Source organism: Hibiscus syriacus, unplaced genomic scaffold (assembly GCF_006381635.1).
Source record: "Hibiscus syriacus cultivar Baekdansim isolate YM2019G1 unplaced genomic scaffold, ASM638163v2 tig00002840_pilon, whole genome shotgun sequence".
Classification (NCBI taxonomy): Eukaryota; Viridiplantae; Streptophyta; class Magnoliopsida; order Malvales; family Malvaceae; genus Hibiscus; species Hibiscus syriacus.
Genome location: NW_024061947.1, coordinates 8,944,365 through 9,016,113, shown reverse-complemented (window position 1 = coordinate 9,016,113; position 71,749 = coordinate 8,944,365). Strand labels below are relative to the sequence as shown.

Here is a 71,749-nt window from a genome sequence, read left to right as displayed (position 1 = left end):
AATCTTTCAAAGTATTTCGAACCATTTCAAAGCCAAAAATTCCAGATTGCTCAGAGGGAACCGATTCCCCCCCAAGGGGGTACCGATTCCCCACTGAATGGTTTGGCTCCGAGATTTCCAGAATGCTCGGAGGGAACCGATTCCCCCATAGGGGGTACCGATTCCCCCCTGTTCAACGGTCGAAATATTTGAATTTTACACTTAGGGAACCGATTCCCTATGAGGGGGAACCGATTCCCCCCACGCTCCAAGCTGTTTTATTAATTGTTTTCACACTAAAACGGCTATATTATCTTCATTAATTATCCCCAACGTTTAGAAGTGATTCAAGGTGTATTTAAACAAGTTCTGAAGCCCTTGATCAACAAGAAATCATAGAGAAACAAGAGAGAAAGCATCAAACACCAAGTTTGTGCAAATCAAGCCAATTTTCCTTTCAATATTCATCATTTTGCTTTCAAGAACACCATTTGTGCTCATTTGTAATTATCTTTGAGTGTTATTTTCTTGTTCTAGAATTGTGCAAACATCTTACCTTATGAGGTTTTCCTTGTAAGTTTGCAAATTTGTAATCTTCTCTTTGGGAAAAGAGTGTTCTCAAGAATTGGGGTATATTCTTGAGAGTGTTGTAAGGTTATCTCTTTGGCCTCAAAAGAAAGAACAAATTAGTGAATTTGTTGGAAAATCCTTAGTGTGGATAGCTAAGGTAGTGGACGTAGACTTTGATTGAGAAAGTCGAACCACTCTAAATCGCTGTGCAAATCTTTTCAATTTTCTGCAAAAGTTTCCACCGAATTTTTAATTGCCAATTCACCCCCCTCTTGGCTAATTCTGTCGATCGATTAACTCAACAATTGGCATCAGAGCCTAACTCATTTGAAGGTTTAATCACCTCTTGAGTCGATTCAGGAAGAGTTATATCGATTATCAAAGTCATCAATGGCATCCGCTTCAAACTTTGACTCCGGTCTCGATTCGATGTCCGTCAACAAGCCACCTTTATTCAATGGAGCTAACTATGCCTATTGGAAGAATAGAATGATGTACTTCATTCAAGCAAGTGACATGGGAGCATGGAATGCTGTAGAAGAAGGATACATCAAACCTCTCACTCATCCAAGGTTATGGAGTGAAGGAGAGACAAGAATGTTCCAGCTCAACTCCAAAGCCATCCATATCATTTTTTGTGCTCTTGGACCAGATGAATACGAAAGAGTTTCATCGTGCAAAACCGCCAAAGAAATATGGGACAAACTTCAAGTCACTCATGAAGGTACCGATGAGGTAAAGAAATATAAAATTAGTATTCTAACGCATAGCTATGAAAATTTCAGGATGAAACCAAATGAAGATATCAAAGCTATGACAGATAGATTTTCAACGATTGTCAATGGTCTCAAATCATATGGAGAGATCATTTCAAATGAAAAGCTTGTGAGGAAGTTAGTCTACTCCCTCCCAAAATCGTGGTAATCAAAGAAGACGGTAATCATCGAGTCTAAGGACTTAACGTCCTTAACTCTTGAAGAGCTAATTGGGTCACTCCTCACTCATGAAATGATGCTCGAAGATGAGGTGGACCTCGACAAAATTGATGAGACACCAAAGGAGAAGGAGAAGAAGAAAAACATTGGAGTTGCTCTCAAATCCACAAAAGATGAGAGTGATTCGAATAACGATGACGATGACGAGGAAATGGCATTGTTTGCCAAACGGTTCAGAAAAATGATGAGACCTTATCGAGGAAGAAAATTCAAACGAAATGAAGGCCTAAAAAATGAACCGAAAGAGAATGACCCAATCATTTGCTACGAATGCAAAAAGCCAGGGCTTGTTAAATATGATTGCCCATAATTGAAGAAAAAGGGTCAATCAAAGAATAAGCACAAGGCTCATGTGGCTACATGGAGCGATGAAGAAAGTTCCGATGAAGAGGAACAAGAAGTAGCTAACTTGTGCTTGATGGCATTTGGGGAAGATTCTAAGGTAACCTCTAACTCATCCGATTTTGATGATTTATCCTATGATGAGTTATTAGAGGAATATAATGGGTTGGCTTCGGATTATGAGAAATTATTTTTAAAATATAAAAATGATGTTTCAAAATTGAAAAATGAAAACAAACTCATATCCAAAACCAACAACGATCTTGAAAGTAAAATCAAAGACTTGCAAATCAAACTAGAAGAGTTTGAAAAGAAAAATTTAGATTTGCAAAATTTACTTTCAAAGATCAATGATGATCATCAAAAGAAAATTGATGATCTTAAAACTTCTTTTGATAAAGTTGGAACAAAACATTTTGAAAAAGGTGGAAATTCAAAATCCAACTTTGTTAGAAAAAGTTTTAGAAACTACAATCATAGAGATCCCCAAAGAACCTCTAATGGAAAAATCGTTAGAAGTATGTGGGTTCCTAAAGAACTCATTACTACTAAAGATAAAAATATCCTACACAAATGGATACCTAAGGGGACTAGGATTTTGGAAACTAATGAATATGGACCCAAAAGAATTGGGGTACCAAAAATAAAAAATTAATCTATGTTTGTAGGGAAAGGAGTATTGCTACAAGGCACGGGAAACAAATTCAAATTCATGGTACCTTGATAGTGGATGCTCAAGACATATGACCGGAGACAAAGCCGGTTCATTGAGCTTAACGCCAAAAATGGAGGAGAAGTGACTTTTGGAGACAATTCAAAAGGTCACATTGAAGGTATTGGTACAATAGGTAATACCTCTTCCATACAAATTAAGAATGTTTTATATGTGAATGGATTAAAGCATAATCTATTGAGTATTAGTCAATTATGCGATAAAGGATTCAATGTCTTATTTGAAATTAATGGTTGTAAAGTCATTGACATTGCATCTAATCGGATTATGCTTGTTGGTCATACAATAGGGAACATTTACATGGTGCATTTAGATTCTTTTGATATGACTAATTTATGCCTAGTTGCTAAAGATGAACATGATAGTTGGTTATGGCATAGGAGACTAGGACATGCTAGTATGAGTGTTTTGCAACGCCTAATTCAAGGTGATTTAGTTCGAGGGTTGCCTAAGCTTAAATTTGATAATGATAAAATCTGTGATGCTTGTGCTAAAGGAAAACAAAAGCGTGTTTCTTTTAAATCCATTAATGACGTATCAACTAGTAGAGTATTACAATTGATCCATGTAGATCTTTTGGGCCAACTAGGACTACTAGCTTGGGTGGAAAACAATATGCATTTGTCTTGGTAGATGACTATTCTAGATATACTTGGGTTCTATTTTTAAGTACTAAAGATGAAGCATTAGAACAGTTCATCACATTTTCAAAAATAATCTAAAATAAAAAGGGTTACTCTATAACTAGTGTTAGGAGTGATCATGACACTGAATTTGAAAATCTTGGATTTATTGAATTTTGTAATTCTAATGGTATTAGTCATAATTTTTCAGCACCTAGAACCCCTCAACAAAATGGAGTTGTTGAGAGGAAAAATCGAACTTTAGAAGAAATGGCTAGAACCATGCTTTGTGAAAATAATTTGCCAAAATATTTTTGGGCGGAAGCCACAAATACCGCTTGTTATGTTGTAAATCGAGTAATGATTAGGCCAATTTTAAAGAAAACTCCATATGAAATTTTCAAAAATAAAAAGCCTAACATTAGTTATTTTCATCCTTTTGGATGTAAATGTTTGTTTTAAACAACGGTAAAGAAAACCTTGGCAAATTTGATGCTAAAAGTGATGAAGGAATTTTTCTGGGTTATTCCTTAAATTCTAAAGCCTATCGTGTATTTAATAAAAGAACTTTAGTTGTAGAAGAGTCTATACATGTTGTTTTCGATGATAATCCCCTTCCGAGGAAGGATTCTTGTGTGAATGATGATGTAGGTGTTATAAATACAAATGACGTTAGACATGAAGTTGGAGAACCATCATCAAAGGAAGAAACGAAAATGAGGAAACTCATGATCCTCTTGAGAATCCAACCATTGAAGAAGGGAAGTATCTTATCCAAGAGAGTACAACTATGTCAAGGATGGTGAAATTATAGGTGATCCATCAAAGGGGTAACAACTCGATCTTCTCTTAGAAATATCTGTAATTATGTTGCATTTATCTCATGCATAGAGCCTAAGAATATTAAAGAAGCATTAAATGATGAACATTGGATTATGGCTATGCAAGAAGAGTTAAATCAATTTGAGAGAAGTAAAGTATGGACATTAGTTGAAAGGCCTAGTAATAAATCTACTGTAGGTACTAGATGGGTATTTAGGAATAAGCTTGATGAGAGTGGTAATATAGTGAGAAACAAGGCTAGACTTGTTGCTCAAGGGTATACTCAAGAAGAGGGCATAGACTATGATGAAACATACGCTCCTGTAGCTAGGATGGAAGCAATTAGAATGTTATTAGCATTTGCATGTTTTCATGAATTTAAATTATATCAAATGGATGTTAAAAGTGCATTTTTAAAATGGTTTTATAAAAGAAGAAGTGTATGTGGAACAACCTCCAGGTTTTTAAGATTCAAAATTTCCAGATCATGTTCTTAAATTGACGAAAGCTCTTTATGGTTTAAAACAAGCTCCTAGAGCTTGGTATGAAAGATTGTCAAATTTTTTTAATTGAAAAAGGTTTTTCAAAAGGAAAGGTTGACACTACATTGTTTTTAAAGCATAAAGGTAAAGATTTATTAGTACTTCAAATTTATGTTGATGATATAATATTTGGTTCTACTAATGATGTTCTTTGCCAAGAATTTTCTATGCTAATGCAAAGTGAGTTTGAGATGAGCATGATGGGGGAGCTCTCATTTTTCTTGGGACTCCAAATCAAGCAAAGAAAAGATGGCATCTTTATTAATCAAACTAAGTACGTCAAAGATATGCTCAAGAAGTTTGGACTGGAAAATGGGAAACCTCATGACACTCCAATGAGCTCTTTAACAAAGCTTGACTTAGATGAAGGAGGTAAATGTGTAGATGTTAAATTATATAGGTCAATGATTGGCTCTTTGCTTTATCTAACTGCAAGTAGACCGGACATTATGTTTAATGTTTGCTTATGTGCTAGATTTCAATCATGTCCTAAGGAATCACATTTACTAGCTGTTAAGAGAATCTTTAGATACCTTAAGGACACTCCTAGTTTAGGACTTTGGTATCCTAGAGACTCTAGCTTTAGCTTGCATGCCTTTTCTGATGCGGATTATGGAGGATGAAAATTAGATAGGAAAAGCACCTCCGGTACTTGTCAATTCCTTGGAATTATGCTGATTTCTTGGTTTTCAAAGAAGCAAAATTGTGTTGCATTATCTACCACTGAAGCGGAATACATTTCAGCCGGTAGTTGTTGTGCACAAGTTTTATGGATGAAACAACAACTTTTTGATTATGGAATTGAAGTAGGTACTATTCCTATCAAGTGTGACAATACTAGTGCTATTTGTCTCACTAAAAATCCAATCCAACACTCTAGAACTAAACACATTGAAATTAAACATCACTTCATTAGAGATCATGTCACTAAGGAAGATGTAGTTCTAGAATTTGTTGATACTTTGCATCAATTAGCGGATATTTTTACAAAACCCTTAGATAAGGAAAGGTTTTGGACACTTAGGAGAGAATTAGGTTTAACTGACCTATCTTCACTTAGTGTTTAAAATAATTTAGCACTTTTAATAAATACTGAAAAATGCTCATAATAGTAATTTTTGATTGCATTCATTGCTTTTAGTTAGGGGGAGTTTATGATTCTTGATGAAAAATTAATTTTATGTTCAAATATCGATTAAAGATTAATTTAATTGTTTGAACATAATTATTTTTCAATATATGAGTTGCCTATACCACTAGAGAAAATTAATTTAGCATTTTGTGTGCTTAAAAATCGATTTTTAGCATTTTGGTGCAGAGGGAATCGATCCCCCCATGAGGGAACCGATTCCCCCATTGAATAGGAACCGATTCCCCCCACAGGGGAATCGATACCCCCTGGGGTTCTGTTAAAATCGGGCCAGAACACCTAAAACCCCAAAACCCTTCCGTCGTTCTCTCTCTCAATTTCTCAAATCTCCATTCTTGCCTCAAATCATTGATTTTAATCGGAAAACACTTCAAATATCATCTCCTAAACTTGCAATCATCATTAAAATCGTGCAAACAACATCTAAATCCCCTCAATCTTCATCTTTCAAGGTAAATTTTTCTAAACTCTCTATTTCATTGATTTTTGAACATATGATTAGTTTTAATTAGTTCTAGGTTGAAATAGTGATCTGACATTGATTGTTTAGTGATTAGAAACTAGATGTTACAACTAATTTCATCAAAAACACAAAAATTTTCCAAAAATTTTAAATTTTCGAAATTTTTTTTTTAAAAAAAAAAATTTGTTTTTCAAATTATTGTGTTTTGATTAAATTATGTTGTTGTTATGAAAACTATACATATATTGTTTCTCAAAACCATATTTTTCAAAAGTTTTTCAAAAGCTTTGCCCATTAGGATTGATTTAGAGAACCTTGAAATATTGAGGACTCAATTGAGTTTTGGGATTAATTAAATTGCATACATTTGTTTTTAAAATTGCAGGTTATCCAATCAATTCCGAGTTCCTTCACCATGTCTATTCCTAAACGTGATAGGTCTTCATCTAGTCGTTCTAGTCGTCAACCAAATCCACCTCCAAATCCTCCTCCTATTCCTCAAAATCCTATTCCAAATCTTGATCCTAACTTGACTATCCAAAATTCTTGTTTCAATCAACCGGGTCCTAAAGATTATCGTTATTGGTTTTACCAATATTTTGACTCGTATAAGATTAGGGAAGAACGTATCCCATCTCTTCAAGCTATGGTTGCTATTAACTTTAAATATCTCCCTATCTTGCACGAATGGAAATTTGATAAACTTTTCGAACTTGAACCCGTTGTCTATCATCAACTTGTTCGTATCTTCTACTGTAATGCCGTTTGTATCAAAAATCGTGACAAGACCAAAACAATAGGAGTACGTTCCTACCTCCTAGGTCAATATTTCCATCTTGATCCGGATTACATAGCCAATGCCTTAGGCTTGGATAATGAAGGTTTATCAAATGAAAAACAAGTTTTAGGCTCACGATATAAATGAAATGATAGTGCAAGTGTTCTAGATCTTCATGAGCGTTTTCTTCATATCATGATCACTTGGTGGTTTCGACCATCCGAGGGTCGTTATTCTACTCTTAGAGCTTTAGACCTATGGTGGTTGCATTGTTTTGAACACAACATAAAAATAAACCTTTCCGAGATTATCTTTGCTGAGATCGTTGAAACCGTTAACCTAGTGCCAAATAAGAAACTCTGTTCTTCACTAGTTACGGTTGTATCCTTAGTAATCTCTTTTCTAAAGCCGAGGTTCAAGTTGGTGTAGATGTCTCTTTTCCTCTTAATAAACAAATCAATCTTTTTTCTTTAACAAGAGCGGGATGGATAAAAAATAAAGAAACCGATGAATGGGTTCGATCTTCTGCAACTACTCCGGGAACTAGTTCTTCACAAGCTCCACCCGAAGCTGACGAAGATCTCGAGCAATTAATGCGAGACATCGATGAAGCTGAAGATAAACCTGAGCAGCCCGAGGAGCAGCCCGAAGAGCAAGCACAACAATCGACTCAAATGCCTTCATATTTTCAATCTTTTATGGAGACATTTGATTACCGATATGCGACCATGGATTCGCGCTTTAATTCTATAGAGTCCCATTTATCCACAATGGGAGCTCAACAATTAGAAATTCTTAGGGAAATGCGTGCAAATAATGAAGCAACCAATGCACGTATTAATGACCTCACTAACGAAATGGCCGCTATGCGAGCTCGTTTTCCTCCTCCTGATCCGGATATGTGATTAAATGTTTTACTTTCCAAACTTATTGTTTTAACATTTTGAATATTTTGGAATGTTTGAATTTGTGGATTGTGAATTTGTTTGGATTTATGGATGGTTTGAACTTATATGTTTGGTGTGATTTATTTATTATTGCATCATTTACATCATTATTAGCAATATGACCAATTTTGCCATATCACATTATTTATGAATATTGATTACAGAACTAATGGCTAACGTTTCTCTTAATTGTGATCTTAGCAGCTTATGCATACATATACCTAATCAATTGGCTAAATGTTTTTCATGTTTATTTGAATCTTTTTGATTTAACAAAAAGGGGGAGAAGTGTAAGTGTGTGTGTTAAGTGTGTTTTAAAATGATAAATGTGTTTTAAAATGATAAATGGGAGAAGTGTTAAAGTAAGGGGGAGTAATTTCAAAACTTGATTTCAAAATCTTAAAATTACTAAAATGTTTTGTTATATCAAAAAGGGGGAGATTGTTGAAAACATTTTGATATTTCGATATAACAAATTAAGTTAAATGAATTTTAAGATTTTCCAAAATGATTTTCTAAGTATATTCGATATAATTATTCGAATATCAAAACATTACTCAAAATATTTCAAAAATCATTTTTAATCCTTACTTAAGTGTAAAATTAAGTTTTAATCTTAAAACAATTTCAAAATAATCTTTCAAAGTATTTCGAACCATTTCAAAGCCAAAAATTCCAGATTGCTCAGAGGGAACCGATTACCCCCTAAGGGGGGTACCGATTCCCCCTGAATGGTTTGGCTCTGAGATTTCCAGAATGCTCGGAGGGAACCGATTCCCCCATAGGGGGTACCGATTCCCCCCTGTTCAACGGTCGAAATATTTGAATTTTACACTTAGGGAACCGATTCCCTATGAGGGGGAACCGATTCCCCCCACGCTCCAAGCTGTTTTATTAATTGTTTTCACACTAAAACGGCTATATTATCTTCATTAATTATCCCCAACATTCAGAAGTGATTCAAGGTGTATTTAAACAAGTTCTGAAGCCCTTGATCAACAAGAAATCATAGAGAAACAAGAGAGAAAGCATCAAACACCAAGTTTGTGCAAATCAAGCCAATTTTCCTTTCAATATTCATTTTGCTTTCAAGAACACCATTTGTGCTCATTTGTAATTATCTTTGAGTGTTCTTTTCTTGTTCTAGAATTGTGCAAACATCTTACCTTGTGAGGTTTTCCTTGTAAGTTTGCAAATTTGTAATCTTCTCTTTGGGAAAAGAGTGTTCTCAAGAATTGGGGTATATTCTTGAGAGTGTTGTAAGGTTATCTCTTTGGCCTCAAAAGAAAGAACAAATTAGTGAATTTGTTGGAAAATCCTTAGTGTGGATAGCTAAGGTAGTGGACGTAGACTTTGATTGAGAAAGTCGAACCACTCTAAATCGCTGTGCAAATCTTTTCAATTTTCTGCAAAAGTTTTTCACCGAATTTTTAATTGCCAATTCACCCCCCTCTTGGCTAATTCCGTCGATCGATTAACTCAATAACCTTCCTATTTTATATGGTTACATCTATTTAAGATGTCACTCATCTCTCGCTCTTTGTGAACTTTGCCACATACTTCACTTTGAGGACTTGGTATTTTAACCGGATACATACAAAATGACGCAACTAGGATTGCCAATTACTAGACCTTCTAGAGTCCTTCCATTTCAATTCTCTAGAATCTTTCATTTAGACTCATCTAATCAAATTAGTGCGAAAATATCAGTCTAAAAATGAAATTTCTGAGTGCTTGTGTGAAGTTGACTATAACAGGTGTTTCGTAACTCCCTTAGCCCATTTGTTAACACATTTGCCATTTTGGCTAGCTGAATTCAGCTTTATTGTATATAATAATATAATCACCTTTATCAGGTTAATTGAAACTTATCCATAAAACCGGGGCGATTAACCAATTGCTCTAGAGGGACAATTTTATTGCATATAATAGTATAAATAGATTAGCTGAATATTATCCATAAAGCCGGTGCGATTAACCATTTGCTCTAGTGGGACAACTCAAGCTTTATTGTATATAATAATATAACATGGGTATCCAAATCCAATTTCTTAAGCTTGTTAAGAAGAACCTGTTATAGTCTAGGTGTTTTGGTGGAATTCAGAAAATCTCTTCGTTAGAGTTCAATTCCCAAGCAACTGGCTTAAAATAGATTTACCTATTTGTAAAAATTATGTTCATCATCGAACGTCATCAATAGAAAAATATTCTAATCGATTTTGTAATGTAATACATCAACGATGCCCCATGTTGTACATTCCTATATATAAATACCAAGCTTTTTTGTAATTTCTTTCAATAGGAGTAGGCTATCTCATATTTGTAATAGGATAGCGTTTGGGTGTATTTCTTCTGAGGTAAGGTCAATGATCCTTATTTTTCTGGTTTTCAATCCTGATATTTTGTCAAAGATTATAACTCTAATCATGAAAAACTTTTTAATCCAGTTGATATTCAAAGAACTGCAAGATTGCAAAATTGACTCAATTCTCATAACCTTAATAAGCAACACAAATTTATTTATTGCACAAAAGGCGGAGAAAGGAACAAAAAACAAGTTTAAACAGGATGCTGAAAATAGAAAAGTACTACAGTGGTAGATAATAACTTCCACTTGTTTATTTAGCTTGAATCTATCATTCCTTGAATGTTGGGTGTGTGCTTGGCTTAGGATTCTCATCCTTATTTGTCCCCCATTTCTTGATCATTTCTTGTGTCAAGACTCCCTTGTCAACGAGCATCTCTATTTCTTTTAACAATGACCAGCAATTCCCTGTTGAATGCCCAGATACTCCCAAGTGAAAATTACAGAAGCTATTTTGATCATAGCAATGGGCATAAGGCTTTGGTGACACTTTCACCAATCTTGGTGTAATGTATTAACCTTTAACCAAATGAGGGTACAGATCTGAGATAGATTCTTGAAACACTTTCAGAGTTTTTCTCGCTCGAGAGATTATCACTTTCTTTGATCGTTCTGTGTGAATAAATGCTCTCCTGTGATCGAGGGGGTTCTGGAAGCTCATTTCAGCTACAACTGGGGTATTATTAACCAGAATCCTTAAGTTGCCCCTTGCCTTACTAGTTTTCAGAAAATATGATATAGGTATCTCAGGTGTCTTCTGGGTTATTTCTGCTCCATTCTTTCTTAGACCTATGAGCCAATCTCGAATTACATCCATGGAAGTCTTTTGATTTTCTTGCACCCGATATTCTTTGCAGGATTTGGTCACATTAGTCTCTGTTGAAGCAACAATTTCTGAACATTGAACCTTCACCCCTTCTTTTACCTTATATTTTTGAATTGCTTGCTCTAAAGGATCTTGGAAATTTCCCTCAAGGTTACCAGGAACCTTAGCTGAACAATTTGAAATTCTAGTATGATTTATCCAAGGAACCTCCTTATAGGTCCAATTCTCATTTGGATGCCGCTGTGGTGGAATAAGTCGTGGAGTAGTTAATCTGGCTGAGAGCATTTTTTAATGCAGTTTTTCACTCGAGCAATGGAAGGGAGGAAATTAAAAACCCTGTACATTCTTTTTCTTATTGACCATTTTATAGGGTTTGGCACCATGTTTAACTGAATAAGACCTCATTATATTAACCTTAACTTCTTTCTCGACGTCAGTATCGTCAGAGCCGTTTATCTTGCCATTCTTGATAGTTATTTCAATCATTTCTCCAATCATGACGATGTCAGAGAAATTATTAGTGGCATCCCCTATCATGTGATTAATATAGGGAAATTTTAATGTACTGATGAACAAAGTAGTGAACTCCCTTTCAGTTAATGGTGGATGCACTTGAAAAGTGACGCCACTCCATCGTTGTGAATACTGTCGAAAACTTTCATTGCACTTTATATTCATGTTTTGCAACATTGCTCGATCAGGGGCCATATCAGCCATGTGCTTGTATTGACCCAAAAAGGCTTGAGCTAAATCCATCCAAGAACGTATTTGAGTACATTTGAGCTGATTATACCATTTGGATGCAGACCCAGATCAACTATCTTGGAAACAGTGGATCACTAATTTTTCATTCTCTACATAGCCAGTCATATGACGACAGTACATTGTGATATGATATTCAGGGCATGTGGTCCCATTATACTTTTCAAAATCTGGAATTTTAAAATTTGGTGGGAGAACTAAGTCGGGGACCAAGTTCAGTTTTTTGGCGTTAAACTCGTAAAATGACTTAACCGTCTCTCTAGAAGTAGTACATAATTCATTTGGCTTTAACCCAGAAGCAGTAAGACAGTCAGTGGGGAACGAAACTCCAACCTGATATTGTTGGTTCTTAACAGTAAAGTGAACTGGTGATTGGATTTCCTGACGTACAGAGGTGTGCTCAGGAATGTGAACAGGGGTAACACTCAGAGGATTTGTGGGGTTTTCAACAAGACTCTTTCCAGTGGTCTGGTGCTTCCCAATCATTTCTTTCATATTGTTCAGTAGATCGGTATGAGAATTTGCGATATTAGCTTCAATTTGTACCAACTTTCTACTCAATTCTTCATGCCTCTCTTTTTGCTCTATCTCAAATTTGGCTAGCCTATCCTCAGTTTCTTTAGACATTTTTCTTGTGACGTGCTAAGCGTTCTTGCTACAAGGAAAAACCAAGATCACTTCGGTTGAAATCCTTATTTTAATGAATGAATGTTTTAATGTATTATGACATAAAAATGCAAAGATGCCAAATGCAAATGCAAATGTAAATATGTGAATATGTGAATGTAATAATAAGAATACAAATTGTTCAATACAAAAGCAAACATAAAAATATAAATGCAAAGATTCCAAATGTAAATATGAAAATGTAAAAATGTAAATGTAAATTATTTAAAATACCAGAATATGACATCCAGTTATATTAAGACTGTCATTTTCTTAGATATTGAAAATAAATAAACATTATTGTTTAATTAAATATGTTTTAATGCATGATGTAAGTTTAAAAATGTAAATGTAAAAATGTACAGATGCAAAATGCAAATGCATGTATGAAAAGGTGTTACTCAAGAGTGATCATTTTAGAACAGATTTCATTGAACACAAAAGTTTCCATGCATTAAACAAAACTTTTACATATAGGGGACATCTTTTAGTCCTAACTTCAGCAAAACTTTACATATAGGGGATAACTTCCCCTCCTAACTTCTCTAAAGCCAAGTTAATTTCCATTCATGCTCAATAGTTGAATTATCAGTCTGCTTCAGTTCCTCGTAAAGTCAGGTTGGTCTATCAGCTTATGGGTCATATTGCTTGTCTGGACTACAACTTCTTCCATGACGTTCTCTTTCATCTTCTGCATCAATTCTTGGAGTTTCTTATTTTCCCTTGTAAGAGAACCTTTCTGTCCAAGAAGTTCTTGAACAAGGTCTTCATATAAGTTGCAGTTCTTTTTCAGCTTGGTGACCCCTGTTATCCACTATTCTGGGGTACTTCCTAGGCCAGCATTTTGAAAGGTTTGATTGATCTTCTGAAAATCTTCATGCATAGTTTTCATTTCTATGCTCAATTTCTTGTTTTGGTCGTCCAAGTCCTTCAAATAACATGCTTGAGCTTCATAAAAACCTCCACTACTCTGAATGCCTTGACTGATGTTCTTACCATAGACTGCTTTTGGTATCAATCTGGTAGGATCTTTGTGTAATATTTTTGGTATTAATATAACCGATTCTCTATGTACAGAACTTCCCTCGATCCTCGTAGTTTCTTCAGGATGTCTTTCCTTGGAAGCATCATATTTTGTTTGATCATAAAACTTTTTGTCCATTTATGATTTCTTTCCAATTTGATGAACAATCTTTCAAGTCAACACCTTTTGGTTATGCTATGATCATGCAATGCAGGCACAAAACAAAAGAAATCAATATAAACAAGTTAAAACAAAACAAAATGTATGAAAAATAAAAATAAGAAAGGAAATAAATAAATTGGTAAGTACCAATTAATGAAAAGAAAATATTCTACCTATCATGGTATATAATATATCCTAACCTCATGCTTTCTAGTTCCATGCTTTGTTTGGAAAAATTAACCTAACAACATGATTACTAGTTCGCAGGCATTTATAAATTAAATAAATTAAAAGCTAGAGTTTATTTCTCCTTTGTGTACACCTATGGACAGGGTTTCAATACTTCTTAGATCAGGTGAAGTGCTAGGGTTTATTATATGCAGGGTTTTAGTTCTAGGAGTAAAGGTACCCGAATTGTCCTTGTTAGTGCCCCCTTGGGCTACTAACCCTCTATCCTAGTCCATCATAGACTAAAGTGGATCGAGTTCAATTCGAGGGGATACACTTCTCTATGCCTGACACGGAGAATAAATTCTCACGAAGACATAGAGCATATGAATCCCGAAAGCTACTTGCTAGGTCTGACACGGAGAATAAATTCTCACGAAGACGTCGCTTTCACTCCCACTTAAAAGGGAAAAGCTTGATTATAAAGCTTATGTTATGCAATGCAAGTGATGTGTGTGAGAAGAAATATTTAAAACTCTGACAAACAAATAAATAAAAATGAAATTTAATACCTGAAAAGAAAATAAAAACAATTAATAAAAAAGAATATAAAAATATTTTAAAAATCATAAATATATATAAAATTTTGAAAGAAAAGAATTATAAATTAAATATATGAATTTTTAATTTCTAATTAATAAAGACAATTTGTAATTGATTTTAAAGTTTGATCAGGCATCCCCAGTGGAGTCGCCAAGCTGTCGTAACCGATTTTCGCCCGGGCACGGAATTTTACTTGGCAGGAAAAATAATGTGGACAAAAAATGATTTTGATTTAAAAAATGTTTTGGGAGTCGCCATCGGCCTTTTGGGTCAGGTAAGTCGAACACCTAAAAATTATTTTTTAAAAAAGCTTTTAGAAAAACATCATTTAAAAGATAAACTGGTCTGCGTTTATAACCAAAAATTCATTCTTTTTATTAATAAAAAGGGATTTGTGGTCGGTTACGTTTAGGGAAGGATTAGCACCCCTATAACGCCCAAAATTGGTACTTATTAATTATAAATTGTCTCTATCAAAAATTCAAATATATTTAATTCATAATTTTGTTAAGTTTATTAACAAGATATTTATTTATTTAGAAATATCAGAAAAGGGCTTCTAGGTGCTTTAAGACAGATCATTTCTTAATATTAAAAAATAAATAAATTTTAATAGAACATTTATCTAAAAATAATATAGATTTATATATTAAAATATTTATTTTTATTTAAAAATATCAGAAAATAGACATCCAGTTGCTTTAAGACTGTCCTTTCTTAATATTGATAAATATATATTAAAATATGATTGAAATGATTTAATAATATATTAAATTTATAAATAGTATTTTCATAAAATAAATGAATATTATTTATATATATATTTATAAGACTTAATAAATATTATTTATATATATATTGACATAACTAATAAATAATAATAGTAATAGTAATGATAAATATATATAAACATAAATATATAAAAGTAACATATTATTAAACAATGTTTAAAATAAATAAAATTAAAACATAGTATTAAAATGTAAAGCTTGTAAAATAAATGAAAATATTAATCTTAGGGACTAAATTATAATCTAATAAAATTAAATACCTAATTTATAATTAATTATTTAAAACTACAGGGATTAGATATGCTATTTTACCAATTTATTAATTTAGGGACTAAAATAAAATTATATAAAACATCACTTATTAAATGTAAAATATTAAAATTTGCAGACCTAATTCGAATTATTAAAAATATATGTATTAATAATGTAGTTTGACCTAATTAATTATTAGGGATCAAAATAAAAATAATTAAAATTACCAGGGACTAAATAAAATATTTATCCTAAATATATAATTATACTGGAAATGACTAAATTATAATAAAATAAACTTACGAGACCAAATTAAAAGCTTAGAATTCAATTTCCAGTGACTAAAATAAAAAGTTATAAGGTTTAGATGACTGCGAAAAGGGTTTGTTCATGCGTATAAATTACGCATATACCCCCACCTAAAACGACATCGTTTTGGATGGGGTATATAATCCCCAAATAGCTGGCCCGTAGGGCCAACACTCTCATTTCTCCTCTTCTTCTTCTCTCTTAGTTCTTCTTCTCTCTCTAACTGAGAGAGAAGAAAACTCTCTTGCTTCTCTTTAGCTTCCCTCACCAGAGGGAAGCCGATTATCGGCCGGCAGCCGTTTGCCGTCGCTGTCGGCCACCGGAGATGGTGGCCGGAAAGTTTCATTTTACATGAAAATAAAGGCCTTCTCTTCCTATGGTCAAATCTGACTTTAGTTTACCCTAAAAAACTCCTAATCGGAGTAAATCTAAAAAAATACCTTTGGTATTTTCTGTTTTCCGGCGATGTTTGGCTTCCGGCGACGATCGAGGCTCCAAGGGTAAGTTTCCTTTCTTCTCTTTTTTTTTTTGGTTTCTTTGGTTGCTTCCTGTTCTTGCTTGTTCTCCCTCTTTTATCTTGCAGGTGATGGCTTTTTATAGCCTCGTCGGATCTTATCTCGGACCGGTTCTAAGAGTGGATTTCGGTGAGTCACCGAACTATGTAGTGACTCACCCTGGGGCATCAACGTGTGGGGGGCAGCTGGCTTCTGGAATCCTCGTTTGGTGTCGTGGCAACAACAGAGCGGCGTGGAGGTTTCTGGCGAGGCGGCTGGAAGCTGAATCGTCAACGTGGAGGCTGGACGAGGCACATGGCAGAGGCGGCGACTGAACATGGCCCTAGGGTTATAATACTTAGGGTTTTCTTTGCTGGAGTCATATTGGCCGTTGGATCAAAACTAGATCCAACGGCAGCAACTTGAGGTGGCTGGATGATGATATGTAAACCCTAACTGAATCTAGGGTTACACATTTGGGCTCTGTTGGGCTAGTCCTGATCGGGCCTCCATGTTTGGGCTCCGGGATTTGTAAAACGGGCCTCAGGTTTTGGGCCTGCAATGTATTAATTAATTATTTAATAATAATAATATAATATAATAATAAAACAAAATAATAATAAATAAAACAAATGAAATAAAAACTAGTGTCTTCAATAAGTGTCTATTTTTTTTGCCTATCAAATACCTAACATTAGTAACGTTAGCACTTTAGATGTCTATGTGGTCAAACACATTAGTTTTACCCGTTAGCAGAGAGAATTTGAAGCTCAGCAAAGGGGTGAAGGATCCATAGACAGTCCATTATTATTGGAGCAAGTACATTTTCAGCTGGTTCATTTTCTACCTTATTTTTATCTGATGCCTTTTATTGCTCTTTACTGATGCGTAAGGTTTATTTTTGTAGGAGATGATCACTGATCCATCAAAGCAAGTTAAGCTGGGATTTGTCAGTGGTAGTATCCCTAGAGAGAAATCATTGGCTTTTGAAAGAATTCTATTTTGGGCTACCAGAGGGAATCTCTTCTTGAAGCAATCTGTAGTTGAAGGTCCTGTGACTGATCCTGCATCTGGGGAGAAGGTTAATACCTCCATTTACCATTGTAGATCTGGAATTTCCGAGTCTTTCACTGATGGTTCTATCTGTGCTTAATTTTGCTTTTAGTTTTGTCTTTACTCGTTAGATTTGTTTGTATGACGTCAATTTGCAACTTCTGTGTGTAACTCTGTATTTCTGAAATCGTCTTCAGTTAATCATGCTTGTTTTGCATCTGTTTTAGGTTCAGAGATGAGATGAGAGATCTTTACCATTTACTTTTTTTTTTTGCAATTTCAGGCTGAGAAAAACGTTTTTGTTGTCTTCTATTCTGGTGAAACCATGAAGAACAAAATTGTGAAAATTTGTGAAACTTTTGAAGCAAACAGATACCCATTCACAGAATATCGAGGCAAACAATATCAGATCATTGCAGAGGTATGCTTCATATTCTTTTGACATTCGGGAGAATCAGGAGTCATATATATGAAACAATTATGGTATAATGGCATCAATCAGTCAATCTATATGCCGGAACTAGTAGTTGGCTTTTCTCATTAAGAGGAGTTCTTAATTTTTCTGTTGGCCTATATCTTGGTATTATGTTCTTGTCAAATAAAGAGCTGAATATTTAACCTCTCTCATATGTAGGTTTCTGGAAGACTTGGAGAGCTTAAAACTACCATTGATGTTGGACTTGTGCACCAGATCAACTTGTTACAGACAATTGCCTATCACTTTGAGCAGTGGAGCCATTTGGTTTCTTGAAATTGATTTTCTTCCTTCTTTTTTGAGGCATGTGTTTCTATATATTAACTTCATATCTACATGATTACTTGTCAGTTTCTGTGGCTGGCTTTAATCTTAAGAGGTCGTGGAGTGAACCCCGAAACCTGTCCAAAAAACCAAACTCAAGAAAATATAATCCTGAAATTGCCCGACAATGAAACCTGAATCCGAACTCTAAAAGCAAGATAAAATGGTTACATTTTTCATAAATGTGTCCGAACTTGAAATGACCCAAACCCAAAATGGCCTAACAGAAAACTACTCGAAACTTACAGTTTTCTAATAAGTTCCCTTGAACTCTGTGCTTTCTTAACTCACCGAACATTTTTTCTAATTTATATAGGTGAAGAAAAATCCATTTATCACACTTTGAACATGCTCAGCATAGATGTTACAAGAAAATGTCTTGTTGCTGAAGGTTGGTGCCCTGTTTTTGCAACAAACAAGGTCTGTTTGTTTTTTAATCTGCAATCCTTTCTCCTCTGCTGCATTGCATTCCTGCTTCGTTGCAGTAACCAAGTTGAAAAATGAAAAATGAATCATCTAGCTTGATTTTGCAGATTCAAAATGAGTTGCAGCGGGCAACTGTTGACAGCAACTCACAAATTGGGACCATACTTCATGTTCTCCAGACAAAGGAATCACCTCCTACCTATTTCCAGACCAACAAATTTACTTCTTCTTTTCAAGAAATCGTGGATGCTTATGGGTTAGTCCATTTGATAGTTGCTGCTATTTCATTCAAGGAGATAAACTGGCTATGTTGAAATTCTATTGTCTCATATCTGGCAATCGTTGCGCTGACTGTGGATTCCTTAGTCATAGAAGAGTTTTTAGCAGACATTCTACTGCTATGGCCTATTTTTACCACTTCAAAACCAAGTTATCATGGAAAAGAATTGACCTAAGTTAATATTACTCCAGGATTGCAAAATATCAGGAAGCAAATCCTGGTGTATTTACAATCATCACATTTCCTTTCCTTTTTGCTGTTATGTTTGGTGATTGGGGCCATGGTATATTCCTGCTTTTGGCAACATCATATTTCATAATCAGAGAGAAAAAAATTTCTAGCCAGGTAAATGATGAATAGCTTCTTGGTTACCTTGGCAATGGGCTTCATGTTCATGGTAATTGTACTGTTTCTTGTACTTATTTTATTTTTATTTTCTTACCACCCAAAACAGAAACTTGGAGACATCACTGAAATGATTTTTGGGGGTCGCTATGTTATCATGATGATGGCATTGTTCTCAATCTACACAGGATTGTTATAAAATGAATTTTTTTGGGTCCCGTTTGAACTGTTTGGGCCCTCTGCTTATGGATGCCGTGATCCTTCTTGTCGGTAGGTACTTTTGTTGTTGTTGAAGGAATAAAAACTTATATTCCAATAGCATCATCAATTACAACTTGCTTAATATAATCAGGTTCGTCAAAGAAAAACCAAATTGGATTGTGGTTCCATAAGACCCATTGTGCTAAAGAATGGGCAACTCGGTTAGCTTCCCTACACACATAGTGCACTTTAACCGAAGGGAGGTCAGCTAAAATCAGTCTAGTCTCATTGAGCAACAATCCAATTGCAGAGATGTCTTGTGTCTTTTTAGTGACCTGATTAGACAACCTGTAAACGATCGAAATGGCATCGCCTTCAATAATAGAATTGTTCCACCCATTCTCAGAAGCGAAGCGAATACCCTCAGTAAAAGCAACTGCTTCAGTGGACTAAGCCGTGAACGGAGGATCAATCCTCTTAGCCAATCCCCTGATAACCATTCCATGCGAATCCCGAGCCACTATGCCAACAGCCGCAACTCGAGAAGCCTTACAATAAGCCCCATCAACATTAATTTTAACCTCATCCTGGGTAGGCTTACACCAAAAACACGGTCTTCGGAGAACTACACCATCACTTGAACTCCCTAAAGGATTCGAAGCAATTTTGTACTCCCCAATCAAATTCAAAGAATTGATAATAATGTCCCTATCCGATTGCAGTTCCCCATTATGAACAAAATTATTGCGCCGGTTCCAAATGTTCCAAAGTAAAGCAAGAAACAATTCAAATCATTCACCATTCAGCTTGGACTGAGCATATGACAACCAAAGGAGAGGATTTTCCTCACCAATCAACAATCTCCGAGAGAAGACCTGACATCAAAAGAATCATCTTTACTTTGGGGTAATCTTTAATCGCATGCATAATCGATTTCAGCTCACTAAGACAAAGAGGGCAAACGCCATCTCCAAGTTTTGCTTGTTTGATTTTAGATCCCACAGGAATGGCTTCATGACAAATGCGCCAATCAAAAATTCTGATTTTTGAAAGAACCTTCGCTTTAGCCACAACGTTCCAAATGCCTTCCATAATCAAAGACGGGCTATTTTGAATTTTCAATCAATTATAGCCCGACTTAGCAGAGTAACATCCTGAACTATGATGACCCCACATAATTCTGTCACCCCAGGCCGGGGCTATCAACGTTCTAAGAACTTGCGAAGCATCCTCCGTCCGTAGCACTCTAACCACCTTCTGTTCATCCCACCTCGCACACCCTGGAATCATAAAATCCACAACTCTAACCGGCTGGTCAGCATGATCCATATATCTTTCGTTCCAACGAATAGGACAAGCGTCCCCCCATTTATCCTCAAACATGCGAGCCTTGCTGTCCATACCCACTCTCCAGAAAAAGCCATCATTGAGAGCTTTTTTGGCACGACAAAAAAGTGAATAGCACGGGAAATATTTTGCTTTAAGAACCTTGAAAGCCAAAGACTGTTCATCCTGAATAAGTCTCCAAATCTGATTCCCAATAAGCGCAATATTAAACAGACTAAGGTCCCTGAAGTTCATCCCTCCAAATTTTTTGGAACGACAAATCTTATCCCATGCAACCATCGGCCAACCTCTGGTATTTTGTTTCCCAGACCACCAAAAAGATCTAGCTTGAGACTTAATATCATCAATAACACCATCCGGGAGAAGATAACATGTCATGGCATATGCGGGAAGAGCCTGAACCACAGACTTGATGAAGACTTCTCGTCCTCCAAAAGAAAGGAGTCTCTTAGTCCAACATTGAATCCTCTTCTCTGTCTTATCTCTGATAAAGTTGAAAGCCGCCCGTTTTCCTTTCCCTACTGCAAGAGGAAGGCCAAGGTAATTCCATGGGTTCGGGGCCTCAACGACTCATAACTCACTAAAAAAGATCCTCCTATCCATACCAGGGGTATTTGGACTGAAGAAAATGCTGGACTTCTCATAGTTCAACTTCTGCCCTGAAGCCTTCTCATACTGAGCCAATATACTCTTTACTTTGCGCACCTCCGCAACCGAATTCTTCACGAACAGCAAACTATCATCTGCATACAACAAATGAGTAATCCTTGGCTCTCTCATGCTCGCTCTAATGCCCTTAATCTCTTTCCTCCTTTTGGGCCTTAAGAAGTAAAGCAGAAAGTCCCTGAGCACAAAACAGAAACATATATGGAGATAAGGGATCTCCTTGTCGGAGACCCCTCTGAGGAATGAAAGAGTCAGATAACATACCATTAATATGCACTTGGAAAGAGACCGTAGAATACACTTCCGAATAAGATTGACAAAGGAACTACTAAAACCCATCTGAAGCATAACATCGAACAAAAATCCCCATTCCACTCTATCATAAGCTTTCTCCATATCTAACTTAATATCAGCGCCTTTATTGGGGCCATTCTTAGACCCCTTAAGATAATGGATAAGTTCATGAGACACTAAAAAATTGTCGGATATACGACGACCAGGGACAAACGCGCATTGGTTCTCGGCAACACAAACATGCATCAATGGTTTAAGGCAATTAACTATAGCTTTTGACACAACTTTATAGATGACCGAGCATAAGCTAATCGATCTAAATTGCTTCATTAATTTTGGACTAGTAACATTGGGAATAAGAACAATAATAGTACGGTTAACATAATTAAAATCCATCGCATCATTCAAAAGGCTAAGACAAAGATTAACAAAATCACATCCAACAATATTCCAAAAAGAAAGAAAAAATTGACCTGAAAGGCCATTGAATCCAGGAGCTTTCGAGGGATTAACTTGAGAAAGAGCAATGGTGACCTCCTCAGCAGAGAAGTCTCGGCAAAGTATCTCGTTATCACTAGGCGAAACACATCGAGCAATGGCTTGGAGAATCTCCTCGTCGGGAGCCGCTTCGGAAGAACGAAAGAGAGAGGAAAAGTAGCTTGTAACAACACAAAAAATATCCTCCAACTTCTCGCTCCAAACCCCCCCTTCACTCTCCAACCCCTCGATCCAATTCTTTTTGCGACGCCCATTAGCTCTTGCATGGAAAAAAGAAGAATTACGATCCCCATCCTTAAGCCACGCAACACGGGATCTTTGAAGCCAAAACTTCTCATCTTTATCCATAATATCCTTAAGATCCACAAGAGCTTTCCTAAGTTGATCACAAGACTCATCAGAGACTGCACCTGAATCAAGCCTAAGAATATAACTCCTTAAGCGCCTCTCGTCCCTTTTCGCTTGACTCATTCTCGCTCTCTGCCAATCTCCTAGCATGGCCCCTATCCTCCCCACTTTAACCGAGAAAGAATCTTTATTATTCTCCCAAACTGATTCATAATATTCCAGCATTGATCTTCATTAGCCCAACACGTATCAAATTTAAAATAATCCCTCCTAGGCGAGCAACTCGTAATAGCACCCTCCAAGCTCAACGAGATCGCAGAATGATCAGACGATGCCGTCGGAACCGTTTCCACATAACACTCCGAGAATAAGAGCCTCCAGTCATTTTTCGCAATAAATCTATCAATTCTCTCGCACACAAACGTCTTAGCTCGAGTACCATTAGCCCAAGAAAGCCAACTAATCTTAGGTCTAATGTCCCATAAATAGGCTCCACGAAGACAAGGCTGGAACTCCTCCATACCCTCACCGGTTTTCGACCCCCTCTCTTCTCGTCTGGATGAATAATTTCATTAAAGTCTCATCCCAAACACCAAGGGAGTAAAGAGGTAGAAGCCAAATGAGAAATCATCTCCCAACTATGCTTTTTATCCGACCACCCACTGCGCCCATAAAACCCCGTAAACCGGAATTTCTACTCCATCTAAAGAACTTCTACATCAATATGTAGGTTAGAGAAGCTTTGAAGCGAGACATCAAAACCCTCTTTCCAAAGCATCATTAAGCCCACGCAATCTTCCGCTCTTTCCATTGAAAAACAACCAAACATCTTTGTAGCCAATCTTAAAGCCTCCATCTTATTTTTCCGCAACTTAGTTTCAGAAACAAAAACCAACATCGGGTTCTTTTCGGAGATCAATCTCCTAAGCGCTCGAACTGTCGCGGGGTTCCCAAGCCCCCGACAGTTCAAACACAGGATCGTCACGACTCCTGGCGAGATTGAACCTCAGCCTCCGCCGCAACTAAAGCATCTCCCGCATATTCCTCTGGTAATTCGCTTGGTTCCTCCTCCACACTAATACCTACTTTAGAATTTAAAGTAGAGTCAGAAATATGCACCGTCTGCCGGTTCACCCTTTTAATATTCTTTTTCCCTTTATTTGGCTCCCCGTTCTTTCTTTTCCCTGAGCTAGAAGAACCTACTATAGCCCTCACACTCGGTTCATAGTTTGACTATTTCTCCTTCAAAAACTCTCGCTCACGAACCATAAAACCCCCAGGAACGTTCGAGAAAGGGAGCTATCCAATCCTAAGGGGTCAGTCGGATCAGAGTTATCCTCCTGATTAGAGTTGGAAGAATATAACAAATCTCTTCCTGGCAACCACGGTCTACCTCGGGGACTCCTTACAACATGATTCGATAGTGGGCTATTCGCTGAACTTCTCATCGACCTATCGTCATTTTCCCCTTCAACATAAATAATCCCATCTCTTCTTCTATTGCTGCTAGCTTCTGCCCGCTTCATAGGCGACACTCTGAGCCATTCTCCAAACTGGAGCGGCTGCTATAGATGCTCTGAGAAACCCGGACATTCCGTAAGCACATGTCCAATAACACCACATCTATGACCAAATACCGGCAAACGCTCATACTTTAGCAAACATTTCCTCGGTTGCCCATTTGCAAGCACCCCCATCTTGGCACATCTACGTAACGACTTAGTGCAGTCAATTTCCACCCTTACGCGAAGGTAGTCGCTCATTCTTCCTTCTCCCGACCTTGTGTCGGTAGTAATTATCTTTATAATCTTATTACTGATCTTTTCCGCCGTCTTGATCCTTATTAACCCCAAAAGAAGCTCATAAATTCTAACCCACACAACAACTGGCCTAAAATCGAATTCTTCAAGACTTAAAGTAGGATCAAAGTGAGCGATTGCGAAGAGAGTACCTTCAAAACTCCATGGGGTGCCTTTCAAAATCGCTTGCTTGTCCGAGATTGTTTTGAACTTAAACACGAACATATTATCTTTCAAAAAGCTTGAGTCCATGAGCCTAGCATGGCACCAAATCGAACGAAAGACACTCAATACCACCTCGCTATCCACTCTCTTTAACCCAATTATCTTCGCTACAATCCATTTGTCCATTTCAACCACATCATCTTCAGTAATAACCCTTAGTGGAGAGATATCCTCCGATCCCTCTTCAGTGAATCACAAATGCTTCATAAGATTCGCAACCTCTTCAGACATTGTGTTAGTAGAATGAGCAACCGCGTGAGAAATCAAGTTACCACTCCTACTCCCTTTTTTTGTTAGAGTTACTTCGAAGAACAAAGAAAATGGCAGTAAACTTTCTATTGAGAGTGAAGTAAGAAAGAACAACCTTCTCTCCCCTTAGCCTACTTTTCCTTTCCTATCTAACAACCCCACCGAATTGACTATAAGCTCTCCGATGTGACTTTCCCCTCTTACACCTTCTGCCTACTCTAAATAGACTCTTTAAAATAAGATATCCAACCAAAATATCACCCAAAATTGACATATGTGAATAAATCATTTCCCCAAAAATAATCGATCTCCCACATATTTCCCAACTTTTAGACCTGTCCGTACTGTAGCCGCCGCAACTTTCAACTTGCTCTGCTCGACATGACTTCAAAATCCCGCCCCATACCTGATCCCAGCTACTTTCACCTACTGTCTGAACCGAACAGTATATCGAGTAGACCATTCCCATACTGTATTGAGAAATACCGTCCTGCTGAACATTCTGCTTCCAACGAGACACATAATAAAATTTTTCTCCCACATGACAAGACCCTATATCATTCTTGAATCTCCTTAGATACTTCCATTTAAAATACTTCCAAAGAAATCTCCGAATCCCACCTAAAATCCAAACAATGATGGGTTCTTGATTTGACCCTTCAAACACAAATTTCCAAACTTCCCTTGAATGATGAATCCTTCTACAACAAATCACCTCAAGTTCAAGCCACCCCACGCTATCTCCTTTAATGTCCTGCTGAACTTTAACAAACCACCCCCTAATCTGGTTGTGTTTCCGTACACTAGCAGTAATTAACGTATAATGACCTCCAATCTTTCTAATTTCTCCCCTTGTGCTATTGTACACCCGGCTCCGATCATCTTCTTCTTTCCCTTGAACGGAACTTACTTCTTTTTCTGACTCGAATTCTTTACCTAGTTCCAAATTTTCCATACCTCTCATACACCAAAACCCTCCCCATTCATTATTCCACACTACCTCATCTTCCTTAAAGATCCCTTTCCCAACAAACCAATATCGAATGTTCCCATAAGCTACATTCCCTCTCTCAACATTATTCCATCGCCAATATCCCTTGAGAAGATCCTACAAAACATAAATCTCGGGTAAGAAACTACAATGTTAACAAAAATAACTTTTACCTCCAACTTCCTCCGCTAAAGAAGAACACCGAGAAAGACTTTTGACTATAGAGCAACTATCAAATCCTAATAATCTAGGAACTTGATGAATAATCAACCGAACTTTGAGTAACCATGACCGTTTTGAGCCCCAAACAAGGATCTCGACAACCAAAGATCCATGAAAAACCATGGAAGGAACCATTCAAACCAACCATTGACCCATCTCAAAGAAGAAAACCTAGAGAGAAGGGAGTGAAAAATCTCTCACTAACTCTGCTTGTCGGTAGGTACATGTTTGTATGATAAGAGTATATTGGTAGAACCCACAAATTTTCTGGTCTCTCTTCTGAATCACTTACATTCACCACTTGGCATTGCAGAGATGCTTCTACAGAAGGTTTAGTAAAAGTTATTGCCACTTATCCTTTTGGTGTGTGAAGACACCAAATTTTGTCCTGCCAACCGATGAGTCTTCATGTAATCGAAAAATAAGAGTTGGATTAGGACTCAAATACTAGTCTAAAATAGAGTTGGATTAGGACTCAAATACTAGTCTAAAATAGGGTGTTTAGTACTATAAATAAGCCTTGTAATTACCACACTAGGGGACACGATTATCATACGGGATTACGCACACACAAAAATACCCAAAGCAAATATGCAATAAGCCCCAAAGATTCGCTTGTAATTTTCAACAGAGAAATAAAAGAGGTATTTTTACCTATATTGCTTCGATTCTCGTTTGCATGTGGTTTGTTTCACTTATTCTTTTCCGTTTTTACTTTGAAAGGGCCGATGAACACAAGGGAACCGAGATCTTTTCTCTTAGATCTACGCTTCCCCGAGGCTTATTTTGAAAAACCGATTTGATTTTCGGTTAAAGGAGGGGAAGAGCTTTTTACAAATCTATATTAGTCCCTTTATTTATTATATGGATATTTTATTCATTTATTTTTATTATTCATGTTATTATTATACGTATATATATATTTTAAATTATTTTCATTTGATTTTTTTACTATATTTTATTATATATATATATATATTTCTTTAATATTTTACTTATAAGTCTATTATTACTATATATATTGTAATTATCTTTATCTAGTTATATATTTTTTTATACTTTTAATAGTTTATTTATATACCTATATATATATATATATATATATATATATATATATATATATATATATTCTTAATTATTTTTATTTTATTATTTCTTTATTACGTAATATATCTTATAACTATATATATATATATATATATATATTATTTTTTATTATTTTCATTTTTTTATTCATTATTATATTATTTTAAAAAAAAAATCTTGTGTCTTTATCATTATTATTATTAAACATTATATTATATACTACTAACTTAGAGGGCCAATTTTTTTGTTTTATTTCTAACTAAAGTCTCTCCCACTTTCCTCTTTTTGTCTTATTTCTGACTAAAACCCCCCACTTTCGGTGAAGTGAGAGGGTAGCTTTTCTATTTTTAAATATTTTTTGTATATATATATAGCTTATTTATTTTATTAATACTTTGATGTATATATATATATATATATAATTTTTTTCCTTTTTCAAATATTACTATATATAATTATTACTTTACTATTTTTTTCCTTATCTTATTTATTTATTTTTATTTTTCCTTTTATTTTATTCTCTTTATCTTATTTGTTTTCTTTACCTTGTTTATCTAACACATTTCTCGATTTTTAAGGATATTTTCAAATCAATCTAAGGTAAGTAATCAGGATCAAATTTTACCTTTTTATTTAAAATTACAATTTTTTTTAATTTAAGACAACTGAAAATTATGTGGTACCGAAAGGGCGGTTCAAGGGTGCTAATCCTTCCTTGACCGTAGCCGACTCCCGAACTTGACACGTTTCTGGTACAACGCAGATCAGGTAAAATGGTGTCCGACCCACCTAAATTCGTTTTAAAGTGGTCGGTGGCGACTCCAATCCAAATTTTCCTAAGTCGAAGCCCAATTCTGGGGCCCAACCGAAAGACTGTTGCGACAGCTTGGCAACTCCGCTGGGGACAAATAAGCGAGTCAGGCTAAGGTAATTCTCAGTTGTCTTTTTAATGAAAAGGTTAAGTTTAAATTTCAAGGTAACATTTCGATCCTTATTGCTTACTTTTGGTTATATTTATTCGAGTAAATAGTTGACTGACCGTTTTCTAATGATTACAGCTTCCAGAACTTTTTTTTTCATCTAAAGGCTCTATACTCGAGCTCCGAACCCGTTTTAAGTGGGGTGAAAGCGACGTATTCGTGTGAATTTATTCACTGCATATGCCTAGTAAGTAGCCTTCGGGATTCATATACCTCGTGTCTTCGTGTGAATTTATTCTCCGCATAGTCATAAGGGAATGTGTCATCTCGAGTTTAACTTAGTCCACACAAACCTGTGATGAGTTTAGAACTAAGGGTCTGGCAAGCCCAAGGGGGCACCGGTAAGGAGAACTCGGGTACCGTTTTTTAGAACCTAAACTGGAAGACTATGGAGAATTAGAGCCTACCCCGAAACCACATTCTGAAACATATCTTTTTGTTTTTTTTCTTTCGTCATTTATTTATTTATTTTTATTTTACTAACCTTTTTTACCTTTGTGTTTATTTTTTAGCATTTGCATCATAACAAGAGGCTATTGATCCTTAAAAAGCATTTATTACACACAAAATAATCTGAATTAATGGAAAAAGGTGTTGTAATATAAGAGATTAAAAACCCCGAGGTACGACTATGGTCCTAGAAGACTCAGAAGGAAGAGGGAGACAGTCTTTACGGAAACTATGTGTCAGAGCTGGTTAACTACGCCTCTTTCAGCCTAAAACAAAACAATGTGCAAGAACTTCGAGACATTTGGGACAGTTGGAAGAATGATCGGAAACAGAAGTTCAGTCAGCGGTATGGTGACATTGCACTTTTTCTTCATGTTAAGACCGATTAGCCCTTAATCAGGCATTGATTTAATTCTGGAACCCGTGATACAGTTGCTTCACTTTTAACCGGGAGGACATGGTGCCCACCATCGAAGAGTATACTACATTACTGCACTGTGAAAGCATCAGACTAGAGAGGGCATATATCAAACACATCAAGAGTCAGTCTTTCAAGAACGGACTGGCCAAGATTGCAGGAGTTGATGAAAAGTGGGTGACTGATAGATTCCGAAACAAAGGTAGTGGGGGAAGGAATCGAATGGATCCACATAAAGCAACTAATGAAGAACCACCCTGATGAATGGAAGACTATAGATCTTTTTGCATTGGGTTTGTACGATTTGATTATCTTTCCGAAGACCTTGGGGTGCATCGACGCAGTCATGGTGGAACTATTTGAATAACTTCCAAAGCGAGTCAACCCAGCACCAACCATCTTAGCCGAGACCTTTCATTCTCTTAATCATTGCAGAAGAACTGGTGGAGGAAGGTTCATTGGGTGTGTTCAGTTCCTTCAAGTCTGGATTCACAGCCACTTCTGGAAGACTAACGGGGTTGCTTACCACCTATTTAGCACCACCTATTCACATTTGGAAGAGTTCATCACTATGAAATAGCATGAATGTGCTACAAAGGAAAAATGGATGAAGGTCTTCACGCATCTTCAGGACCGGGATATTACCTGGAGAGCCCCCTGGTTGTTCCTCAGTGATGTTCTTTTCAAGTGTGGGAATTCTGACACTATGACCCTATTTGGACTTTGGGGTGCAGTTGGGTATGCTCCGTTGTTGGCACTTAGACAGTATGGGACACGTCAGTTTGTCCCAGCAACATATGGATTATCTACATCAGAGTTTATGTATCACGGTGACAGTTATAAGAAGATGATCAAAGAAGTAGCCGAGTCATGGAAGAAAGTATCTCGGATGGATGTCTAGAAGATTTAGTCCAAACATACCTTTGATTGTTTTTATGTCTCTTACAAGATAAAACATTTTTGCCTGAATAAGGATTATTTATAATAATGGACACTTTTCTGGATCAATGCCTATAAATTACATACATCACGCATTACATACTTTGCATTTTTATTTTCATATTTTCCATGTTTTTACAAGAGAAAGAGGAAACACCAAGTTTACCACCGCAATCATTAAATACGCATCACCCGCACAATACTCGAGCAAAGAAGAGACAAATGGAGGCCAGAATGAAAAAACTCGAGGAGAACATGACAAGACTATAAAAAACTAGAAGATAAGATGGCTCAAAACAGACAGAGCACCCTGGAGTCCATCAAGAAAAACCAGGAGTCCTTGGTCGACCAAATCGTGGCCAAGTTATCGGGTTTGTAGCAAGCTAGTGTAGTAGGGGGAAGTCCCTCCGAGGGGGAAACCACATCACCAACCCCACAGGTGGTTATTTCACCAGGAATTTTACCCAGACCACAAGAAAGTTCTTCTACTATCAAAAGAAAAGCATCATCTACTATTTAGGTGTAAATTGAGGTGTCATTAACGAACGGGGCCTTAGTAATTATCAATGCTGAGGAAGATATTGTGGCAAGTGTGACCACGGAGGCCCCATACATCGAGGTGGATGAGGAAGCGATGAAGTGTTCATTCCGCTCCTTAGAATTTGTGAATGCCACCTTTGTAGCCGAAGGAAGAATAATTCCTGGACCCCAGATTTCCAAGTGTACCAGAATGGAGATCATGCAAACATTGGGATGAGATGCCAAGACTGAAAAAGGGTTTGGGAAGTTTCTACAATAGAGGATTGATCCAATCCTTCATATTTCAAAGCCAGACCGGTTTGGGCTCGGCTTTCAGCCCAATTACCTTCAGAAGAGAAGAAGTTCAGAAGAACCGGGAGAGGAGATTAGCAAGGCTGACTGGAAATGAACTTCAATGGGAGCCCATGACATTCCCACCTCTTTGTCACATATTCAAGTTAGGTGGTTATGTATTTGAGACCATCTTGTCAGATTTAGAAACAGATTTGGAAGATCTGAGTGTCAATGCTGTAATCACTGGAAACGCTGACGACGTCGTTAGATCTGGGATATGCCCTCTGCCACTTGGGTTCGTGCCTAGTCGTTGGTCGGTCGAAGAACTACCTGTGGTTTACAAGAGTCTTTCAGAGTAATATTCAAACTATCCCTATTTGTCTATACCCGGGGCAATAGGTGATCTTTTGTAAGGGTTAATAAACATTATGTTTAAGTTCAATAAAAGATGCATTTTTCTTTTCCCATGGCAAACAAATTTTCCTTTATTTCATTTTGAATTCATTGTCTATCTTCTTCATTTCGAAACTTCATTTCCATTTTCCCTCGAATTTAATTCTTGATTATTTCGTGTGGATATTTTCCTCTCACACATGCACATTTTCCCTTCTTCCAGATCCCCAGATAACGATAATATAGGCACTAATGACCCTGATTCGGAGGTGGATTTTGAATCAGCTATTTGTCTCGGAGAATTTGATGAACACGACACTGAAGAGGAATGTAACTTGCCTACCAAATTGTTGAGAATGGTAGAAAGAGAAGATAAACAAATATTGCCCCATAAAGAAACAATCGAAATCTTGAATCTGGGCACCAAGGAGGATCGAAAAGAGGTTAAAATCGGTATAACTCTTTCGACTGAAGCAAGACGAAGCCTGATAGATTTACTTCGGGAATACAGAGAGGTGTTTGCCTGGTCATATCAAGACATGCCGGGGTTAGATACAGATATAGTAGTCCACAAACTGCCTATCAAACCAGAATGCAAACTAGTGCAATAGAAACTGAGAAGAATGTGACAAAAAATACTCCTTAAGATCAAAGAAGAAGTCAAGAAACAATTTGATGCCGGTTTTCTTCAAGTGGGCAAATACCCAGAGTGGGTAGCCAACATAGTGCCTGTGCCAAAGAAGGATGGGAAAGTACGCATGTGTGTCGATTACCAGGACCTTAACAAGAAAGTCCCAAGGACAACTTTCCTCTACCACACATAGACACTCTGGTGGACAATAAAGTCGGGAACAACTACTTCTCATTCATGGATGGATTTTTGGGGTACAATTAGATCAAGATGTATCCTGAAGACATGGAGAAGACCACTTTTGTCATAATGTGGGGAACTTTATGTTACAAAGTGATGCCTTTCGGATTAAAGAATGCTGGGGCAACATATCAGAGAGCTATGATGACCCTGTTCCATGACATAATGCATAAAAAAATTGAGGTTTATATCGACGACATGATTATTAAGGCACAGACCGAGAATCAACACGTCGAGCATTTGAGAAAGCTCTTCCAGAGATTCAGAAAGTTCCAGCTTCGACTGAACCCTAGCAAGTGTACTTTCGGGGTGACATCCGGGAAACTATTAGGCTTCGTGGTCAGCAGAAAAGACATTGAGGTTGATCCTGACAAAGTTAAGGCTATCCAGAATCTACCTCCACCTCAAACACAAAAAGAGGTCCGCGATTTTCTGGGCAGATTGAATTACATAGCTCGGTTCATATCTCAATTAACCGATAAGTGTGATCCAATTTTTCACCTCCTCCGAAAGAACAACCCTGGAGCATGGGATGAAAACTGTCAGATTGCATTCGAGAATGTGAAAGAGTACTTATCTAATACTCCTATCTTAATGTCCGCCATCCCAGGCAAACCTCTGTTCTTGTATCTATCCATATTCGAGAACTCAATGGGGTGTGTCTTGGGCCAACATGACAAATCAGGAAGAAAGGAAAGAGACATCTACTATCTGAGCAAGAAGTTCACCGATTGTGAGGTCAGATATCCTCCTATCGAGAAGGTTTGTTGTGCTCTAATCTGGGCTACAAAAAGACTTAGACAATACATGATGTATCACACCACGTGGTTGATTTCCAAGTTAGATCCTTTAAAATACATGATGGGTGTACCTGCTCTATCTGGAAGGTTAGCCCGATGGTAGATGCTTTTATCTGAATTCGACATTAAGTACGTGAGCCAGAAAGCCATAAAAGGAAGTGACATATCGGATTTCTTAGCAAGCATAACCGATGAGAGTTATGAGCCATTAGACTTTGATTTCCCAGACGAAGACTTGATGGCTTTATCCTTAGAAGAAACAGGTACTTCAACAGATAGTTCCTGGAGAATGTACTTCGATGGGGCATCCAATGCATTAGGACATGGCATCGGGGCAATACTGATCTCTCTAGAAGGGAGTCACTACCCATTTACCAGCAGACTGAACTTCGATTGTACCAATAACATCGTAGAGTATGAGGCCTGTGTTTTGGGAATTCGAGTTGCATTGGGGCAAAATGTAAAGACCTTGCGGATATACGGAGATTCAACATTAGTAATCTATCAGCTCCGTGGAGAATGGGAAACCAAAGATACAAAACTGATGGAATACCGGAAGCTAATACTGGATCTGCTCGAAGAGTTCGATGAAGTCACTTTCCACTATGTGCCAAGGGAAGAGAATCAAATGGCTGATGCTTTGGCTACCTTGGCAGCCGCATTCAAAGTTAACGGGGAGTCTGAAATGATGCCAATTGACATGCAGTCGTATGAGTACCCGACTTATTACTACCAGATTGAAGAAGTAATAAACACTAAGCCTTGGTACTACGACATTTTGCAGTATATCAAGCATCGAAGCTATCCAGAGGAAGCCACTAAAACCGATAAAAGAACCATTAGAAGGATGGCAGCTGGATACATCCTTGACGGAGAGGTCTTGTACAAGAAAAGCCATAATCAAGTTCTGTTAAGGTGCGTCGATGCTGAAGAGGCAAAATTGATAGTGGAAGAAGTACATGACGGAGTTTGTGGAGCACATGCAAATGGACATATGACATCGAGACAGATAATGAGATGCGGATATTTCTGGTCCACACTGGAAAGTGATTGCATCAACTATGCTAGAAAATGTCATAAATGTCAGATTTACGGTGATAAAATAAATGTCCCGCCTCATCCGCTTCATGTTATGACGTCACCATGGCCTTTCTCTATGTGGGGCATAGATGTAATTGGGCAAATCCATCCAAAGGCTTCGAATTGTCATCGTTTCATCCTTGTAGCTATCGATTATTTCACTAAGTGGGTAGAGGTTACTTCCTATGTAAGTGTCACTCAATCCGTTATTTGTAAGCTTTTGAAAAAAGAGATCATATATCGGTATGGTTTACCTAAAGAATCATTACCTATAATGCTACAAACTTGAACAATAGAATGATGAAGCCTGTTTTGAGCAATTCAACATAAAGCATCACAATTCTACTACCTACAGACCAAAGATGAACGGTGCAGTAGAAGCAGCAAACAAAAACATTAAAAAGATAGTGGAAAAAACTACCGAAACCTACAAGGACTGGCATGAGAAGTTGTCTTTCGCTTTTTTCGCTTACCAAACCTCAGTACGAACCTCGACTGGGGTAACTCCATTTTCACTAGCTTATGGAATGGAAGCAATGCTGCCCATTGAAGTAGAAATTCCGTCATTACGGGTCTTAACAGAAATTAAATTGGATGACGCAGAATGGGTGCAATCCAGATACGATCAGCTTAATCTGATAGATGAAAAGAGACTGAAATCCATTCACCATGGTCAAATCTATCAGAAACGAATGATTCGAGCACATGACAAGAAGGTACGCCCGAGAATATTCCGTGAAGGAGATCTGATGCTAAAGAGAATTTTGCCCGTTCAGAAAGATTTCCGAGGAAAATGGACGCCAAATTGGGAAGGACCTTATGTCGTGAAAAAGGCCTTTTCCGGGGGGCACTTGTCCTGGCTGAAATGGACGGACCTGACCTGCCACATCCTATCAATTCAGATGCAGTCAAGAAATACTTCGCTTAGGATGAAAACCTGAAAGGGCATCATAAGTCAGAAAAAAAAGGAAAAACGTTTAGGGTGAAAACCCGAAAGGGTGCCCTAAATTAAAAAAATGAAAAAGAGAAAAAAGAACAAAAGAAAAAGAGAAAGAACAAAAAGGTGGGTTCAAGATGAAAACCCGCAAAGGGCGTCTTGCAACCAAGGATGGGTCTAAATTGAAAACCAAAAAGGGCGATTTGGATAATTCAACGAATCCAGACGGTTGAAACTCCCCGGCATCTGAATTTCCCACAAACTCAACAAGTCGGAGAAAGGTTGCACTCTCCTGAATGTTGTCGCATTTTCAAAGATCCTTTGACAAAGGTTGTATTCAAGGTCACCTAACGGCTTTTCAGCTCGGAAATGCCCACATTATTGAAATCTAAGACATTCATTTACACCTCGTCATATCTTCACCTTCTAGAATGTTTGTCATGTATTATTTGTTCTTTTTCCCCATGAATAAAAGACAATATTCTTCTCTAGACCAATTCCTTTTGAGCATCTTGGATTGAGCTTAAGCTTAATGATTTATTTACTTATGCAAAAGATATTCGTATATTACTATACAAAGATTCATTGAAAAGTACAGGTACTCGAAGCCGATCAAGGCTCATGCACATACTTGATTTGGTCGAGAAGTATTTCTCAGATCAAGAATAAAAAACATCAGATTTGAATATTTGAAGAATTCAAAACCAGGGATCGAAACTTCAAGATTCCAGACAGATTTTAGCTAGAGTCCATTTCAACTTCACAGTAAAGGATATTGGACTCAAGACAACACAAGTTCAACTTCACAACGAATGGACGACTGGTTGTCAACAAACAATTTCCCAATTTCAGAGCCAATTTCAACTTCACATCGAAGGATGTTGGACTCGGGACAACACAAGTTCAACTTCACAACAAGGGACGGCTAGTTGTCAACAAACAATTTCCCAATTTCAGAGTCAATTTCAACTTCACAGTGAAGGATATTGGACTCAAGACAACACAAGTTCAACTTCACAACGAAGGGACAGCTGGTTGTCAACAAACAATCTCCCAATTTCAGAGATAGCGAAGGATATTGGACTCGAGACGACACAAGTTCAACTTCACAACGAAGGGACGGCTGGTTGTCAATAAATAATTTCCCAATTTTAGGGTCAATTTTAACTTCACATCGAAGGATATTGGACTCGAGACCACAAGTTCAACTTCACAACGAAGGGACGGCTGGTTGTCAACAAATAATTTCCCAATTTCAGAGCCAATTTCAACTTCACAGCGAAAGATATTGGACTCGAGACGACACAAGTTCAACTTCACAACGAAGGGACGGCTGGTTGTCAACAAACAATTTCCCAATTTCAGGGTCAATTTCAACTTCACATCGAAGGATATTAGACTCAAGACAGCATAAGCTCAACTTCACAGCGAAGGGGCGGTTGGCTGTCAACAAACAATTTTCCAGTTCCAGAGCCAATTTCAACTTCACGACGGAGGATATTGGACTCGGAACAATACAACCTACTTGGATTTCAACTTCACGACGAAGGATATCCAATTCTCATGCTCAACTTCACGACGAAGGGGCCATATACATATACAACTTCACAACGAAGGGTATCATACCCCAACGGATTGACTCAACTTCACGATGAAGGGGTCATCTGTAATATCACAACACCAAAGTCTTCTGGTCAAGTTCCACCTTCACGATGAAGTATCTTGAGCCAGAAGACGATTCAGAGGCCACTTGTCAAAAGCTTTGAGCTCGTTTTCAACTTCACGACGAAGGATTTCATGCTCAGAATTTTCCAATTTTGACTCAACCTCACAATGATTTCAACTCTACGACAGGGATATTCGATATGGACAAAATTTGTGTCTTGTAATCTTTTCTCCATTTTCGTTACACGATAATGAGCAAAGAGGGGCAGCTGAAGACACTAGATTTTATCCTGCCAACCGAGGAGTCTTCATGTAACCAAAAAAGAAGAGTTGGATTAGGACTCAAATACTAGTCTAAAATAGGGTTTTTAGTACTATAAATAAGCCTTGTAATTACCACATCAGGGGACACGATTATCATACGAGATTACTCACACACAAAAATACCCAAAGCAAATATGCAATAAGCCCCAAAGATTCGCTTGTAATTTTCAACAAGAAATAAAAGAGGTATTTTTACATATATTGCTTCGATTCTCGCTTGCATGTGACTTGTTTCACTTCTTCTTTTCCGTTTTTACTTTGAAAGGGCCGATGAACACAAGGGAACCGAGATCTTTTCTCTTAGATCTACGCTTCCCCGAGGCTTATTTTGAAAAACCGGTTTGATTTTCAGTTAAAGGAGGGGAAGAGCTTTTTAAAAATCTCTATTAGTCCCTTTATTTATTATATGGATATTTTATTCATTTATTTTTATTATTCATGTTATTATTATACGTATATATATATATATTTTAAATTATTTTCATTTGATTTTTTACTATATTTTATATATATATATATATATTTCTTTAATATTTTACTTATAAGTCTATTATTACTATATATATTGTAATTATCTTTATCTAGTTTATATTTTTTTATAACTTTTAATAGTTTATTATATACCTATTATTAATATATATATATTCTTAATTATTTTTATTTGATTATTTCTTTATTTACGTAATATATCTTATAACTTTATATATATATTATTTTTTATTATTTTCATTTTTTATTCATTATTATATTATTTTTTAAAAAATCTTGTGTCTTTATCATTATTATTATTAAACACTATATTATATACTACTAACTTAGAGGGTCATTTTTTTGTTTTATTTCTAACTAAAGTCTCTCCCACTTTCCTCTTTTTGTCTTATTTATGACTAAAGCCCCCCACTTTCGGTGAAGTGAGAGGGTATCTTTTCTATTTTTAAATATTTGTTGTATATATATATATAGCTTATTTTTTTTATTAATACTTTGATGTATATATATATATATTTCCTTTTTCAAATATTACTATATATAATTATTACTTTACTATTTTTTTTCCTTATCTTATTTATTTATTTTATTTTATTCCTTTTATTTTATTCTCTTTATCTTATTTGTTTTATTTCCTTGTTTATCTAACACATTTCTCGATTTTTTAAGGATATTTTCAAATCAATCTAAGGTAAGTAATCAGATCAAATTTTATATTTTTATTTAAAATTACAATTTTCTTAATTTAAGACAACTGAAAATTATGTGGTACCGAAAGGGCGGTTCAAGGGTGTTAATCCTTCCTTGACCGTAACCGACTCCCGAACTCGACACGTTTCTGGTACAACGTAGATCAGGTAAAATGGTGTCCGACCCACCTAAATTCGTTTTAAAGTGGTCGGTGGCGACTCCAATCCACATTTTCCTAAGTCGAAGCCCAATTCCGGGACCCAACCGAAAGACGGTTGCGACAGTGTGGATCCTAAATGGCAAGGTACTCGAGTGAACTACCATTTCTTAACTCAATGAAGATGAAGATGTCAATTTTGCTTGGAGTAGCTCAGATGAATCTTGGAATCATTTTGAGCTACTTCAATCCTAAAGTTTATGGAAATGAACTTAACATTTGGTAAGCCACAACGATTCATGTTGTAGAATACTTGATAAAATGTGTATCTCTATTTAACTGGTAAGAAGTTCAACCAAAGAAAAAAATGAAACTGAAAAAGAGGGTAACATTGTAATGATTATCGCTAAAGTGCCATCAAACCTCACTTTTATAATTACTTGCGAGGAACATACTTGTGGCTTGGTGTGCCCTGGGAAAACAAGCAAAGTTTGTTTGTGTTGGTTTTCTTCGAAAATGTGCTTTTGTTGGTTGCCTTAACAAAAATATAGTGATTTGGACAAACTTGTTTACGCAATGAAACCATTTAGGCACCAATTTTTCCCCAAATGATATTTCTGAACAGTCTGTTCTGCTACTTGTCTCTCCTGATAGTTGTGAAATGGTGCACTGGCTCTCAAGCTGATCTTTATCACGTGATTATATATATGTTCTTGAGTCCTACAGATGATCTTGGTGAAAACCAGCTTTTCTTCGGTCAGAACTTTCTCCAGGTTTAATTCACGTACTCAAAACCGTGTGAATGCTTTTTCTTGTGCTATTTGACGTCGGATTTTAGGGATTTTTTTCTTATATTTCTTGACAGATTTTATTACTGCTAGCGGCTCTAGTTTCTGTACCATGGATGTTATTTCCAAAGCCTTTTCTTTTAAAGAAGCAACATGATGAAGTATGTGGACAACACTTCTTTTCCCTCACCTTTCGTAGTTAGCCTATGCCTTTAAAATTAATGGCTTTTCGGTTTCTTCTATCAAATTCTTTACAATATCATTTCTTATTGATGTAGAGGCACCGTGGTCAATCCTATGCACTATTGGACACTAGCTTCGATGATTCCGATGAAATGGAACTGCATCATGGTTCCAGTAGCCACGAGCAGTGAAATCTTTGTTCACCAACTTATACACAATTGAATTTGTGCTTGGAGCAGTGTCAAATACAGCGTCATATCTGCGGTTATGGGCTCTTAGGTAGGTTGTAACAACTTGAAATCTTGATTTCCTTTCCTTGCAAATGAAGGCCTTTTGACTACGTGCTGGGCAAAAGTCAGTTAAAACCAATTTAACCGCTTTAACAAATGCTATTTGGTTATAACCAAATAACTGACTTCGAATCGTTTTGGTTATTTTGGTAATAATCAAAAGTCAGTTGATTGTCAGTTTAGGTTTTTGATTTTTTCGAATTGGACCGATTCAGTGTTTTACCTTACCCTTGAATGCATCTGATTGGTTTGATTTTACATTTCACAGCCTAGCCCATTCAGAGTCGTCAAGTGTATTCTATGACAAGGTTTTACTTTTGGTCTGGGGGTAAGTAGTTTATTCTCTCTCAAATTAGTAAGTATTTTGAATTGAAACAAAAATACTAATTACTTCCATCTGATTTGCGCAGATTCAACAATATCATCATCCTTATCAATGGTCTATTTGTATTTATATGCGCAACAGTTGGTGTGTTGTTAGTGATGGAAACTCTCAGCGCATTCTTACACGCGTTGAGGCTTCACGGGGTCGAGTTTCAGGGTACGTTCTATGAAGGAGAAGGTTACAAATTTCAGCCATTTTCATTCGCATCACTTGACACGGAAGATGAATGAAAAAGGACGATGAAAAAAAATTGTTTCTTGGCCCAAAAGGTAGTGATTCAAAGTCAAATTAGATACTGTATATGAACTGGTGGACTTGCTTTTAGAATTATTTAGAGAATTGTTTTACAAAACCGTTGTTCCCCCCAACCCCCTATTAGTCTGTGTTGTAATTTGTTAACATGGTGATTGTCGTATTTGTCCGTTAATTGGAGAATAAAAATTATAGCGACACACATTCTTTTGTATCAGGCAGTGTAATTTCACAATTGATTGTCGTTTTTTTCTTCATTTATGTATAATTCAATACATAAGAAACTTAGCATAAACTAGTAGATGAAGTAATCATAATATACACATTTTTTTTTAATTCATCACTGATATCCGATCTATTGACCGACTAATCTATATCAAGTACCGTAGAGGCAAGGACAACCCTCATAACCCAGTTTGCTTTATTCTCAAACGCCGGGATTCGAACCCCTGAATTTGTTTAAATAATCTAGTGCCTTATCTCATTAGAGCAACTCGTTGTTCATACTATACACATTTTAATAAACTATATATAAGTATGGCGTCATTTAGTATGCATGTTATATTTGTGTATATGATTTTGACACGGTTGACAATTTTGGAATGCAAAATATGATAATTTTTTAATAGTGTGAGGTGATTATAAGATAATATTTGTTCAGAATTTTCCTTAACCATTGATAATGGACATACACCTTGCGGACGCAACTGGTCGAACTTAAAAATTTAAAGAAGAATAACACTTTAACTATTAATACCACTTGATTAGTTCAAATAGGATGAATATTAATTGATACTATGAGATTTAGAGGTAATTTCTGTAAAAATGAGATAAGAATGAAGGGGATAATCGAAAGGAACCCCTCACGAAGAGAATATAGAGAGCAATATTCAGCTCATGAATGTGATTTAAGCAAAACTTTTTAATACTTATTAAAAACCTACAATCCCATCGTCTACCTAAAGATTACATTGCCATCTTCTCAAATAACATGAGCGATTGAGCATTGTAACTGCTCGAATTGACCTTCGAGGGCTTTATTTGGTCTACTGATGGGTGGGTATACTGCCCCATTAAAGGGGTCCCTTGGACCCTTTCTTTCCCTTAGTCCACACTCAAAAAGAAAATGGTAATGGATGTCCATGAATTTGTTATTTCCATGAACGTGGATGCGCAAAGTGGGAACCCCCCCAAAAAACAACCCACGAAGGAGATAGCTAGCCGCATTGACAAAAGAAAGATCATCCAAAAGTGACCCCAAAGATAGGTTTTTGATGAGAAGATACATTTAAAGTTTCGGCATTGCCACCATATCTTCCTGGGGATCAAAACAACACTTTTTTTCCGGTGAAATTGTTTAATTATTTCATCTTTTGATTTCGGCTCATGTTCTATCATTTATCAATTTTGTATTTCGGTCAAAAGATGTAGGAAAGTAAAATGCAAATCTAAGGCATAACGACTAATGGGATTGATCTTGCTTTATTAATTAGAATATGGCACACGCAATTTGTAAAGTTTATACATGATGAACCTATCTAATCATGTTGGGGGTGGGTACCTTAAACAAAATCAGCTATGATTTCACCAAAATATCTGTGTCTTGGCCCGTCATGAGCCAATCTTTAATGCGTGTGTCACGGGTTATTACTCTCTCCTTAGAAGAAATGTATAAATAAAATATCTGATAATATGTACAGCTCCACTACTCTTCTAAATGTGACACATAAAGGTAGAATTACTTTATACGTCAAAGCTCAAGCAAAAGCTAAACACAGATAAAGCAAAGGGGGTCTTTCCAAAGGAACAAGTAGGGGTTTTGTTTGTAAATCTTTGTTATGGTTAGGGTTTAGCACGTGAATATAGGTGCGGATTCAAACAATGCATGGCTCTTCCTAGTCAATCGAGTGACCCCGGTTCAGTTAGTAGTGGTGCACCTTCACCTAAAAATAGGCAGCCAAACTAAAGCAAAAGTGGCTTGAGTTATACAACCTCATGAATCTTCGATTTTGTGAATGTAACCAAAATGCAATAGTAAGATTCGTTGAATAAAGCTCAACTGAATACGACTTCTCAATATAAAAGTTATCAAAAGGGTTCATCATTCAGTTACTCATAAGTATCTATATTTTTTTAAAATATAATCATTGATATTTGATCTATTAATCGACAAATCTAGATCGAGTATTATAAAGATGAGAGTAAAATTTTACCCAATTTACTCAATTCTCAAACATTAAGATTTAAATCTCTGACTTTATTTAAAAGATCTAATGTCTCGTCCCATTACATCAACTCGTTATTGGTTAGCTAAGTATATATTTTAATGTACCCAAATTGCAATACCTAGATTCCAATTGCAAGAGGTAAATTTGCTTAGGCCATCACATTTGATGATCGATTGTAGTCTCTTTCTTCTTCTTCTTCATTCTTATAATTACAAGTATTTCCTCTAAATTATTAAGGGTTAACGCAGTATAATGCTTTAGTTACTGTTGATATTCTCTTGTTTTTCCACCGGTCACCTCTGACGCATGACTTGGGAAATTAAGATTTAAGCAAGCAAAGGTAATCTACATTGTCTCAAAAGTGAATGACAGCGTGTTATATATGTTGTGAAGGTAACTTTCAACTTATTAATCATGAAATTTAACTAAGGTTAAGAGGTAAAGTAACTTTGTAAATAAACAATTCTCAGAGTATTAGCCAGTAACATTGTAGCATAAGTGCTTCGCAAACATTATTATTGATAATTATATGTATTAATTAAGATTATGCTGCATGCTTACCTTCAACCATTATTACTTTGAGGGTATTTTAGACAAGTTCTATAAACTTTTATTTTGGACTTTCTAGCACCGAATTACAACAGTAAAAGTGTCATAATTATTCTTTTGACATTTATATGCAACAAATTAAATTAGTAAAAGAATCAACAATCTAAGTTTATGTTTTTACTAGCTAGATTAACTTTTTAATTTTTATAAAATAAGAGAATTAAATTTTAATAGATTGAAACAAAAATAAATTTATTATTATTAACAATTAGGGGGATATGAGGTCTCTCGAGGCGCATGTTAGCAGGTCTAATGTGTATCCGAATCTTCTTCTCTGCTTCTAATTGTGCTCTGGGTCTTCTGATTTTGGATGTGTACTGGCTTAATTGCATAGATTCGAAGGTTACGAAGCTTGATTGGAGGAAACTCTTTTTGGGGACGGAAGAACAATCTCTCGGTTTCTTTCCTCCTGAGTTTCTTGATGGCACTGTTACTGTTAAGCCACCATTGTCGGTGATTGAGGAGGGTATTGCTGAGTGGAATACTGCGATCGTGGGTCAATTTATTGGTGCTGCACCAAATTTTGACTCGATGCAATGGATAATAGGCTCACTTTGGGGGAAATTTTCTCCAATAAAGGTTAGTCTAGCTGGTGCAAACCTCTATGTTTTTTCATTTCCAAATGCTTCCTTAAGGGATTGGGTCATTGAAAATGGACCATGGCATGTCCAGAATAAACCTATGGTGCTGAGGAAGTGGGAGCCAAGCATGCAGAAGCTTGATTTTGACTTATCTCACATGCCTGTTTAGGTCCAGCTTTATTATGTTCCACTAGAATTATACACTAAAATGAGACTTAATTACATTTCCAGTGTCTTGGGAAATCCTTTATACATGGATTCTATCACAACTTCTAGGGAGAGGTTAGAATATGCTAAAGTATGTATTGAAATTTCTGCTGGTTTTGAGATCCCTGATGAGATTCAAGTAGTTTTGAAGGATGGTACTATTGCGAGGGTTAAAGTGGTTGTACCTTGGCTGCCAAAATTTTGCTCTTCTTGTAAATCTTTTGGTCATTTGGCAAATAGATGTGCTGTGGTTCAAAAGGTTCCTGTGAGGAAAGAGGTTCATATTTGGAGAAGAAAAGACATCACTCCTTCTGAGCTTGGTGATGAGAAAGGGGCAGACATGAATGTTAATCTAAATGTACCCCTTGAGAAGTCCTTTATTCCTACTGGTTCCTCAGGTGTTGTAAACCCTGTTACTGGTGTAGGTAATTTGAGTTCAGAGCTACAGGTTGGCCCTGCTGAGGATATTTATGTCTTAGCTCTTCAAGACATGGAGGATCTTCAAGATTGCCTATAAGATATGGACCTCATGGATCATCCATACCTGGGGCCACTTTCACCTGGTCTAACAAGCAGATGTGGGTTTTTAGCCCGCAAATTAGTACCCTGAACCCCATGGACCGCAAATTAGTAAGGGAAAAAATATTAGTCGCTTATTTTTAACAAATTTTTTTTAAACACATAAAATCAATTTTAAATATAGTTTATGCACCTAAAAGTGTATTGAGGCTTAAAACTATTTATATATTATGTTGTAATGCCGAAGACGTCCTTTGAAAATAATATGACCACCATCCTAGAGTTCTATACTCTTTCGATTATTGCATCTCGAGGACTCTTGTAACTTCATCTACATCATCTGTATTTTCCTTTACATTAACTCTCTCACAAAGGAAAATATTGACCAATATTCGATTACGACTCTTCGTCCAAATTAGAAGAAATAAACTACCAACCATCGATTATACCAAATTATTTTTATCAAAATATTTTAAAAATTTAAATTTTCTAATGATATTGATGATATTTAAATTTAAAAAGAAATTTTATAAATCATCTCCACAATTAATTTGGAATAATGGGTATCCATCTTTCAGCTATAATTGGGAAAGATTTTCATTGATTTTTTTTAAAAAAAATAACCCTTAAAATAATAAAAGTATGTCCCATTTGTCATCAAAAGTTATATGTGCCTATTTTCAATATTTTGGAAAAAGAGAAGGGAAAGGGCTGGAATTCAGTCAAACGAGTGGACTCAGACCTCGACCAGAGTCTGTCATTGAAGATTCTCTCGTGCGAACAAAATCTATTGTAGCTGTCTGTCAAGTACTTAAAACGCAATTAACATCACAACTGGAAAGGTCAGGTCGATTTCCGACCACTTCTTGCAGGCCGAGTAGGACTCAGTTTTCTTTCTTTCTTCCCATCCTTCACACTTCCTAGACTCACATACGTGAAGATTAAAGCATTTCCCTGTCAGACTCAAACGTAGTTTAAAGATGAAAAAGGCTAAACATATTCCTTTCTTGTTTCCCATGGGTAGCCATCTTTTTTTCCCCCCTTGAATTTTACAATGATAGTGGATTTGATTATGAGGTATGCTTATGTTTATTATAATTATTAAATATTTTTAAAATTTTCAGGTTTATTATAATGATAGTGGACTGCTCGCTCTGTTCATATTATAGTTGATCATATTAAAGATATAGTTCGCGTCAAATTGCATTGTATGGATTGGAGGTTTTAGTGTGGATGTGGCCTTGGTTGGGCATGGCTTGGTTTTGGTTGTTTTGTAGTAGCCGCTGTTACTTTTCTGAGATAAAAAATTAATTGATTTATTCCAAAAAAAATAAAAATAAAAGATCATATCTTATATTCATATATCAACTATGTTAAAGAATTTGTCGATGGAAAAATAACCAAATACATATTAACAAAAATAAAACACATACAAAAATTAGATTTAACTCGGTATGACATTGTCAATCTTTATCGATAAGAAAAATAATAATTTATTATAAACGCTGAAATCACGAAATGTACAAATTCATAATGTATTATATATCCTAAAATATGATATTTATATTAAAACTTAGAATATCCCAAATCATTCCCCTAATATATCTATAAAACTATCTTTTAACATAAAAGCTAAATTACAAAGAGTACAAAAGTAATGTTCTCTCCAAAATAATAACTTTTTATAATTCTAAAGACACCAAGAATCATTAAGAATTCTTAATTGAATAAACTTAATCATTAAGTAATATTCAACCAATAAAATTATAATAAAATTAAATTTAATTTTAAATTATAATTTAAGTCAATATATAACATGATATAAATACAATTCTATAATCAAGTTGATAGAGTGAGAAAACATATATGAACATATGGTATCAGTTAACAGTAGGTTGAGATGATCATTAAGTACCAAAGATAAAAGCCCTTTAATGGAATTGATTAAGGTAATCCGGTACATAGAAACATCTATTTTATGAAAATTTTGTTTATAAAGATGGATTCCTCTTGCTGGCCAGCTACTTACCATAGAAGCCAGTTTTCCCTCTCTATTTTTCAAACACCGAGTGGACCCTGATCTCGTATAAAGCAAGACCATCTAATCATCTTAAACTGTTGATAATCGTATGTTCCAGTGGATAATCAGGTGGGGTATATATATATATATACACACACACACACACAAAGTATGCAAATGTTTTAGTGCTGCGTATTAAAATAATGAAGAAAAATACAAGGAAATGTAAAGCATAGTAGTAATAGTGAGGTGGGGGACCTTTCTAAATTCCACCCCTCGTGCGACCATTGCGCTTGATTACCTCCGATCATAATCATTAATGATATGAGCCAAAACAGAAGCTGTTAAATAAATATAATCATCTCCTTTTCTTTTTCCATCACTTTGTGTTCATGTTGTTGCAGTAGTGCGTTTGAAGTTGTCTTGTCAGCTGAGTGAGAAAAACTGTGGGAGACAACCAACAATCTTACAAAGGACTATGGACAGTTTTCACATGTCATTTTTTGTGGGTCCTAAACCATCCACATTTTAACTATATTTATACCCACCATTTCCATTCATTCATATCACCCACTCTCATTTTGTGAACTTGATCACTGAGTTTCAATGGCGGATGCTGGTTGTTCAGTCCGTGCCAAGGGGATGTTGTGTTCGGTCCCCGAAAGGCTGCAGCTTCACATGGCGATGCTGGCCTTGCAGTTCGGTTATGCAGGGTTCCATGTGGTTTCAAGGGCTGCCCTTAATATGGGGGTTAGCAAGCTTGTGTTCCCAGTTTATAGGAACATCATTGCTTTGCTTATGCTCTTACCCTTTGCTTATTTTCTTGAAAAGTAATTCATTAAACCCCATGTTTCTTCTAAAAACAGCTTTAAAAACTAAAACCCTAACTTGTTATTTCAAATGTTTCTTTTTTTTTCCCAGGAAGGAGAGACCAACCATTACTCTAAATTTTCTTCTGCAGTTCTTCCTCCTAGCTCTCGTTGGGTAATGCAAGACCATGTTGCTAAATAAAACTCTTACCATAGTGTAATCAAAGCAAAATTAATCGTCTGTTTTTTAAACATGACAGAATCACAGCCAATCAGGGTTTCTACTTGTTGGGCTTAGACAACACAACTCCAACCTTTGCATCGGCAATCCAGAACTCTGTCCCTGCCATTACCTTTCTCATGGCAGCCATACTAAGGTATGTATGTATGTATGTATGTATGTATGTATGTATGTATGTATGTATGTATGTATGTATGTATGTATGTATGTATGTATGTATGTATGTATGTATGTATGTATGTATGTATGTATGTATGTATAAACATGACATGACATGTAATAATGTGTGTGATTGTTGTTGATATCAGGATAGAGAAAGTGAGGCTAGATAGAAAAGATGGGATATCCAAGGTTATTGGAACAATCTTATGTGTGGCGGGAGCATCGGTTATAACACTATACAAAGGTCCAACTATATACACCCCGGTTCCACCTCTAAACAAACCCACACAGATGCTTGTTTCACTAGGTGACGCAAATGGAAAGAGCTGGACACTCGGTTGTCTCTATCTAATCGGCCATTGCCTGTCCTGGTCCGCTTGGCTAGTGTTGCAGGCACCCTTGTTGAAGAAGTACCCAGCTCGACTCTCTGTCACATCCTACACATGTTTCTTCGGTCTCATCCAGTTCCTCGTCATCGCATTAGTTTTCGAGAGAGACTCTCAAGCTTGGATGTTCCACTCCGGCGGAGAACTCTTCACTATCCTCTACGCGGTCAGTGCATTCTACCCTTCTCGATCGATCGAACGAACAATATAATAGTAAATTTGTTCATGAAACATGCAGGGAGTGGTGGCATCGGGGATTGCATTCGCCGTGCAGATATGGTGCATCGACAGAGGCGGCCCTGTTTTCGTTGCTGTTTATCAACCTGTTCAGACTCTTGTTGTCGCCATCATGGCATCCATTGCTTTAGGGGAAGAGTTCTATTTAGGAGGGTAATTGCTTGTAATCGTGTTTAAACTGTTATTAATATCAATTTTGACAAGTTTTTGCTCACAGAATCATCGGAGCAGTGTTGATTATAGTCGGACTGTACCTAGTGCTATGGGGAAAAAGCGAAGAGAGGAAGTTGGCAGCAAAGGAAAAAGGGGCCCTTGAATCTACTGCGGAGCAGGGTAACACCACTAGAACACCGAGTCTCACTCAACCATTGCTCCACCACTCGACGGAAAACGTTTAACTCCAAAAGCCACTTAGCTATTTTAATCATGGCGGAAACAGCAAGACACTACCATTATATCAGAAAGTTCGTGTGTATTTTTCTTATCTTTTATTAGTTAATGGCTTTCTCTAAGTAGCAGAGAGGGCTTTTTTCTTTTTTGAAGTGGTGATTGATGATTTTGCTCCCATATGCTTTTTGCATGTTGATTTGATGGTTTGATTTTAAGATAAAAAACATGGGAAAAAATTATGGAGTTAATGGTGGAAATCATTATGATGTATGATGGCTGAAGCCATGCTGTTTTTCTTATTCATATGTCATCATGTCATAAGAATCTAGCTATGCTAAAAGACATTACCGCTAAATATGATATATTCATTATCAACATGTAATTTTTCTTCTTTCTCAGATACAAATTGAACTAAAATCAAAATAAAAGTTCAAAAAGGCCAACTTTAAAAGGCCCCATTGCAAAATCAAGGCTTTAACAGACCATTCATGAAAAGAGGCAATCAGGCAAACTTCAGAAAGTTCATGAACATTTAGATGTACCCAAAGGGCCATTGTTCAGAAAGTCCTTCAAAGATAACGGTGGCGGCCCATCCTACAAAATCGAATCGAGTTTAATGTTACATTCAAACCACGTATTCATTACACAGAAACGGCTACGGATTACCTTTCCATGCTCTTGATTTAAGCATTGTCTAACTATTGTTGTTTGTTGTACCAGCCGTTCCATTGCCGTGTAGGTTGGATGGTTTGCATGAGCTGACATAATTCATGATGCAGAATAATAGTGACATTAATCAGCAGATAGCCATAAGATGAATCTATACAACATTCAAAAAGGTAAATGTTGCAAAGTAGTTGTAAGAACTAATCATACCAAGAATTGCTCGATTTAAACTATCTGCAACATGCTGTCGGTACTCCAAACTAAGCAGGTGAAACATCGGAGATTTCTCTGGTTCCTCGTATGCAAGCAAAGCCATAAAATCCTGCAGTAACAGCATGTCTTTTCAATATCCAACACATAGATTAGAACGGTGCAAAATTTGCCAAGTTAACATACTTCAAGCTTTTCAACATACTTCAAGCTTTTCAACATATTTTTGCTCCTTCCCAAAAGGGGTCAACTTCATCTGCGCAAATTCCAGAGCTTCTGTGCTGTAATAGAAGTGATTTTTTTTTTCAACTATAGAATATCTGCTATTTATAATTCAAAAGATATCTTATTCTCTTCTCACCATTTGCTAGAGCATACAAGCTCGACAAAATGAAGGCTTAGAAGATCAAAATACAGGTCCTTATTTTTCTCTAGTAAATTTGTTGCCAGCTGTTCAGTTAATTCAATTGCCTTAAGTGCATTACCCTCTAAAGCAAATTGATAAATTCCTGCACAAAATTACAACAAAAATGTCAGCATTTTGAGACCTTTAGCTTTTGAGAGGTGACAGAAAACTACTACACAAAAGATATGACTCGTGGTACGGTAGTAAGATCATTGTAAGTACACAACTCTGTAGGCAAGATTGATAATTTCTCCTCTTTTGTAGTTCCATGGAAATATATCAAAAGAATTGTATTAGCACCAATCATGCAGAAGTAAACTCTCGGTTTTTGCAGAACTTAGTAAGCTAGGCTACAAAACCGTCTGTTAGCCATATTTCAGCTTTGATGTCAAATATTTCAAAGCCCTTTAGCTTTTCTAGACACATACCCACGTGCATGCAAGTAACGTTGATCCAACTCATCATATTTCTTGAAATACCAGTATACAACACACGTCTGGAACATATACAAACATGGGTATAAGAATATGACCCTCCAAATACATGGAAAAATTAAGGCAAAGTTGAACAGTGTTGGACACATTGACAAATCCAACACAGTTGAGTCTGAGTAACATATCATGCTAGTTCACTTTTGAAACTTCCAGTAAATAAGCAGAACATAGAAACCCGTCATTAGAAAACCTGCATCTTTCAAAATTAATAGATTTCATGCCTGCATAAATGGGCTCCAGCATAATAACCCTAGGTTATCTATATCATATGTATAAAATTTATCGAGAGAAAAAAATTCCCCTACTTTTTCTATTTTCCATGTCCTCAAGATGATCAGAAGGCTGCTTCATCCCAGTACAAGCAATAAAAGATTCAAAGGTTTCTTTAAAGCAATTGTGCACAAGATACGACATAACGATGTTGTGGATGTCATTTTCATGGACTGCCTGTAAAAAAACAGATGGAAATGGAAGTCCAAATATAAGAAGCTAAGTCTACCGGAGGGACATAAGTATGGCATAGATTGAAAGAAGATGAAAAAAGACTCCATAAGGATATGTACTACATGATAGATTGAAAAATCTTACAAACCAAATTGGACTATTCATCAAAATATAACTGTAAATGAAGAAAACTATTTTAGGTTGTGAATTATGACACAAACTATAGGTTACGACACGATCGCGTAACCTTACATCAAGTGTATACATTATTGCTATAGGAAACAACTGAAACAATTCCATGAAACAAGGTTAAGACTTAGATGCACACCAGACCAAACAACCCCGAAACAATCTGCAACCAAGACCAGCAATTATACAAAAATACCAGACCAAACAACCCCGAAACAATCTGCAACCAAGACCAGCAATTATACAAAAACTATCTTTCCAAATGTATATTCAAGGCATGAACTTGTGGAGTAGCACTAACCTTCCAAGTGAAGGGTCTATCCGTAGAGTAAAGGTTTCAATTCCTATCGGTGCTCTTGCAAAAGCAAGCTAACGCATATGTAGTATAACCCACAATTAACTCAGAATCCATCAATACAAAATTGTTATTGCAATTAGTTTCGACCTAAATAGAGTTGAAATTTTGAAACCCTAAGGAACCCAAATAGTTAACAAAAATCCATATGAACCCAGTAAACTACACCAAACTGATTAACAGCAAAATTGCACAATACCCTAATTTCTTATAATTCAATAGGCAAAGAAAGTATATCAGGCTTGGGAATTTTCTAAAAAATAAAATAAAATTTCTGCAACAATGCAATTACCAACATATTGAACGCATAAAACCATATTAACACTTGGAGAAAAGAACCCAAATTTAGAACTGAAAACAGAATGGGAGAAAAAGATTAAAAAACTTACAATTTGTTCGTATAGACGAGAATCAACATCCATGATCGGGAAGGTTAAAGGAACCGAAGCTTTGGGGTTTTGGTGTTTGACAATAAATAGATAATTAAAGAAGCGGACGGGCGTTTTCGTGGAATATATTATCACTCCCCAGAATGACATAGATCGTCGCAGCGTGGAACTCTATTTTGTTCCCCCTCCCCCATTATTATTACATTGGTATTGAATTCGGTAAACAACCGCTGGGTTTCCAAGTGCTTGACAAAGGTTAGACTTCGTTACCATTTTCACTTGATCTTATAAATTAAATTTTATTATATTCATGATGGAAATGAATGCAATTGTTTTATATAAATTAATATATTTTTAGAAATTTATTACTAAATGAGTAAAATTAGAGTTCTTTCGTACGATCCTACCAGTCTACCTCGTCCGAATCTCAAAAACTAACAAAACGTTGGCGTTCTTCTGTGTTTTCAAGGAAAAAACATTAGAAGAAAGGTGTGGACAATCGTCTCTTCATGCCTAATCAATGCAATTGATTGATGAAGAACGAAATACCATCTTTTTTGCAACTTATTAACCATGCTAATATAAACAATTCATTCAATATTATATCAGCAGCAATTGAGAAACAAGCAAAATTTCATACGCAACCCATAACAAGACATCTAATTTTCAACAAAATTACTCAATTCGAGATAAGAAAATTTCATCGTTTAAAATTCTTTCAACAAATTAAATAAATGTACATGATTTATTAGCAAGAAATCTTTTAAAAACCACTAGGGTTCTCTACATGGAAACGTTAACGCGGAACTAAAGCTGACCACAAAAAATTGTGTATTTGACATAAGATAATGCGTCACGTGACTGGTGGTATTTTCGTAATAATTCTCCAAGTTCCACTACATAAAATGGATTTGTGCACCAAATAAACCATCGGATAGGCAAAGGAAAAAAGGAAAAGGAATCGGCTTTGCAGATTTTTGTCAGACTTGAGATAGAAAGGAATCGAAAATAATGGCGGAAGAGGGACAAGTAATCCCCATCCCCTCTGTTGAGGTTTGGAATCAGCACTTCGAGTCGTCTAAAACCTCCAACAGACTGGTAAAAATCTCTTCTTTCTTTGTATTAACCAAAAGAACTGGTAAAAAGAAAAGCTATTCATTCTTTATATTAGCATGATTTTTTTTTTTGGATTGTTTGGAAATATGGGTTTTATTTACTTATCTGCTTTGATCTATTGCTAGCTTGAATTGAGGTTAATTATTGAAAATTAGTGATTTTTTTTGGATTGTTTGGAAATATGGGTTTTGTTTACTTATCTGCTTTGATATATTGCTAGCTTGAATTGAGGTTAATTATTGAAAAATTAGTGATTGCTTGGCGAAGTTCATAATGTTGTTGGATTTGTGGGTAGGTGGTGGTGGACTTCACAGCTTCGTGGTGCGGGCCATGCCGTTTTATCGCACCAATCCTGGCTGAACTTGCTAAGAAGCTGCCTCATGTAACATTCTTGAAGGTGGATGTTGATGAATTGACGGTAGGATCTCTGCTCTTAAGCAATTTCTTAGTGAAAAGCATGTGGCTTTTATGTTAAAATTTTCAATTCTTGTCTGCGTTTTTTTTGCAGACTGTGGCTGAGGAATGGAAAATTGAGGCAATGCCAAGTTTTATCTTCCTCAAGGAAGGCCAAGAAATTGACCGGGTTGTGGGTGCAAATAAAGATGATTTGCAGAGTAAGGTAGCCTTGTATCAGGCTGCTTGAATCATTTGAAATATTTTTATTTTCTTATAAAATACCCTTCTCTCCAGCCGAAGGTATTAAATAATTTGTGATAGTATTTGTACTTAGCTACTATGCTTTTCTCCTTGTTTCTATCTGAACCCTAATTTACATTATATATTGTTGTTGGAGTCAACTATAAATTATAAAATAAACATGAATTATACCAAGAGCAAAATTAATACTTGGTTTCTGTCTTTTAGTACCCATGCTTTATGCCAGTGTTTGATTCGCTGTTGAATATTCTACATATATAAATACAGAGACTTTATCTTTAGCCTGTGGCTTAATCCATGTTAATGTATATAAATAATGGAAATATCATTCATACCCAAGTATGGTGCTCCCTTTTTATTAAAAAAAAGTATGGTACCCCTAATAGTTTGCTCTAGCTACAACCTCATTTATTAATGAGGTTTCATCAACAATTAGTGTAGTGAGTGTTAATTTTCTTTTTATAATAAAAAGAATTGATTGAAATCAACTCTCAAGGGAAAAATAGCCAACTCATTTTTCATCTTCTTCCTAAAACTCTCACATGTTATCTAGTTTTTCCAACCAACAACAGTCGGTTGTGTACGACCCATCATACTCTAAGACCTACCATGATGTCTATGGCTAAACCGATCAATGGTACATTAGTACTCCAAACAGTCGTACCAACAATTTGCATTCTCCCATGACTAGAGCATCTTGCATGTACACAAATTATGGAACGTATAGTTGCGAAACTTGCATGCACAGTACTAAATTCCCCATGCGATCCAACAACAGCAAGAGTTGATCCAAAAAAATCGTTGATCATCCAACGCTACTGAAGTAGGTCAAGGAAAGGAAGGTGTCTAACGTCAAAGAGGCACTGTATTGACTTTATCCGGATGATAATCAATGACACATTCATCGTCTTTAAGCTACTCATCCTGTCTATATTGTCTCAAATTTAACTATTTTCGAATAAGCAAATATTTGAGACTTATAATCGATGTATCTGTAGCACTTGCCTCTAAAGAGACAATGCGTCTGAATCTTAAAGGCGAAGATCACTGCAAGAAGCTTCAAATCATAGATAGGGTAGTTATGTTCAATACGTATTGAGCTACCTAAATGCTTAAATGACCACTTCCCTCTATTGTATAAGAATACATCTGAAATTGTTGATAATGGATCATCAAATAATATATAATCTTTTTTAAACTATGATTGTGTTAAACACGGATGCCTTATTCAAAATTGCCTTCAGTCGATCGAAATCATGTTGTCTATAACCATTCTATTCAAATAGAACCTTTTTCAACATTATGGTTTTGAGTGTTGCAATCATCGAGAACCCTCTTAGTAAATTGCCCCTAGTATTCCTCAAGACTAAGGAAGTAACGAACTTAAAAAAATATACAAGAATAAGATGAAAACTTTCAATTTTCAAATTGAGGTTGAAGTAGAAAAACCTAGGATAAACTACGTATTCAGTACCTGAATTATTAACTTTGGTCCGTTTTAATATTTAATTTTTAAAATTTTCAAAACCACATCTAAAGTTTAGATTTGTCTCATTTTAGTATCCATCGTTAAAAACTTAATGCATTTATACATAAACTATCAATTTCGATCCGTTTTAATATCTAAACTTTCAATTTTTTTAACTTAATGTTAAATTTTGAACGAGTTATTAAAATGAAAAAAAACAAAAAGTTTTTATCAGCGGAGTACTAAAATAGAACAAAAACTAAACTTTAAGTATAATTTTAAATTTTTTAAAAAATAGATTTTAAGCTTTTGTTTAGAATATGAGCCAATTTATAATTTGTTATTTTTTAAAATCAGGATATTCTCGAGTGATCAAATTAGATATCTGAAAAATGTGACTGGCGTGACATACCTTTATTCGTATGTTAGAATAAATATTGTTTTTCTTAAATAGTTTTTTACTTATTATTTTATTAAATAATTAAAAATATTATTTACATAATTTTACCACTTGAGTTGATCCAAAGCTGTTTATAAGAAAAACGATTTAATAAATATATACGGTATAATTAATACGATTTAATAAAACTGATTGGGCTTTAATGAAGCCTGATTCCAATCCAACATCAAATAGGCAAAGTTTGGGCTTTAGCATGAGCCATCATAATCAATCCGCGTTTCTCACACGTATTGCCGTCAGAACAAGCACGTGGGAACTGTCACTCATTTCTATTTACATTTTGCTTATTACATCGAATCCAATTCTACATACTGTTGAGACGTGGGAACAGCAGCTCGCGTCGGCCAACACCACCCGGACACTGGTAAAAATCCCTTCTTTCTTTGTATAAACCAAAAGAACAAGTAAAAAAAAATCTGTTCTTTCTTTATATTAGCGTGAATCTTTTATAGATTGTTTGGAAAAATGGGTTTTGTTTACTTATCTGCTTTGTACCTTTTGTTCGTTTGAAATGAGGTTAATTATTGTAAAATGAAACCAAAACTGAAGACTTTTTGGATGTTGGTTTAATCCATTCTGTTGGTGATTTTGTGGGTTGGTGGTGGTGGATTTAACGGCTTCATGGTGCGGGTCATGCCGTTTTATAGCACCAGTCCTGGCTGATCTTGCTAAGAAGCTGCCCCAAGTCCTATTCTTGAAGGTGGATGTTGCTGAATTGAAGGTAGGGTCTGATCTCATAAGCAATTTCTTTAATAGAAAGCATGTGATTTTAACTTTTGATTGTGTTAAAATTGTTCATGGTGTTTGCAGAGTGTGGCTCAGGATTGGGCGATTGAAGCAATGCTTACCTTCATCTTCCTGAAAGGAGGCAGCATAGTTGACAAGGTTGTGGGTGCAAGGAAAGATGAATTGCAGCAGAAGATTGAGAAGCATGTGGCTGCACCCGAGCAGAATGTATGAATTCAGTATTTAATTGCTGCAGAAACTAGGATCTTATCAAATATGTGTGTGGAGAAGAACATATATTAAATAATTGTAAATCTATCTTATATTTAAATTAGTATATGCTTTCCATCTTATACCATCCGTGTTTGATACTCGTGTTTATCAAATATCATATTGTATTGTTTGATATTCCCCCGAACATTCTCAAGATCCACAACCATAAGTACATTGAAGGACATATTTAGCAGCATTTTCAGGCAAGATTCTGACCTTAATAAGGATAATATCTTCTGCTCTGGCTTTCACTTTCATGGCTTTGCTATCCTTAAGATCAGGATCTATACTAGACAGAAAATATCATAGAACATAGCGCATGCACCTTTGAATGTATGGAAGCTTTAGTTTAAAGCAAGATATGGCAATATGACTAATCGTTAAGTGTTTCACTTAATTACAGCAACTAAACTGTTAGTTGTTAATCTATAATATTTTCGTACAAATTCTATGACAAAATAATATGAAGTCATCGAAGATAAACATACCAGTACTTCACTCTTGCTTGAACAAACTGAAGCATCCAAGATATGCCAGTCCATGTTTATCAGTCAATCCAATGAAGATACAACCAAACTTGGCTGAATGCTGTTAGCTGGGTGACTCAGAGCGAGATCATCAAATCAATTAGTACACTGATTGATATCATCCGATTTATTTCTTTAGTTTTATTAGATCAATAATAAATTAGTATGCGTGACTAATAAGATGTTCAGATATCTGATATGTCATCAATGAATTGATTCAAATAAAATTAGGGCAAATTACAGAAATGGTCACTAATGTTTAAGTAAATTTTTGTTTTCACCGCTGAAGTTTCAAAAGTAATATATTTTCAAAAGTAACATATTGATCACTAACGGTATTAATTTATAACAAAATGGTCACTCTCCGTTAGCAACAATTACTGGGGTAACGAAATACTGACATGGCACGTTATATCAGTTACCTTAAGCTTTGCAATTGTTCTTTGATTAAAATACCCTTCGATACAAATATATATGGTCAAATCAATGGTGAAACTTAACATTATCTTATGAGGGGTCATTTTAAAAAAATGTATATATTAACCTAAATATTTTAATACTTTTATAGATATAAATTATATATTTATATATCAAAACATCTTCACATGAAAATTTAAAAAATCAAATGTTATCTAGTTTTTTTTAATAGTATATCAATATAATTCTATAATAAAATTACATAATATACAAATTTAATCAATAATTTTTAAAAATATATTTATATAATCAAGTTATTTGGAGACATTTTAAAGTATTTTCATATATATATATATATATATATATATAGTCTAACTTCTATTTTTAGATATGAAAATTTATAAACTTGCGTAATAAATATAGATATTTGAAATAAAACTATAAACACGTATCGAATTGAAAAATATTTAAAAACCTACTTTCCACTGAAATGAAATACTTGATAACTTGATTGAAATCTCAACTTAAAGAAGATAAATAACTCAAAGAAGATGAAACCAAGCATGACAAAACACATAATTTTGTTGTTCCTTGAAATAAAAAATAACAAATGAAAATAAATTTTAATTCAATTAGAAATAAAAATTAATACAAAATATGAATATGAACTCTTCTTAATAAATAATATAATATTTAAGTGATTTACTGTTTATAATTATTAATAAATATTTTTTGACAGATCAAACTTAAAAATTTATTATATTATATATATATATATTTTATATTTTTAGGTGTGGCGGGGGACATGGTCCCCTCTAATCGTAATTTAAGGTTTTCATCGAAAACTTATTCGTTGGTCAAAAAACACGATACGACATGGTCAAATAACCTTTTTACCTTATGGTCAAATAACCTTTTTACCTTTTCTAACCATACACTTTTCACTTCCTTTTGGTAACCCAAAATCTCAGCTGCTCTTTTTTGTCTTCGAGTTTTATCACCATCATCATCAAGAAGCAAAGCTTTTACAAAACTCAATGAACTAGGCAAAAGAAGAACATGAGATTATAGAGCACCATGGCAGCAAAATAACAAAAGTATGGCTTTCGAGGGCTTGATAAACAATCCTCATGAGCATCCGTTTATGCTCAAGATTTATACAAAACAAATCATATTTTAATTTTATATAATATAAAAGGAAACACAATACGTCCAAGTTGTGTTGCTCAGAGGACAAATTGAAAATCAAACATTCATTAATTACAGTAATGGGTAGCGAACTTTACTTCCCATTAAATGTAATTTGTGACAACTTCCATTGGATTGTTTACTCTACCACAACAGATTAAAGACTACTTAAATGGACAAATTTTGATGAACAAAAACTCCTTTTACATACAACCAAAAGAATATTCCCATCTTACTCGCAACGAGAAGGTAGTTGTTTAAGGAATATGCCAAAATCACCCTCCAAACGATGCATGAAAAGCTATTGCCAAGACCGCCCTAAATTTTGGGCTAGGAGTTTGGGCTACTATGAGAGTGCTTTAGATGAACTCATTAGCCTTGCAATGAAGTTTAGTCCAATTGGGTTTGAGTTTAGGCTTAGTTTGGGCCCATTTGATATAAAAGAGACATTTTTAATATTAGAATGAAAGAGGAAGGACTAAAAGAGTAATTACAACATTAAGAATTTCAAAAGCTGAAATCCCTTAATGACTTGATGATCTCACGTTCTGTTCTCCCTTTTTTTTTTATCCCCATTCACTTTGTCTTCTTCCCTCTCATTTTCCTCTCAACCTAGATAGAGCAAATGTGATAACTTGATAGCCTTGCAACCTTAGTTTAAAATCCTAAGTGGGTGTTTGGATGGGGAATGTGGGATTCCCATGAGAATGAAATCCACATTCCCCTATTTGGTTAGCCCGAGAATCCCATTCTCGGTAATGTAAGGTTACCAATAGTTGATTTTTTGGGATATATTACCGGGAATGTCATTACCTCCCTTTTCTTAGGTATTATTGGATTACCGACGTTTTTGACTAAAATTCCCTTAATTTTTTTTTCAAAAATATTCTTCTTCTGTCATTGAATAATAAAAATTCTACGAAGGTTAAATTTCAAATTTATCCTTAAACTATTTTAGATTTACAAAAAAGTCTATAATTAAAATTTTATATGAAGTTCAGGGGTTAAAATAAATTTTTACCCTTTTATTAAACCTTTTTATATTTTAAATTTTGTAAAAAAAATTATATAAATTTTATGAATTTAAATTTTTTTAAGAAAATATATAAATATTTTCTAACTTGTTAAAAAACAAATATATAATAAGGACAATTTGGTCAAAATACATTCCAATAATCTTTTATTCCTTTAACCAAACACGGTAATCTTACATTCCTGCTAAACCAACCAAACCCAAAATACAACAATCACAGTAATCATATTCCCTGGTAATCTTACATTCTCACTGGTAATCTTACATTCCGTGAACCAAACGCACACTAAATGAATATTCTTAACCTCCGTCTCCAGAGTTTCAAATGGAACCCTAAATCTCTCCATTTTACCATAGTAACGAAATATGAGTTTTGTAGGGTTTAAGGAACTTAGGTGTTTTGAACAATTTTCTGGGAGTTCAAACCTTAGAAATCGTTCTTAAACTCTTCTTAACCTCTAAATCACGTTAGTAACTCATGTGTTTGATCATTGTCTAGTGAGGAAAGTTAGAGAAAGCTCCAAGAAAAAGGGAAGGAAAAACAAAAGCTTGTCTTGGGTTACACTTCCATAACTTAAAAATTAAACTTAGCTCGAATGGACCTTAAATTATCACATTAGGTTGTTGAGACAACCTCTAATTTTTAAAATATATTCATTTTATTTTAGGGTAGACTATACTGTGACCACCCAACGTAACCAACTTATTTGATATAAAATATTGCAAAGCAATTAAACTTGCAATTGTGAGAGTTTGATCCAACGTCTCACTACTTCACTAAAATAGCCTAAACAACTAGACTAAGCCCCCAATTTAGTAATAATTTACAACATTTTATATATAACATGTTATAACTAATAGCAGAGAAAAAAAATGAAATTAACATGTTTGTAGAGGGTTTCAAACCTAAAAATTTAAGAGGGAGTGCAAGTATTTTAGCCATCAAGTCAAGCCTTATATTTGATTAAAATTTATAATATTATGTATATAATTATTAAATTATCTTTTTTAATATAATTAATAAATTTAATTTAATTTTATGATTATATATAAAGAAATGGTATATATATATATATATATATGTAAAGATTATTTTGCTGTTTTTAATAAAGAAGGATCATTAATTTTGTTAAAAATAAATATAGTTTAAAATCTAAATTCAAGATTTAGTGAAATTAATTTTAAAATTTTAAAATCATTTAAAAATATTAAACTTATTTTTCTACTTATCAAATTTAATTTTAAAATATTAAATTTATTATTATTTTAAATCTTATATTAAATACATTTAAAAAATATATAAAATATATATCTATAAAAAATTAATTAAATTTGCTTAAATAATTTTGGTGTTTATATATTCTCTAAAAAATCAAGGTTTAATTCATTTTATTGTTTTCGTTATAATTCAAGCTAAGTATAATATATTGTAAAATATAATTCAAATATGAGTGTTGATGCAGTGGTAGGATTTCTTCCAAGTCTAGCTGAAGTTTTAGTTTCGAATCCTTTCTATTGATTCTTTTCTTTTCAATTTGTTTTCTTATGTTCAGTTAGAAATATAATATTTAAAATAATGTAAAATTATACTCAGTGAAGGGTTTAGCCCAGTGGTTCAAGCACTTCCAAGTGATTGTTGGGACGTTGGTTTAACTCTCATGCCGCCTGTTTGTAATTTTCTTTCCAAACAATCAGCTTTAGTTTTCTTGGCCTAAGATATAAGATATATATTTCATCTAATTTAAACCAAACAAATATTTTGGCTTTGTGGTTGATCTTACCTTTTCTCACCCAAATAGCCTGGGTTCGATACCCATGTGCCCCACTATGTGCTTTAATTTTCTTTCCATTATTGGTAGAAAACAAATATATTAAATTTAAATAAATAAAATAAATTTAATCATCAAATTGAATGGTGACACATGGCACCTTCCCATTGGAAGATTAATTTTATTTTAATTTATTAAATTAGGACCAAATTGATAAACTATATAAGTATGAGTGACCAAATCTGTAATTATACCAATTTTACTAACTGCCACATCAACAATTTCATTAATTGTTAACCGCAACTGGCCTGATTAAATGCATTTAAATAGTTGGGTGACCTGATTGACAAAAATTCAAAAATGGTGGTCAAAATGAAAAGGGACTATAATTGGGTGACCACCAATATAGTTTACTCTTTAATTTAAAACATACTCAATTGTATCATATAACATACAAAACAATTATTAAAACATTTTATAAACCGAAACTTCGTGACATATATTTTCAATCAAAATATTACAAACTTTTTCTTATAAATCTAAATACACGAGTAAGATTATATGAATACATATGCCCACTAAAGCTATAATACAATACTCTGAAAGAGATGCTGGAAGTCTTGCTGCAACGGCGCTCCACGAATGGCCCAAGCTAGAAACCTGCGAAACGGAAACATCCAAACGTTGAGCTTACAAAGCCCAGTAGTATTATCACTAATCTAAAGCAACATTAAGAGTTCCATAAACACAAGCATACTAAAGACATAATACTAAGTAGTAGGTACATGCATGATCTAGATCAAGTGCTACCTACTTAAGGGTTTTACAATTCTATTGCTAAATTAGGGGTCTCACATTTCCCTTAATCCTATGCTAAGGGCTTCACCATGAGTACATCTATAAAGGATCTCTGACCCTAATAACTATAATTGTTATGATTGTGTGAATACAAACCTGATTGTATTGTGTATTATCTGAATACAAACCTGATTGTATTGTGTATTATCTGAATACAAACCTGACTAGTATATGGTCTCACATAACCATTAGACATTAGTTAACTGAGAGAACCCGATATCACATAGAATCGGTGTAATTCTTACTAAGCTACTGAACGATCTCCTGGTCATCACATAACCATTAGGTAGATCATGGAGGGGAAACCTAGTGTCATATAACATCGATACAATTCTTGCTCAACTAAAGAATTGGCTCGATCTCACATGACTTTCAAGCCAATCTTTAAGATATCTATTGTACTGGACTGATGCAACTATAAATACATGCCTAAGGCCCAAAGGCCACACATCACTGACATCGCTAACACACTCCTCGTGGGTGTTCAGGCCTCGCGCACTAGTTAGCCTCTGAAGTGCCTCGCGCACTAACAATGCCCCACTAGGGTAACTAAAGTAACCTAGATATGCCTTAACATTGTTTGACTCACTAAAGTAAAGTCATCCTCTCACTAGCTGCTATCTAGCTCGTTCTCTCATCTAGAACATTATGTGAAGGCTTATTAGTTTGTTACTGTTGTTATTTATTAATCTACTTACTAAATGTATTAATTACTAGTCCGATACCTGATTCGGGTTCATTACTAGGTAGTGACACTTTGATCGCTCTTATCGTACTTCCCTTTAATACCCTTAAATTAAAGGGACAACTTACACATCCTCGGTTCACTGACATTCTCGAAGACTACACTTTCTGTTATTACTGAATCTGACTTACTCATCATACTACTTGTCGATACATCCCCTATAACGATCCTCGTTCTCAATTATCTGAATACGTGCTCAACTGATGATACCTGGGTGTATTATGCTTATTATGGTTACATCGGTTGTAACCCACTCCTACGAGTGTTGTTATGTATCTTTGGTCATTTATGTCCCACACAGATTAAGTCTTACTATTATATACAATTCTTAGCTCTTACGGGCTTTAAACAAATCAAATTTAACCATCCCAAGTGAGTACTATGATACTTTCCCTGGCAGTACCGATTCTCCTTGCACGAAATCCCTAAATTTTGCCCCAATTCATCTAGTATCAATACTGTTCATCCAATATCGATACTCAAACCCAAAAATATCTTACTTAGGCTCGGGAAACACCCAAAAATAATCTTAAATGTTTTAGTTTAGTTTCTAATCATATGCTAAAGCTTTAAGAAGCTACTTAGGGTCATAAAGTGTCATAAAAACGTCTTATTTACAACAAATTCATCATCTAATCAAGGAACCAAGCATAGACCCTATAATGTTTAAATAATCAAATCTTAGCAAATTTACATTTAAGAAAACCTTAACACTCCAAAGGATTAGAAATACATTACCTTTATGTTAGAATCATGAAGTGAAGCTCATTGCTTAGCCACACAACCTTTCTCTATGATTTGGTGGAATTCCCACAACCTTTTTCTAGCCAACAAAGATGCAAGGATTTCTTTAACAAAGAATGTTATATGGAATAATAGGGAAAAATTTGAAACTTATTGAAGTAAAGAAATGAGTTCTTACCACTGACTTGAAGCTATGGAGACTAGGAGAATAAGAGAAGAATAGAAATGAAGAAAATAAAGATATGGAAGAGATAAAAAAACCTTCATCTTTTAAAAAGGGTGAAATTGCACATTTAATTCCTCATCATCTTTCTACCATTCAAAAATATTCTTTTTATGGCTAATTGGGCCTAATTCCAACCCAATTAAGTCCAACAATTAAAATATAAATTCCACGGGGTCCATTTACCCATCGGGTAAACTTAAACTCTACAACATATAGATCATTAGATAAGTTTTGGTAGGTTGCATGAGTTATGAAGTGTGTCCAAGGTAACTTGCATCATTTGATGTTTTCAGCATGTTAAAATACTTATTGTGACCCTTTTAATCCTCATAAGACTTTAATAACAGATGGGGAACTCAGTAGGGCCTTTAAGGTAGAAAGTTAGCATTTTTCGTGCCTAAAACAGGGTATTTCTATGCATGAGTATCGTCACTAAAAGAATAGTATCAATATTGTTCGTTAGACAGTCCAAAACAAAGGGATATTAAGCTAGAAGTATCGATACTCCTTCATTGGGTATCGATATTGGGGGTTAGGTATCAATACTCTCAGTAGGAGTATCAATATTGATATCATTTAGCAAATTCTAGTAGTTTTTTTTGTATCGGTGCTCATGGGAGTACCAATACACTTTCAGTATCAATATTCCCAGTAGGAGTATTGATGATAAGGAATTTTTCAAAAATATCGAACTTAAATTTTGTATCGATACTCAGGACCATATTGATACCCTAGCACCAGAGTATAGATACTTGATCCATGAGTATCGATACTACCTTCCCCTATCGACATATATCAAACAGTAGGTATCAACACCAAAAAGTGAGTATCGATATTGAACCCTTCAGTATCGATACCGACATCCATTTTTTGATAAGTAATCTGATGATTAAGGGGTTAGACTTGAGGGGCTCAATAACATCAGAATATCGGTAGACAAAACTACAAGTGAGAACAATAATTAAATGCAGAACAACTAGAAACAATAACAACTAGGGTTACATAAAACTAGCCTCGTTTAACACTTGAGAAACATCCATGACACCTAAGTCTCTTTAGCAAAATACGACATCTCCAGTTGGATATCCCAGTAAATGCCAAGGCACTTTAGTTACTGACTGGGAGCATATACCCCAAGATTTGACCGAGTAAGTTGGCCTAGTGTATGTTTCCGATGTAGTTCTAGATCTCACCCTAGATACTCGAGGATATTTTAAAAGGACTAGAGGGATGTGTGCTCCGAGTTGTAGAACCCTCAGCCAGATCACGATGCCTACTCAGTAGTCTATATCAACATTTTTACATGTATTCATACCTATTCCACTAGCCAACTCATTTAATGAATGCATGTAGTATAATACAATTATTAGTGTGACACTGAGCTCGTAAGCTAAACGTTCAGAATGTGTTTTCGTATGCAAGTTCCTAAGAGACCAGTAGTGGAGCATTATCGTCGATAACAGTTCCACTTCAGTCGAGGCATTAGAGTACGTCTTGGATTATTCTTAGAGGGCATGCACTATTTTATAGACCTTTATGTATTCAGTCGTAACTCTATTTTGTATAACTCAATATTGTTATTACTTTGAATGTTTTAGGAGCTCCCTATATTTTGTAAACTCAGATTATTATTATTATTATTATGTTTTATTTATTTTACTATGGATTATTTTATGTAATGAATTACGGTTGTTTTAAAGAAAATTTTTGGGTTAGCCACTTCGGTGGTCTCGTGTGACATTTTAGTCTATCGGTATTTGGGTCGTACTAGATTAGGGTGTTACAATACCATGATAACTACAAATTGTGACCGAACAATGTTTGTTTTACAACCACCAAGCCATCCCAGTACCATTGACACTTCACTTTAGACATCACACCCGACCCTGTACAGGACACTAATATGACGACAAGATCACGAAGTGAACCCAACTAATCTTCCATCATCTCCGTAAGGACTTCAATATAGAACTGGATACGATTCTTGAAATATAATTTGGTAAAAACTTTTAAAAGGTGAAAGCATATTCGAGCAAATGATTAAATATGAATATGATCAGATACATATCTTATCGAGAAAAACATAAAATGCTTCCCCTACTAAAAAGTAAAAAGAAGAATGCATGTGAAAAACAATGCGACATACTAATATGTCTTATCCCCCAGAAAGAACAATCAATATTGCTACAATGGATGCTCATCAGTATTGCTACAATGGATACTCATGATGATTGTTTATCAAGCCCTCAAAAGTTCTGGTTTTGATATTTTGCTGCCATGTTGCTCAACAGTATCTTGTTCTTCCATTGCTTAGTTCATTCAGTTTCATAAAAATTTTGCTTCTTAATGATGGTGATGAAACTAGACAAAAAAAAAGGAGCAGTTGGGGATTTGAGATATAAAAAGAAAGTGAAAAGTGCATAAAAAAGAAAAGGTAAAAAGGTTATTTGATCACATGTATTTGTAGAGGGGTATTTTACTCAAAGAACATTTGCTAAGGTTAGGGTAACTAATATAACGTGCCACATCAACATTATGTTACTCCAGTAACGGTTGCTAATGGAGAATGACTATTTTGTTATAAATCGATATGTTAGTGGCCAATATATTACTTTTGAAGTTACAATGAGAAAAACAAATTACTCAAATATTAGTGATGATTTGTGTTAGTTTACTCATAAAATTATTAAGAAATACACTATGAATTTGCAACCTTCATATAATCCCAGTGATGTTTCCGGAAAAATAATCTACCCTTTTTCTTGCAAAACTCAAAACCCACCACTTCTAGAAAAAAATAATCTCCAAAAAAAAAAGGAAATAAGAGGAACCTGGATCCGTGCATGTTAGATGTTTACGTAGTAAATCTTTAAAGTGTTATCTGGGCTTACGTTAACGCTGCCATCAAAGATTTTGTTTCTTTTTTGACGTCACTTTCCTCATCTAATTCCAAACCTTGTTTTCTGCGCTTTTCCCCCCTTCTTTATTATATCTTCAAAGAAACCTGTTCTTGCTAGGAGAAGAAGAAGAAGAACACTTTGCTTCTTTTGATATGGAAAATGAGCTTCTTTTAACCTTAGTTATTTGTAGATTGATAATCCTTATTCCGGGATTGCCCATCGACCCCCATGGAGCTTCTTGATGTCGACGGCAAACTCAGCGTCGATCCGAACAACGTCGAACCGGCTTCTCTTGATTTCGGTTTTGCACCCCGATTCTGCTCAGGATGTTGTTCAACTCGTTAAAGCAGCATACGAGTCAAACCGAGTGCTTCCCGTATCGGCTAGGGGACATGGGCATTCGATAAACAGACAGGCACAGACCAGGACCGGTGTGGTGATTCAGATGAGTAGCTCGAAAGAAGCATGTGAGTTGATCTCGAGAAGGAAGCTACCTCGGCCTCGATTTCGGGCTCGAGAGAGGTAGGTGGACGTGTGGGGTGGGGAGCTTTGGATAGATGTATTGAAGAGTAGCTTAGAGTACGGATTGGCACCAAAATCATGGACCGATTACTTGTACCTTTCTGTTGGTGGGATTTTGTCTAATACTGGAATCAGTGGCCAAACTTTCAATCATGCACAAATCAGCAATGTCCACGAGCTTGACGTAGTTACAGGAAAAGGTGAGCTGTTGACATGTTCAGAAGACCAAAACCCAGAGCTGTTTCATGCTGTTCTTGGTGGTTTAGGACAATCTGGCATTATCACCAGAGCTAGAATTTCCCTTGAACCAGCTCCACAATGGGTACTTATAACTTTCGCCTGAAAGGATTCTCTTCGTTTTTCGATCATCGTTTTACATTCGCTATTATTTTACTTTCATCATTACAGGTGAGATGGATAAGAGTATTGTATTTGGATTTTTCGGCTTTTACCGGCGACCAAGAACATCTTATATCTCTGCGTGCACAGTCGGGGTGCCAAAAATTCGATTACGTTGAAGGTTTCGTAATTGTAGATGAAGGGCTCGTCAATAACTGGAGATCATCTTTCTTTTCTCCTCGAAACCCTGTCCAAAACTCCTCTTTGGTTGCCACTGGAGCTGTTTTGTATTGCCACTCGTAAAGAATTTGAATCGAATTCATTCAATTTGAGTATTGATTGAACTTTGATTGAGTCGAACAACTTACTATTTATCTCGTTTCATTTACAATAGTAATCATGAAGGTAATCGTCTTAATCTATCATTAATTAGAAAAATACTACTGAGTATCAATTCAAGCTTAATTAAATAAGCTTCTGAAAGTAGATAAACTAATGAGATGATGTCTTACAAACATTATTGATGTTTTTTCAATTGCAAGTTAGAATCTTTGACGATGTCATTGTCATTTTTGCATTTTTTGTTCTTCTTAATCTGCCATTGTTCTTCTTCTTTTGTTTTTTACGTAAGCCCATGGATAATAATAGTCTATATATAATTGAGACGGATGTAATTTTATGTTATGAAGGACTCACTTATAAAATTTTAAAGAATAAAATTATAAAAAATTAGATAATAAAAATAGATTATTAATAAAAAATATAAAGAAAAAAATATTAAATATATTAGAATTTTAAAATTTTAAAGAAACAATAGCCTCTGCTTGCCCCTTCGGTCCATCCTTTTATATATTCATACACCATCAGCACATTATATATATATATATATATTCAATAACAGTGGATTCATAGACTGGTCCCCTCGTCGAAGATTCATATGATTCAGATTATTACGCTCTGAAGTAAATATTTTAGAGCAAACATATGCTAAAAAACATGGAAGAAGATCTTGTGTGATCTGTTATCTCATAAAATCCTATATGAACACTAGTTTATGGTTATACTATTGCATTATATATTACTAAATCTAGGCCGTCCACGATTCCACCAAAAGTATTCACATTTAATTAATCTTCTCTTCCTATTAAACTAAGTGCAGGAAGTAGAGTCTGTTGAAGAAACTAAATTTTATCTCAACATCAGTGTTTACGACTTATTTGCTGTATGTGGATTTCTTGGACCGGGTTCACAAGTCCGAGTTGAAGCTCCGGTCCAAGGGTTTGTGGGAGGTTCCACACCCATGGCTAAACCTTTTTATACCCAAATCAAGGATTGCCGAATTCACATTTTGGGTAATGGGAGACGTGGGCCAATTCTCATCTACCCAATGAACAAAGACAAGTATGTCCTTTTTTACAGCAACCATTCCATGCCCATGCCCATGCATGAAACATGTAAATACGAACTTCTCATTACCCCATGCATGCATCTATGATGTGGAAGACATGCCACCCTTTCATTTCTAACATATGCTCTTACATACTAATATACTATCTGAATATGGAACACACATGCATGCATGCAAACATGGTTTTTAGTGTGCAAAGCGCACTTAACCGTATTTGGGTTGATGTTGCATTGTGCCTTTGATATGGTGCAGATGGGACCAACGGAGCTCTGCGGTGATGCCGGACGAGAGAGTGTTTTACCTGGTGGCATTGCTAAGATCAGCCTCGGATAACGGGGAAGAAACTCAAAGCTTAGAGTACCTAACGGTTCAGAATCGTCAGATACCCAGATACTGTGAAGAAGCAGGGATGAATGTGAAGCAATATTTTCCTCATTACACAACGCAACAGGTGTGGATGGACCACTTTGGCAGTAAGTGGGATTGGTTCTGTGAAATGAAAATGGAAATTTGACCCAAGGCACATTTTGGCCACAGGCCAACAGATTTTCTCACCCACCTTCAGTTACTCATCGAATATGGCTTCATGACGATGACCAATGACACAAAACAAAGCAAGAAGAAACAAGCATCAACACACTAACTTTGCAATATTGATTTCCTTCTTGTGCATAGAAATGGCAAAAAAGGTGCCAAAAGGGTTGAATTAGACGGGTTATTGCCTTTGGATCTTGTTTGCAGTTTCTTCACACAGCTGGTTCTTGTTCATAAATATTAGGAGGATGATAGATTGATAAAAGAGTAGTGGATTTGCAAATATTTACCATAATTACTCACAATCATGCCACAGATCTTGTTAGTATCATTCCATAATCTTACGTAACTCAAATTTATGCCAACTCGAAACACTTGAACGGTAAAAAGAAAATTAAAAGGAAAAATGAAAGGTGGACTATATAGGTTTTTTTCCACGAGGAAAAACAAATTAAAACATGACAAAATGTTATGAACCCTTTGTTTCGATAGCCCCCAAACCAGAAGGTTGAAAAAAAAACATGTTCATCATCCAGAGACAAATAAGTTAAAATCAAGACCAGGTTGCGGTTTCTCACCAATCGGTACAATCAGCAACGATGCTCGTCTCTTGGCTTGACAATTTGACGAGTAAATACATGCACGTAGGTTGTGTAGACACTAATTTTTCAATTTGCTATTATTATTATTATTATTAAATAAATATTACAAGGCCCAAATCTGAGTCAGCCCACAGGAAACCCTAAACCCAACAAGGGTTTCATTATCTCAGCAGCCAGCCGCCTCAATCTCAACCATTGGATCTGGCAAGATCCAACGGTCCAGAAGCCTCCAGAGGAAACCCTAGGGTATTATCACCCTAGGGCCACGTCGCCGCCTCCCTTGCTACTACCACCACGACCGACTCCTTTGGCCACGCCACCTCGCCGCCGTAGATTCCAGAACACCAGATGGCAGCCCACGTCGAAGCCCTATGGTGAGTCACCACCATAGCTATGGTGACTCACCTAGGCAACCACCATTGGAACCAGTCCGAAGGGCGTACCTCCTTGGCTATAAAAGCCATCGAACTTGCAAAATGAAAGAACATGACAGCAACATAGCAACCAACATAGGAGTGGAAGAATATACGAACAAGAAACGAGCAAACTACAGCAACACCGACGATAAAAAGCAACGGAAAACAACCGAGAGAAGAGTGAAGAGACTTACCAAGCGGTGTAGGAAGCCAAACGTCGTCAAAACCGTCGTTTAATCAAAGGTAGAATCCTTCGGTTTTGTTTAGATTTATGGCCATTGAAAGGGTTTTAAGAGGAAAATATGCTAGATTTAGGCTTAAGAGGAAATAAGGCTTCGATTTAGGTTATTTTCCAAGTTTAGACCACCGTAAACGGTGGCCAACGGTGGCGCTTGACGGTAGATCGTGGCTGTCGGCCGGTGACCGGACTCTCTCCGACGACAGAAGCCTAGAGAGAAGGCAAAGAGATTTTTGATCTCTCTTTTATAGAGAGATAGGAAAAAAGAAAAAATGAAAGGCTTAAGCCTTTCTCGGTCGGGGTTTAGGGTATTTATACCCTCACCAAAACGACGTAGTTTTGGTGAGGGCCTCTAGGTAATTTTCCATATGGGAAAACCCTTTCCGTAGTACTTCCAGTTTGTAATGTTTACATTTTAGTCAATGGAATTGATTTTCTGAGTATTTTAATTTGGTCTCGTAATTTTCTTTTATTTTATTTTAGTCCTTTCCAGTATATTTATATATTTAGGGTAAATAACTAATTTAGCCCTTATTATTTTAATAGTTTATATTTTAATCACCGTTTAATAATTATGGTTAAAATACACTATTAGTATTTATATTTTATGATAAATTCGAATTATGTCCCTAAATTTTGATATTTTGCATTTTGTTTATGTTATTTTTAATTTTATTTATTTTAGTTACTATTTAATTGCAATTTATTTTTTTATTATATTTTTCTTTCGATATGTTTAAATTATTACTTTAATTATTATTTTATATAAATATATATATATTTGTTTAAATAATAATATTTATTTATTTTTTAATATTAAAGAAATAAGCTATCTTAGAGCACCTAGAAGTAATTTTTTTTGATATTTTTAAATAAATAAATATATTATTTTTATAAATTATATATTAATTTATTTTAATTATTTTTTGAGAAATGTTTTAT

At 35.4% G+C, this 71,749-nt stretch overlaps 6 protein-coding genes and 2 pseudogenes across 6 annotated transcripts; 7 read left to right on the top strand and 1 right to left on the bottom strand.

Annotated features, from left to right (window-relative positions):
• The first annotated feature begins 15,930 nt into the window (after positions 1–15,930).
• LOC120152505 (V-type proton ATPase subunit a3-like) lies at positions 15,931–18,318 on the top strand. Its single transcript, XM_039164716.1, has 7 exons — positions 15,931–15,945; positions 16,131–16,211; positions 16,456–16,677; positions 17,123–17,185; positions 17,274–17,447; positions 17,703–17,840; positions 18,054–18,318. The coding sequence occupies exons 1-7, from the start codon at positions 15,931–15,933 to the stop codon at positions 18,168–18,170; spliced, it is 810 nt and encodes a 269-aa protein (XP_039020647.1). The 3' UTR covers positions 18,171–18,318.
• Positions 18,319–18,540: 222 nt separating this feature from the next.
• On the top strand, positions 18,541–26,455 carry LOC120156813 (V-type proton ATPase subunit a3-like). The gene is made up of 5 exons (XM_039168075.1): positions 18,541–18,638; positions 18,752–18,900; positions 19,116–19,269; positions 19,379–19,539; positions 26,423–26,455. Exons 1-4 carry the CDS (start codon positions 18,567–18,569, stop codon positions 19,466–19,468), a joined length of 465 nt encoding a protein of 154 aa, XP_039024006.1. The 5' UTR covers positions 18,541–18,566; the 3' UTR covers positions 19,469–19,539; positions 26,423–26,455.
• A 12,180-nt stretch (positions 26,456–38,635) lies between these two features.
• On the top strand, positions 38,636–40,016 carry LOC120152486 (annotated as a pseudogene).
• A 6,843-nt stretch (positions 40,017–46,859) lies between these two features.
• LOC120153757 (protein WALLS ARE THIN 1-like) lies at positions 46,860–48,665 on the top strand. The gene is made up of 6 exons (XM_039165647.1): positions 46,860–47,093; positions 47,185–47,247; positions 47,333–47,449; positions 47,622–48,027; positions 48,100–48,251; positions 48,316–48,665. The coding sequence occupies exons 1-6, from the start codon at positions 46,870–46,872 to the stop codon at positions 48,494–48,496; spliced, it is 1,143 nt and encodes a 380-aa protein (XP_039021578.1). The 5' UTR covers positions 46,860–46,869; the 3' UTR covers positions 48,497–48,665.
• A 209-nt stretch (positions 48,666–48,874) lies between these two features.
• Positions 48,875–51,827, bottom strand: LOC120153748 (glucose-induced degradation protein 8 homolog). Its single transcript, XM_039165643.1, has 7 exons — positions 51,642–51,827; positions 50,570–50,711; positions 49,726–49,873; positions 49,570–49,645; positions 49,365–49,476; positions 49,155–49,246; positions 48,875–49,082 (listed from the first exon to the last, which is right to left on the bottom strand). The coding sequence occupies exons 1-7, from the start codon at positions 51,789–51,791 to the stop codon at positions 49,011–49,013; spliced, it is 792 nt and encodes a 263-aa protein (XP_039021574.1). The 5' UTR covers positions 51,792–51,827; the 3' UTR covers positions 48,875–49,010.
• A 757-nt stretch (positions 51,828–52,584) lies between these two features.
• On the top strand, positions 52,585–53,588 carry LOC120156803 (thioredoxin H-type-like). Its single transcript, XM_039168066.1, has 3 exons — positions 52,585–52,739; positions 53,053–53,175; positions 53,266–53,588. Exons 1-3 carry the CDS (start codon positions 52,653–52,655, stop codon positions 53,398–53,400), a joined length of 345 nt encoding a protein of 114 aa, XP_039023997.1. The 5' UTR covers positions 52,585–52,652; the 3' UTR covers positions 53,401–53,588.
• A 1,896-nt stretch (positions 53,589–55,484) lies between these two features.
• On the top strand, positions 55,485–56,363 carry LOC120152473 (thioredoxin H1-like). The gene is made up of 3 exons (XM_039164694.1): positions 55,485–55,706; positions 55,941–56,063; positions 56,153–56,363. Exons 1-3 carry the CDS (start codon positions 55,485–55,487, stop codon positions 56,300–56,302), a joined length of 495 nt encoding a protein of 164 aa, XP_039020625.1. The 3' UTR covers positions 56,303–56,363.
• A 10,537-nt stretch (positions 56,364–66,900) lies between these two features.
• On the top strand, positions 66,901–69,607 carry LOC120154061 (annotated as a pseudogene).
• The last annotated feature ends 2,142 nt before the right edge of the window (positions 69,608–71,749 follow it).

Bases quoted from the DNA above. Each gene is read 5' to 3' on its own strand.
- LOC120156813 (XM_039168075.1), top strand. From the start codon at position 18,567: ATGCTCAGCATAGATGTTACAAGAAAATGTCTTGTTGCTGAAGGTTGG. The intron at 18,901-19,115 runs GTTAGTCCATTT...ATATTACTCCAG, and splicing joins GAAATCGTGGATGCTTATGG to GATTGCAAAATATCAGGAAG. The intron at 19,270-19,378 runs GTAAATGATGAA...CACCCAAAACAG, and splicing joins AGAAAAAAATTTCTAGCCAG to AAACTTGGAGACATCACTGA.
- LOC120156803 (XM_039168066.1), top strand. From the start codon at position 52,653: ATGGCGGAAGAGGGACAAGTAATCCCCATCCCCTCTGTTGAGGTTTGG. The intron at 52,740-53,052 runs GTAAAAATCTCT...ATTTGTGGGTAG, and splicing joins CTAAAACCTCCAACAGACTG to GTGGTGGTGGACTTCACAGC. The intron at 53,176-53,265 runs GTAGGATCTCTG...TTTTTTTTGCAG, and splicing joins TGGATGTTGATGAATTGACG to ACTGTGGCTGAGGAATGGAA.
- LOC120152505 (XM_039164716.1), top strand. The intron at 17,186-17,273 runs GTACATTTTCAG...TTATTTTTGTAG, and splicing joins GTCCATTATTATTGGAGCAA to GAGATGATCACTGATCCATC. The intron at 17,841-18,053 runs GTATGCTTCATA...TCTCATATGTAG, and splicing joins AATATCAGATCATTGCAGAG to GTTTCTGGAAGACTTGGAGA.
- LOC120153748 (XM_039165643.1), bottom strand. From the start codon at position 51,791: ATGTCATTCTGGGGAGTGATAATATATTCCACGAAAACGCCCGTCCGC. The intron at 49,477-49,569 runs GTATGTTGAAAA...CTGTTACTGCAG, and splicing joins AATATGTTGAAAAGCTTGAA to GATTTTATGGCTTTGCTTGC. The intron at 49,247-49,364 runs GTATGATTAGTT...GAATTATGTCAG, and splicing joins TTTAAATCGAGCAATTCTTG to CTCATGCAAACCATCCAACC.
- LOC120153757 (XM_039165647.1), top strand. From the start codon at position 46,870: ATGGCGGATGCTGGTTGTTCAGTCCGTGCCAAGGGGATGTTGTGTTCG. The intron at 47,094-47,184 runs GTAATTCATTAA...TTTTTTTCCCAG, and splicing joins TTTGCTTATTTTCTTGAAAA to GAAGGAGAGACCAACCATTA. The intron at 48,252-48,315 runs GTAATTGCTTGT...TTTTGCTCACAG, and splicing joins GAAGAGTTCTATTTAGGAGG to AATCATCGGAGCAGTGTTGA.
- LOC120152473 (XM_039164694.1), top strand. From the start codon at position 55,485: ATGAAGCCTGATTCCAATCCAACATCAAATAGGCAAAGTTTGGGCTTT. The intron at 55,707-55,940 runs GTAAAAATCCCT...TTTTGTGGGTTG, and splicing joins CCAACACCACCCGGACACTG to GTGGTGGTGGATTTAACGGC. The intron at 56,064-56,152 runs GTAGGGTCTGAT...TGGTGTTTGCAG, and splicing joins TGGATGTTGCTGAATTGAAG to AGTGTGGCTCAGGATTGGGC.